This window comes from Equus quagga, chromosome 15 (assembly GCF_021613505.1).
Source record: "Equus quagga isolate Etosha38 chromosome 15, UCLA_HA_Equagga_1.0, whole genome shotgun sequence".
Taxonomy (NCBI): Eukaryota; Metazoa; Chordata; class Mammalia; order Perissodactyla; family Equidae; genus Equus; species Equus quagga.
In genome coordinates, this window is record NC_060281.1 from 9433733 (window position 1) to 9505821 (window position 72089).

General features: G+C 40.2%; 1 pseudogene; it reads left to right on the forward strand.

Moving 5' to 3' along the window:
* The first annotated feature begins 8307 nt into the window (after positions 1-8307).
* Positions 8308-21024, forward strand: LOC124226467 (40S ribosomal protein SA-like; annotated as a pseudogene).
* Positions 21025-72089: the final 51065 nt, after the last annotated feature.

Below are 72089 nucleotides of genomic sequence, written 5' to 3' on the forward strand. Positions count from 1 at the left end.
TGGGTAATAATTTACTGGCTGGATAAATGGATAGATGGATGGTTTCTAGTTATTTACCTGCATTAACACGACTCAGATTGTTCAAAGAAATTTTCCAGGAGAAGAGACCTTCTAAAAGGTGCTATATTTTCTTAATCTTAGCTCCTCTAGTGCCATTATCTCTTCTTTTTGAAAACATGCACACACACAAAAAAAAAAATCGCCTTAAAAGGAAGATCTTGTTATAGGAAATATGCCAAGAATTCACCAAAGCCATTAATCCTAACAAAGATTTAAAGAATGTTTAGCTAATAATAATTCCATTTCTTGAGTGTTTACTATGAGCCTTATGTGTCTTACCTTATACTAACAACACCCTGTGACCCGTTATTATTCCCATTTTACGGATGAGGGAGCTGCCTCCTAGAGTATGTAAGCACACACGGGGAAGAGGTCAGACTGGGATCTGAAACCATGAACTCCTGACTAAAGTCAATACTTTTTATCCACTGCTAGAATCCAATTCACATTGGGCAAATCAGTTATATAGGACGCGAATTTGTCTTTAATAATTATGTATTATGTATGTATGAGTATTTTCCTGGTCATGTTAAAGACAGGATTTAACCAACAGCTCCACCATGAGTACAGCTGGGAAGTAATAGCAGAACTGGTCAATATGAAAATTCATTTCCATACCACACAGTTTACACTGCCCCAATTACAGTTAGTTAAAAAAAAAAAAATCAGACAAGTTTGCCAACAATAATCCATAATTAATCTGCAATGAATATGAATAAGATAGCAATGTTTCTGTTTCAGGCCATGTTCTCTAAATTGTTTTCAAACAATCCAAAAACACTTCTAGCAGGTTATAGAAAAGAATTCTCAGTAAATATTGTCATAACTGTTTCTAGTTTTAAGAAATGATTTCTCTTCTGTTTTTTTCCCCCCCTAATGAGAATGAATGAAGAATACAAATAAATTGGAGCTTGGCTACTTGTGGAGAACCTATTGTATAGAATTTGGTAGGCTCAGCTTTGTCTCACATAACTGCTTAGAATATTGACGAATACTAGAAACTCAAAATAGGAAGAAACACATGCACCTTCCCTTTATGACACTGTCATAGGCAGCCTCCAAGGTGGCTTCCAGAGATCCCACCCTCCTGGTGTTCACACCTTTGTGTAGTTACCCCCACCCTCAGGGTCGATCTGTGTGACCAACTGAATATAGAAGTTGTAACATGTGACTTCCAAGGCTAGGTCATCAAAGACATTTCGGTTCCTCTATCTCTCTCTCCCTTTCTTCCTCTGTCTCTTTCTCTCTCTCTCTCAGCCCACTCCTTCTAGGGGGAGCTAGCTTCCCTCTCAAGCAGGACCTCTGGACAGGCCCACACTGTGAGGAACTGAGGCCTCCTACCAAGAGCCAGTGAGGAACTGAGTCTTCTGGCCAAGAGCCATGAGAGTGAGCCACCATGGAAGGCATCCTCCGGCCCCAGACAACTTCCAGATGATGGCAGCCCTTCTCAATATCTTGACTATAACCACATAAGAGACTCCGAACCGAAGTCATCCAGCTTAGCTGCTCCCAAATCCTGACTCTCAGAACGTGTGAGAAAATAAACGTTTGCTGCTTTAAGCTGCTGAATTTTGCGGGTAATTTGTCACAGCAGTGGATACATAATAAAGATACTACCCAGAAGTCACACACAGCACTTCTGTTTGAATCCCATTGCCCAAAAATGTAGCTTCCCAGCCACAATTTGAAGAGTGTTAGAGTAGGAAAAGTAGTGTTTATTCTAAGTGGCCATTCATCCTGTTAAAAATCAGGACTTTAATTGTGAAAGAAAAAGGGCAGAGGTCGAGAGCTATTAGGAGATAAGCAGTGGCCTGTGGGAGACTCTGACATTGGTAGCCCCCAAAGAACCACACCTCCCAGGATTCACACCCATGTAAAGTTCCCTCCCATGTGATTTGCCATAGCCAATGGAATATTAGCAAGCGTGATGCAAGCAGAGGCTTACATATTAGAACTTATTCTTTTGGCTCACTCCCTCATAAGGGCCTAGCTGCCATTCTGTAAGGAAGTCCCAGTGATCCTGCTGGAGAGAGAGGCCATATGAAAAATCATGGTGTCCCAGCCAAGCTCCCAGCTGAATGCAGCTGCATGGGTGGTCCCAGACAACATCGTGTGCAGCAAAAGAATCACCAGAGAAACACGGGAAAGAATCAACGTCGTTTAAAGCCACCAAATTTGGAAATATTTTGTTATACAGAGTAGATAACTGAAACACAACCTTACCACATACAAATAATTTACCTGAAAACTCAATGCAACCTATAAACTATTTTCTGAAGCAATGGCATTTTTGATTTTATCATACAATACGGTTTCTGCTATCCTTGATTTAAATCAGATAAGACAATTGACCTACACAGTTGAATCACACAATTAAGGGTTCTTACAACAGAAAGGGTACATCCTACAGATCATAGAAATTAGCTATTCCTATACTAAATCAAATGCTTGGTTGTCCTCTAAAATATCATTTCTTAAACTGTGCATGGAGTCCATTGGTTGACTTCAGGGGGCACATGAAACAGATGTCAAATTTTTTTGTCTTTAATTTCTTCTAGATACTTTGAACCACGACTTTGTGATAAATATTCCATTTATAACAAATTAAGTTATTAAAGCATTGTTGACTCCAGATAATATGGAATAGCAGTATACTATCTGTACTAGACATGGTCAGTTAGTTTATAACCATCATTGCTTCCTTGCTAAGATATACAGAATAATCTTTCTATGAAAAGAATTAAAGAGACCCCAAGCTGTCATTATATTTATAGACACATGATTTTTACAAATTTGTTTTATAGCACTTAGCTATAAAATGCCAGAGGAAATAAAGTATGACAAAGTTTCTGTATTTTTAGATTTTTCTTCTACAATTGAACATAGAAGCAAAAACCTCAGTGCTTTAGGTGTTAAAAACTTTTCTCCCAATAAAAATATAAAGCCAACAAAATTCAAAGGAGTACCTTCTGTCTGTCCATGATACATTAGACAATGTGAATCTTTGTGAAAAGAAGCCTGGACTTGACAAGGCCAGGATTTTACTAACTCTTGGATTTGGCCCAACACAAAAGTCTTGAAAAGGAGCCACACATGACTGAAAAGATCTCATTGAAATCATGTATTCTGTTTTGTGACATGGAGCAGAAGAATGATAATGAGGCAGTGTCCTTGTCAAATAATGTCCCTGACTCCATGAAGCAGGTCATGAATTATAGGCAGCTACGCCACTTGCCTACACCTGAGTGAAACCATCCTGAGCTCTTAGTGCAGCCAAAATCTCCATTTTTTACATTAATACACATTGATTTGGTGAGCTTCTTTAGGCTGTTGTTAAATCCTATCTTCAAAACAGCAAAAATATTTCTTCATCAAGAAAATATCTGACTTGAAAAAAATCATGATACTCTTTCAGAGATGCTGAGCCACAAATCTAGGCATCCTTCTTTGTTAAAGAAAGCAGCTCCACACATCAGCGGGATTCACGGCTTCCAATAGCATTACACCCTGGTAGCAGAGACTCTGCCAACACCCCTGAAAACTTCACATGTATCTCTCTGAAAATCAGTAATATGAACAGATGCAAGGCCTCTACTACACAGAACTTCATTGGCATTCAAGAGGATACAGGTAAAGAGGCCAACACAACTGGATTTCATTCCCAGATTGTTCACTTACTAGTAGGCTAATCTGGAACAACTTGAACTCCTCTGAGTCTAAAGTTTTCCCATCTGTAAAGTGATAATACCTACTTCAAAATGCACGCTAAGGATCAAATATGACAATATATAAATGGACCTAGCAATAAGCCTGGGACTCAGAGAATTTTTCTTTGCTTTATTTAAACTGAAGACCGATCTCAAAACTTCTCTTGTTCCTTCCTCTGAGGTTCCAACTCTACATCTTCCTAGGGCCTGAGAGCTTCCCTCCCTTAGGCCCCATCACCACTACCTGTAGTGCTTCCAGGACTGGCAAAACGAAGAGTGTCCCACAGATCCTCTAAACAAGAGGCCCCTTTTCTCAAGGTCAGCCTCAGGCTGTCCCAACAAGGCTATCAGGCGTAACAACCTGTCTCCCTTTTCAGATCTGGGCACTATGTCCACCTACACCCATCTATGGTCTTCTCTGCTCTCTCAAGATATGTAAGAAAGCCCATCTACTTAACAAGGCAGAGTTTTTCTCCGAGCTATATACAGCTGTCTCCTCGGATGAGCAGGGCTGCTCCAACTCCACATCCGTCACTTTAATTCTTATTCAGTTAGCATCTGACATCCACTGATCTAACCTCTTCTATGCGTGTGGATATTGGGTTAAGATAGCATATGATGAATACGATACTCAATCAAACCCTTAGTGAGTGTTTTAACGTATGGAATTCATCACTCCCTCTGTAGATTTTACAACTCACTGTGACGATTGTATGATTCTATTATTTTAAACTAACATTCACTGAGTGTTTTACACTTCACCAAACACTTTCAAATATCTATTTGATCTTCACAAAAATCCTGTGTGGTAGGTAAGTCAGATATTATTAGTCCTGTTTTTTTAAGATGAAGAACAGACAATTTAAGTCAATTGGCTAAAGCTACTTGGCTAATTCATTGTCAAATAAACTAGATCTTAGGTCTTGTGGTTTAAAATCCATGCCTTTCCCACTATACCATGCTGTCTCCTAGTGTCACTGAGTATTATCTTTTATCTAACTGGGAATAGGAGGAGTCAAAATAAAAGGAAGCCTCTGAAGTTAGCATCAGAGGATGTTGTGTGTCAAACTAAATGATTAAAGAAAGCAAAGCTGTACCAAGAAATGCTTTCTTTTGTATTTAAAATGTTATATCCTTTATAAAAGCAAAAATGTAAAACCAAATTGTTTTTCAAGTCATAAAAATTACACAAGGGGGCGGCCCTGTGGCTGAGTGGGTAGAGTTCCACGGGCTCCACTTCAGCGACCCAGGGTTCGCAGGTTTGGATCCCAGGCACAGACCTACTCCACTCATCAACCATGCTGTGGAGGCATCCCACATACAAAGTAGAGGAAGATTGGCACAAATGCTAGCTCAGGGCTAATCTTCCTCAAGCAAAAGAGGAGGAGGATCGGCAACGGATGTTAGCTCAAGGAGAATCTTCCCCACAAAAAACAAAAAGAATTACACACGATAATTACAGAAAATATAAGAAAACAAAAATCACTCGGATGCTATTTTGAGTGGACTGGATATTTGTTGTGCATTTTGAGGATAGGAAAGATGTGAGGTGATTTATGTTTTAACCTATCCCTGTGGCTGCTCTGTGGAGAGAGGTTGGAGGGCCCGAGAAGCAGAAGAGAGAACAGTTGGGGGGCTGCTGCAGGCCTGGCAGAGAGCTGAGGGGGTCCTGGACCAGGAGGAAGCCTGGCTTGGACCAGGTGCTGAGATGTGATGTCTGGAACCAGGGTATACTTTGACGGGACAACTGATGGAGTGAGTGTGCAATGTGAGCAAAAGAGAAAAGTCAAGAATGACTCAGGATATTGGCCTGAGGAATGGGTGGATGATGGGTATCATTTGGTGCAACAAGAAAGGTGCTGCGGAAGAAGTGGAGAATTCTGTTTGGGATGTGCTATGGTTGAAGCATCTGTTGGTCATTCACGTGGACTATCCAGTGGGTGGTCGGAATAGGAGCCTAGAAAGCAGGGGAGAGTTGGGGCACAAGAGAGCAACGTGCACTCATCCTTATTCCACCACACTGCCTCATGGGACCAATGCAGCTCGAAATCTGTCTCAAACGGTGCCTATGTGATTCGGACAGCTAAACAATCAGCTGGTTATGTCAGTCATCTAGAAGATCATTTGGATCAACTCGTTTAAATTAGTAGACTACGAGGCTGAAAGTCTCAAACTGACAACGCTACACTGACCAAGCTAGGTAGAGTTCACACGAAGCCATCTGCCTCCCTAAGAATAACTTGTTTATTGATTATTATAGGAAATTTTCCCAAATGTCACTCGCTTGCACTTGCTTTGTTAGGGTTTTTTCTTTCTTTTTTGTTTTGTTTTGGAATTGAGTACATCCTTATTTCTCTGTATTTATGAGGCAGAGAGAGTTGTTCACACACATAAAACCACTTTGTTTTATTTTTTAAGTATTCATCTTAAGCAGCAGCGATCCTATAATCTTTAGCTGTCCAGTTTGATATTAATGCAAAAATAATTTCTGAATAACAAAGTACTTTTACCCGCTCAAGCCGGCAGCAATGAAGGCTGAGTGAAACAGCTACATGGGGAGCGTGAGGGGGTCATATTATGTCTCTTACATTGATTCCTGGGTCACCAAGCAACTTTCTGATTATAATTTAGCTTCCTATCTCATGCCAGCAAGAATATGCTGGTCTGCATGAGAGTTATAATTCTCACTGAAAATCATTACACCGATATTCCAAAATACAATGTATGCGTATCTACATACATAACCAGACTTTTCATATAAGGAGCCAAGAAGCAAAAGAGACGTAGTAAGATTAGGAAGAAACCTAACAAAAGGAAAAGATTGAGAGAAGACAGACTCAAATGGGCAGGCTTAACATCACCAATGAGAAACAACAACAGGGATCCCTCCGCTGACCGCGGTAGTAGAGAAGACAGAAGAACAGCAGTGACGCCCAGCAGAAGAAAAAGAGAAACAACCTTAAAGCCTAAAGCGAGGCTGCCCCCACGGACACCTGCACTAAACTTAGGTGAATGTCTTTGAAGAAATTATACACTGCTGGGTTAACAGCTACCTCTGCAAACTTTGTTGGTCCTTGACAGCGTCAGGGTGTCATGAAAAGGGCAAACCAAATGGTGTAATAGAGCAGCTTAAGAGACACAGGGACAAACTGCCATACGAGCACAGTCTAGTGACAAGCCAGGCTCTTGATGATACAGCCGAGTCCACCACAAGTTTTTGTAATGTGTCCTTTATGACAGGCACCAGGCTAAGTGCTTGACACACATTTCCTCATTTACTCCTCAAACAACCTTGGAGGTGAGTTCCATCAGCCTTTGACCGCTATGGCAGCAGAGTCCCTGGGAGATTAACTGTCTAAATGGTGTGTACAAAAGCAGCCCCACAGAGCTGCTGGAGGCAGGCACCAGAGATAGAAAACCAACCTCAACAAGCTAAGAGGAAGAAGAAAAGAAGCTTGACTCACACAAGCAAAGTGTGTTCTCAAGGGTTGGTGCAGCTGGTTCAGGGGCACTGGGCCAGGGCTGGAAAGTTGCGAGACTCTGGCACTGGCACCTCTCTGCTTCCCTCACCGTGTTGGCCGAATTCTGTCTTCACGGGGAAGAACAGGGCTGCCAGCAGCTTCTCATTCATGTCTCCCAACTTCACCACCTGAGAGAGATGCCCTCTTTCTAAATTTGGACCACTTAACTGGCAGGGGTGGGGGATTAGTTCAGCCCTTCAGATGCCTCTAAGCTCTGCAGCAGCCATGGCCGGGAGGGCAGGAAAGCAGCACAGACAGGCCCCTCGGGGATCCCAGTGCTGGAGCCCACCAGAGATGGTGTGCACTATGCTGTCCTAAGAAACAAAATCACTTTGCAGACGAAGCCAAAGCGACGCAGCAGAACATTAATGGAAAAGAAGTGGGACCTCGCCACATAACTTCAAAAGTTTAGTTCCAGAACGTTCATAATAGATTAATTACTGGTTGGTTTGCATTCTGTGATACCAGAACCCAGAGAACGAAATACTTCAGAATATCCAGACTCATTTATCTTCACCTATGAAGCAACACCTCCATACAGAAAATAAACCTCTTCCTCAAATATTAAGAAATAGAAAGTAGAGGTTTTACCTTTGGAGTTCACGTCCGCTTTAAGAATTTGGTTAGGGACGCCCTGGTTAAGTTCGCGTGTTCCGCTTCAGCGGCCCAGAGTTCACAGGTTCGGATCCCGGGTGAGGACATAGCACGGCTTGGCAAGCCATGCTGTGGTAGGCGTCCCACCTATAAAGTAAAGGAAGATGGGCACGGATGTGAGCTCAGGGCCAGTCTTCCTCAGCAGAAAAGAGGAGGATTGGTGGCGGATGTTAGCTCAGGGCTAATCTTCCTCAAAAAAAAAAAAAAAATGAATTTGGTTAAATCTATGGTCCGCTGCTCCGGCAATGAAGCTATTACTGCCAAGCTTTAAATCCACCCGGTTTTGCAATGCTGCAGACCACTTTCCTGGCGAGCCAAAGCGGGTTAGAGTCCACCAATAGGGGGCTCCTTAGGGAGACTGCAAGATGGGAGGAGGAGGAAGGGTCTTGCTTACTCCAGCCGGTTTGCAGTTCTTTGAGCATCACCGCAGCAACGCTTTCACACTCCAACCGGGGCAGCTGGTTTGGGAAGCTGCAGTTGAGGCTAGAGTGAAGAGGTTCCAACTCAGAACCAGCCCACGGCGCCCGTTTAGAGCCCCAGCGCCAGCTGCCCGCTGTTTCTCCCAGGAGGTCTGGGTCGTGCACCGCACGAGCAGCGGCTCTCGCGAGATCTTAGTTTCAGGTCTTGTAGGGCGAAGTCCCCAAGTTTCCGAATTTTAATTATTTCTGCCCCTTTCTGTTGTTTCTCTGAGAGTAGGCGCAGCTTCCTGCAATTGCTACCTCTGTGATAACTTCGAATTCTCTAATTTGCCTTTTCAGTTACCTTAATAGTTTTACGCAAACGGTTCTTTATATTAAATTCTGTCTAGTAAAATAGCCGGTGTGATTTCTGTCTTCTAAATAGATAGTTATGGCCATAGTCTCAGAAATATGCACATACTACATCCACAAGCTCCATCATGCATAAAAATTTTGATGTGTTCATTGATACCCTAAAATTCATCCACAGCCACTTATGGAATCCATGAACCCAAGATTAAGAATCTAGGGGTCTGGGGGCTGGCCAGCCTGGTCGCTGAGTGGTTATGTTCACACACTCCGCTTTGGCAGCCGAGGGTTTCGGTGGTTAGGATCCTGGGCACTGACCCATCACCACTCCTCAGGCCATGCTGAGGCAGCATTCCACATAGCACAACCAGAGGCTCTCACAACTAGAATGTAGAACTATGTACTAGGGAGTTTTGGGGAGATGAAGACAAAAAAAAGGGACTAGCAACAGACATTAGCTCAGGGCCAATCTTTAAAAGCAAAAAAAACTTGACTTTTTAAAAAGAAAAAAGAATCTAGGGGTCTGATACAGGACATGTTCAATAATGATTCTTAGAAAACAATTTGAAAGTGACCTGGGTTCCAGGCTGTGGCTTCCTAAAAAGTCCAGTTTTCTAAGTAAATGCGTTTACGTGTGTTGTATGCTGTTTCCTGAAAGGGGGCCTTGGCATTTCAAGTGCGGTATCACATTAGAAGACCGCATATTCACTGGTGAAAAATAGTCAATAAATCATGCTGCTGAAGGAGAATTTCATGGTCTTAAGGAGCTTCTCTTTGATCATAGTCTGTATAGTTAGAGAACTGATGTTTTTTAATCTATTCTTGTAATGTTTTCCACCTTTATTTTGACAGTCCCAATGAATCACGTTCCCTTGGGTTTAAGTAGATTCAGGGCAAAAGATGGTATTAAGATCTTCCGGAAAATTGTAGGGCTGGTGTCATGTGAGAAGCGTCATCTTTTTCCTCTAATAGAGAGAACTCAAGGATGAAATGCAGCTTCCCCCAGAAGTGGGCAAGATGATCTCCTGAGGCACAGGAAGAAATTCTAGAGCTTTTATTTATATCCACTTTTCGTCTCATGCTTTTCTATCTTTTTGCCTGTTTTACAAAGTCTGTGATTAGTTTTATAAAAACATGCACATATTTTATAGATAAAAATAATCTGAGTACATTCCATGCCAATCTTCCTTCATTTTGTACATGGGAGGCCGCCACAGCATGGCTTGATAAGCAGTGTGTAAGTAAGGTGTGGGATCCAAACCTGCAAACCCCGGGCTGCTGAAGCAGAGCATGCGAACTTAACCACTATGCCACAGAGCCAGTCCCCATCAAAGCATTTTTAATAATAAGGGTCTACTTTCAAAAAATTTTGGAGACGACTGCTGTAATGGTAAAGTACTATATGTTTTGGAGCAAGGAGTAGCAAAATTCAGCTGCAGGCCCGCTCTGACCCATGTCTATTTTTGTATGGCCCTCCAAGCTGAGAATGAAAGAAAGAAGGAGGAGGGGGAGGTTTGTGACAGAGGCTGTATGTGGCCCACAAAGACTAAAAATTGTACTAACTGCCCTTCCCAGAAAACGCTTGCCAACCTCTACTCTGGAGTAAGCCCACTCAAAACACCTCCAAAATTCTTTGAAAGGTAAGGGAGATTCCCCTTCTCACTTCATTAATGAAATTAGTACAAGTGAGAAGGGGGATGGGTGCAAGTTCATAGGTTGGTGCTTGTGGTCCAACAATAGATGTTACAGACCTGAAAAATAACTTGAATGGCGATGAAAAGTCAAGAACAAAAGGAGCAAGAGTGAAGACACTGATAACTTCTTTGAGGATGATGCAGGCTCTTGAAGGGGGCCTATTACCCTGGCCCAAAGGGTCTCACAATTAAACAAGCTTCATTCTATGAGAAAGAAGCAAGTAAGCAAAGAATAAGTTGACAATGGGAGTTTTATATCAATGTGTATGGCTATAAAATTTCATGACTGATGCTCGAAAGGTGATTCTGAGTCATCAAAATTAGGATAAGTTGTTTTCAGTATCCTCTTGTTAAGGAATGAGAAATACATTTTAGTAACCAGTATACCAGAGAAAATGGCTGAAATAAATGTTCCTGAATTTAATAGGTTAATTCACATCCAAGAAACTTGGCTACACAGATTGACTTGATACCCAGCTGACCAACTCTTGATAGTATAAACATGGAAACAGAAGTTAAAGCCAAAATGCTGAGAACCAATTCATTGAAGACGCCCCTTAGTACCTGTTAATGAAGAAGAGGAAATTAAAATATAAGTCATTAGGCTACCTGTGTTAGGGGCATTAAGGCTTTCCAGTAAGCCTAATTAACCGTAATATGTTAATTCTGTTCCATTTTAGACATCACCAAATAACGCTATTCAGTGTCTAAAATCTAGAAGCTAGGAATATAGCTGTCCTTTGACCACTGGCTCAAGTAGAATTAACCTTTTCAAATTTAAATATAAGCACCTAATAGAAAGCAGCTAGACACCAGCTAGAGTCTGTGACTGCCAGGATGAGAGCTCGTTTTGCTCACTGAGGCTCCATATTGAAAGGCGAACAGCTTGAACATAGGGATTACGTCTGCGGCAGACACTGCCAGCTGTCTACCAAGATCCATTCCACCTTATTCCTTTCTAACAGGACTTCTGTTTGGTTTGGGACAGCTGTGTGTCTAACTAAAAATCTCTAAGCTCCCAGCTAAGAGTGGTCATGTAACCCCAAATCTGCCAATTACATATGGACGAGGTCCCTGAGGAGGGCATTGCCCCCAGAATAAAAATGCAAAGCCTGCAAGTAGAAGGTGTTTGGTCCTTCCACCTTCTTCCTTCCTGGAATGCAGATTTAGGGTTAGGGAACAGCAACCATTGCCACCGTAACAGGAGCAGCGTGCTAAGCAGAGCAGTGAGAAAGCAGAGCAAGCCTGTCACAGGCAGCATTGGGGGCGGCTGGACCAGTTCTGGGCTGTCTATCTCTGGCCTTGTTCTTATGTAAGAAAATAAAACCCCTGATTTTTAAGCTCCTGCTAACCAAGCGTTCTGTACTCTTGGCATAATGTAGGCCTGACTTTTACGATGTGTCCCTCTTACTGTGCTAAATACAATACAAAGTGCTTTAAATACACTATCTAATTTGATTTTTTCAATAGCTCTACAAGGAGGCAAATACCATTCCCCGTTTTACAGGGAAGTTAAATAACTTTCCTAACATGGACCAGCTAGTCAGTAGCAGAGCCCAAACTCAGATCCTGACCTGATGCTCTCTATTGCTTCTTCCACGGTGCAGAAGCCAGCGCATTGCACCTGGAAGATTGCTCAATAACGGTTTTGTTCAGAGCTGTTTGCGTCACAAACAGTCGTGGAAGCTAGAGAGAGGGTCGCTCTCCTGGTCAGGAAGCAGATTTATTTACTCACACCAGGATGATAAAGTCTCCCTGCTTTCCTCAGAGAAGATTTGCGTGCATTTCAAGGTATAAAAACACTGTCTTCCTTGGCGACAAAGATTGGGCAGGTGTGGCAGCAGTCCCTTATAAGCTTAGGGGTTTCCTGAGCTCAGGGTTCCTCCGCTGTGACACATACCCTTGTGTGCCCCATATCCACCTGGGCCCATGCACCAGCCAAGGGACCTGGGAGCAAGGGAAACCCATGTAAATATTAAGCTCATGCATAAACTGTCTAATACATCTGGGCTTGTTGTCTCTTTACCAAAGGCATCTGTGGAAATGTGGCAAGTCAGCCTAGCAGCCACTCAGGATCTGCTTGACCACTTGACAGTAGACAGGAGGTGTTAGGTAATCCAGTTGAGATGCCTCTTTTTGGCCAAACAGGACGATATGGAAAGAATCAAGAACCTACCATTCAAGTGCCTCACACTATATTTTTTAGGATATAATTGTCCCAAAGCAGTAGTTCTCAACCTGTAGCATTTGTCACACTCTTGAGTTCTAGAATTTGGACAGCATACTTGAAGGGATTAAATACCAACATCATCATCGTCAAAGTCATAGACAATAACACGGAAATCATTATTGCAGTATAACAACATCTCACAGGTTCCATTAAAGCTTCCCTCGTAGCTGGGAAAAGCTTCATTCATTCCCTTCTAGTCTTTCTAGAAGGCTTTCTACAGGGCTGTTTAAATAGAGCTGCCTCTTGCCCTGACCTTATCCTCTTATAGCCTCATGGTGCAAAAGATCTCATGGGTCCCAACATGCACATGCTCTTTCTTTAAAGCCAGTTTGTATTGACTAAATTGCATCACACAGCCCGTTCACTCTACATTACATCTCACCGAGTTCTGAGTGACAGCATTCAGTCATAGCAAAGACAAAAATGTTGTACTTTGATAGAAATGTTGTGTCATGGAATTTGGTGCAGGAATGTGGTCACCTCTGTACCCAGCACAGTAGATGAGGACCACTGTCCTGGTGGCTCTGGGGCGCACATCACTATTTACTAAACACTCACTGTGCAGAGAATGATATGCGAGGCAGAGTGGAGGATGAGTACAGAAATTTTTAAATGGTCTCTGCCATCAAAGACATACTTTGGAAAACAGGACATTAGGTGAAATATCGAAAGAACATCTCTATGAATAATATCATCACAAGGACCAATTAAGGCAGTGGGTAGAAATCTCAGTCCACAACCCAGGTGCACAGAAAACATTGAATTTCTTTATTATCTTTAAGTAAACTACATCCAACTCTGCATACACAGCCTACTGAGTTTTCTCTCCGTCCAGAATGCGCAGAGGTGGTGTGTGTTACAGAACCAAGGGTAGGGAGGAACCCTCTTGCCTCCTCCAGGGCTGGCTCCTCCGTCTTCACTAATTACTGCTGAGACCTGGCTGCGATGACTGGGACAGGGGAGTCTTTGGCAAGGCTGGGATGTCCTGTGCCCAAAGCGAAGCCTGCCTGTGTGCACCGTGCAGTCCTCTCCTTCAAGAAATCTCTCTACCCACTCGGAGAGTTTGTTTCCAAAGAACAGTGCCAGAGGACACAGCACTGGGACCCACCAACCTCTGTCCCTTTCCCCATCATGGGAAAGATCCCGTCTCTCTCACCTTCCCTCTTTCTCTCCGTCCTCTCTACTTGCCTTTTTTCTTGGATACCTCGCATCATCTCGGTTGCAACAATTATACAATTATTGTTACAATACAACAAAAACTAACAATTAGGCAGTATTTAGTCTGTGTCTGGCACTGTTCTATGCTTTATTATATTTACTCACCGAATCCTTCACAATTTTCTGAGATAGCACTATTATAATCCCCATTTCAGTTGAGGAAACTAAGGCATGGAGAGGTGACTTTGTCCAAGGTCGTAGAACTGGTCAAACTAGCTGACTGCTAGTTTTGACCTTTAGTCCAGATAAAAGGACCCACTGATCTAAAGCAGCTTCTGTTTTTTAACATATCCCTGTTCGCACGGTGCTGTGGAAGCCTCCTCACAGAAGGTGAACCACAGACAAAGGTAGGCCATGAGTATGTTCTAGTTTTCCCCTTGCTTTTTTTTTTTTTTTAAGCCATTAATTAGAGTCAGCCGTATTTTAAACATCATTCTAAAAACTTTACAAAGTTGGAGTTTTCTTATTATAGTTTATAAACCTAGAGTGGGTTTAGATTTGAATAGCACTATCAGGCATAAAAGATTTAACTCAAATGTTCAAAAATAAGGAACATTCAACTTTCTGAATTTATTACTCAATTTTATCTGCTGGACAGCCGGATGGCTCTCCTGTGGCGATGAGTTCTGGCAATATTAATTTGTGGTTTTATAGGAAGCAGGGTCAAGAATGTTTAGATCACAAATCCTCAACCCTGACCTCAAGAGTTTTCAGATCCACCACCTACAGAAAATTTCCAATAACACTCAAGTGAAAAGCAATCTCCTGGACTCCCAGAAAGGACTCCTTTGTGGGCTCTGCCCTTCTGGGAGAGAAGAAAGCTGAAAGTAATGAACTCGCTCCCTTTCTGTCTTTCTAAGCAGTTTCAAAAGCTAAGGCCAAATCAGTATACCCTTAATCCTAAATTTCCATAAACTGATATTTCTGGGAACTCTGTTCCCATCTAAATTAACGCTGTGAAAAATCAAGACTTCTTTTTCTCCTGACAATTCATCCAACATGATCAAATGTGAAAATGATATAAATGTCTTGTGTCCTATTTTTCTTGTTCCCGGTAGTAACTATTACAAAGCAGCCTTCATTTTAAAGGGAAAGTGCAAAGTCTGATGGGTATTTCAAGAAGAAAAAACAGCAACAATTGATTCACTCTATCAAAGCCTGTCATGTAACAGCTGAGCCCTGGCACCACCACCAACAAACAACAAATGTGCCAAGGACAGCAAGATGCATGAGGGAGATAATGTGCAGCTTCCTTCGTGCCAAAGCACCCACTTGAACAGATGAAGAGAGGCGTGAATGCTGCTTGAGGAGGCAGGATGCTGAGAAGGCAGTAGTGACAACGCGACACTGGGCAGTAATTGGGAGTGTCGGTCTCATTCCAGACCTCTAAGACAGGGCAGCTGCGACGTGTCTTTTGACATTGCCACTTGGAGCCAAGGCATCTTTCTCATTAGGCTCTTTAAATACCATCTGGCCACGCTGAGAAATCTTCTGCAACACAAAGAAGAATTTCAGTGTTCCCCAAAGAAGGAGGTAGTAAAAAGTTAAACAAAGACAACATTAACATGATGCAAAACTCTAACCTGCCACTGACACATTATCCTTCAGAGTTGTCACAAATTATGGTGGCTTAATCAGAAAACCTATGTGCAAATTACAGAATGGTTCGGCAGTTTCTCCCTTCTGTCATTGCTGGGAGAATTATTCATGTGCTGAAGCTAACTATGCCCACAAGTAAGCTCTGAATGCCATCTTTTAAACTCCAATAAGAATTTGGTGGCTGGCCTCTCAGTTCCCAGATGTAGGGCAGCCAGAATATGTTTCAATCCATCTCCAATCAATTATCATAGAGCATCCAGAAAGCTTCCCAGAAAAGATAATCAGAAAAGAGTTTTGTGAACTTCTCAAGCCACAAAAGGGTACTTATCACAAAGTCGCCTGACTCCCTCTCTACCTCCTTAGCTGCCTTATCTCACTATTCTAGATAAGGGAGCTGAGAAGAGAAAAAAAGAATTAAGACCTAAGATAAACAAGGTTGAAGTGATTGCTGGTATGTATCCTCTAACAGCAAAAAGCAAGGAAATGCTAATTTAGCAGTTAGCAATGCTGTCCCCTTAATTAGAAGGGTACCACATTAAGGAGAAACTTGACCAAATAATTTCCAACTTGATTGAGATGATTATCAACCCTAGAAGTAAAGACCCCTGGGGCACAACCTAGTATCAGGGAGATCTGTGAACACATTCAGGACCCTTGTTATTAAGGCTTCTGTGATTTATATCACTGAGGTCAACAGTTCTCAAAGTGTGGTCTACAGACCCACTAGGAGTCCTCAAGATGCTTTCAGGGGAACATCGGGTCAGAACTAGTTTCATAATAATAGGAAGAGCTCTTTGCCTTTTTCATTGGGTTGATGTTGCACTTGCAGTGCAAAAGCAATAGTGAGTGAGCGACTAAAACTACTGGCACCTCAGCCTAAATCAGTCGTATCCTTCTGTATCTAATAGTGGGGAGACGCTGTTTCATTTATGAGGGTTTTTGATGAATCAGTAAAAAGTGTCGACGAAAATAATCCATAACCAATCTGTAAATGAAAATTTGGGTGAGTTTATTCTGAGCTGAAATCTGAGGACCATGGCCCGGGGCCTTTCTTCCCAAAGGAAGAAAGGGCACCAAAGAAATGAGGTGTACAGAGTGGTTATATACCCCCAAAGAGAGTGCTTTACATATGATTGAAATGTCCCTCCCACAATAGTCACAAGATTGCCCTGAAGGCACAGGACTCGATGGACACAGCAGGTAGTGGGTCTGCTATCTTGGTGGGTGTAGCAGGAGGCAAGTCTATTGTCTCAAGCTGGGCGGTCACAGGTGAGCGCAGCAATCAGTTTCTAGCCTAAGGAAAGATGCGTAATCCTTAAGGAGATGCCAACGTTGGGAGGGGGAGGGAAGTTGCACCTTTACTTCAAGGGCCTTTTGCTCTTGCCATAGGGAAAATCTAAAGCAGACATGCAATGAATGCTCAACAGCCACCGTCAAGCCCTTTTGGAAAGACAAGGTCAGGCTGAATTAGGTTTATACCAAATGGCTTTCTCATATTCTCCAATATATCCTATTGCTTGCCATTTTTATTTGTCAAAAGTATTAATTTTTTTAACTCTTGATCCTTAAGTTACTTCTTTTTTAATATTTCATGTGACAAAATTTACATAAAGCCCTCTGTTCTATACCAAAGTACGACGACTGTCCCAAAGAAAAGCACTTATGTGATTGTTCGAGTTGTGAGGTGAACTAGCCAGCCAGACATTTCAGTCAAGAAAGAATGATAAGCCATTCACCCATTCAACTAATATTTCTTGAGCTTAATATTCTCTTCAATCTAGATAAGACATAATCACCCTCAGCTCTCTTTCGGAGTTGAATGATACATTGGTGAGTTTTCAATCACTATTTTTTTATATAATGGCTTTATTGACAAATACTTCACATACTATACAATTCACAAATTTAAAATATACAACTCAGTGGTATTTAGTACATTCACAGAATTGCGCAACTACCACCATACACAATTTTAGAACATTTTTATCAACTCAAAAAAGAAACCCCCACAATCATTAGCAGTCACTCCCCATTTCTTCCCAACTTCCCTAGGCAATCGCTAATTTACTTTTTCTCTCTGTAAATTTGTCTATTCTGTAAATCTGTAAATTTACCTGTTCTGGACATCTCATATATATCATACAATATGTGGTCTTTTGTGACTGGCTTCTTTCACTTTGCGTGTTTTTGAGGTTCATCCATGTTGTGGCATGTATCAGAACTTCATTCCTTTTTATAGGCAAATAATATTTCATTGTGCAGATATACCACATTTTATTTGTCCATTCATCAGTTGATGGAAATTTGAGTTGTTTCTACTTTTTGGTTATTATGATAATAATATGCTGCTCTGAAATTTTATGTACAAGTTTTTGTGGAGGTTATGTGTTCATTTCTCTTGGGTATATACGTAGAAGTGGAATTACTGGGTCATATGGTAACTCTTATGTTTAACCTTTTAAGGAACTGCCAAACTGTTTTTCAAAGCAGCTGTGCAATCATTCTTAAAAATTTAGCACTAATTCGTTCACTCATTTAGGCAATATTTATTGAAAATTTACTATGTCCAATTCCAGGTACTAGATATTAATGATAGAATGGTGAACAAAACAGACAGAATTTCTACCATAATAGAGATTAAAAACTAGCAGGGAAAACAGACAAAATAATAACTTTTGGGATAAGTATAATGAGAGGGAAAGTACACGGTATGTAGGAACAAGTAATAGAGGGACAACCTGTTTAGATGCCTGATACGATCTCCCTGGGGAAGAAATGTTTTCACTGAGACTCAAGTAAAAGGATAATGGGACTTGAATGGCAAAGAAGGGGGAAAGTGTTTGGTCAAAGGAACAAACTCATGTAAGACCCTAGAGGTAAGGAGGGAGCATGTTCTGCTTGAGGAACCAAGAGAAATTCAACGTGACAGTAAACTGGAGTGTGCAAGGTAAAAGAGGGTAAAAATTGAGTCTAGAGGAGCAGACAGGGACCACTGAAGGGTTTCTATAGAGCAGTAATGCACTTAGATTTGTGTTCCTGAAAGAACACACTTGCTTCTATCTGGAGAATACATTGGAGGGAAGCAAAACTAGCTGCTTGAAACCAGCCTAGAGATTATAGACAAAAGTAGTCAAAAAGTTATGGTGGCCCAGACTATAGTGCTGGTAGTGAGCCTGGGAAATGGCATGGAATCGAGAAACACTTAGAGAGTAGAATCAGTAGGACTTGGTGATTGATTGCATATGAAGGGCAAGAAAAAGGGAGGAATCAAAATGGATTTTCTATTCAGGTACTGGATGGATGGTAATGCCATTTACTAAGACAGAGCCACAGGCAATGTGCCAAATCACCATCCACAGGTCAATGAACAAAGAAGCATTTCCCATGTGCTCACTAAATGCAAGGCACTGGGCTAGAGCTGTGAATATAAAACTAAGTAAAATAAATATGCTGTAGGCAGAGTAATGATCCCCCATACATGTCCACATCCTAATCCCTGAAACCTGCAAATACAGTACTTTACATGGTGTGAAGAAAGGTGTTAACATAGAAGTCCTAAACTGCTGTCCTTGAAAAGCCCTACTTGCAAGATTAGCCTTTGACTAGCATCTAGGAATTTAGATTTTGCAGGGTTCCCACCAATAACTGATAAGAGTGGCTCACCGTGCCCAAAATGTTCGTGCAAACAATATGGCTTATACTGAACACCTGCTTTCCTTCTGGGAGCCTGGAATTTGAGGACATGGCAGGAAAGGATGCCTACGTGACCAGCCCCAATAAAATCACTGGGCGCTGAGTCTCTAATGAGCGTCTCTGGCTAGCAACATTTTACATGCATTGTCACAACTCATTGCTGGGGAAATTAAGCACATCCTACGTGACTCCACTGGGAGAGGACCCTTGAAAGTTTGCACCTGTTTTCCCCCAGACTTTGCCCCGTGCATGTGCCTTTTCCCTTGGTTGACCTTGCTTTGTATTTTTTCTCCATAATCAATCATAGTCATGTTTATGACTATATGCTGAGATCTGTGAGTCCTCTTAGCAACACATCAAACCTGAGGGTGATCTTGGGAACCCCAACACACACAACAAAAAAGATTTTGTAGCTTTGATTAAGAGCATTGATATAGGGAGATTGTTTGAGTGGGCCCAACGTGATCAAAGTAGAGGTCAGAGTGATGTGATTGCTGATTTTGAAGACGGAGGAATGGGCCATGAACCCAGGAGTGCAGGCAGCCTCTTGAAACTAGAAAAGATAAGGAAATGGATTCTTCCATAGAACTTCCAGAAGTAATCCTGCCAACACCTTGATTTTGCCCGATGAAACTCATTTCAGACTTCTGACCTCCAGCACTGTAAGATAGTAAATTTGTGCTGTTTTAAGCCAATAAATTTGTGGTAATTTGTTATAGTAGCACAAGGAAACTACCACACATGCCCTCAAGGACCGTGAGATTAGATGGGTGGGACCAATACATAAACAAATAATACTTCCCAAAGATTTCAATTACAAGCTTTAAATATTGAGTACCATCCAGTTTAACATACTATTCTCTTTTCTAGGGATAATGACAATATTTATAAATAATCAGAAAGTAAAACCTTTACATGCTACCCAGAAAGGGGTCCATCTCTGAGTTTTGAATTCTCATTGTAACTGAAAGGAAAGATTTCACAATATCCGGAGCCCTTAATATCCTGCAAATGAAGGAGGAGGATGTCTGCAAATTCCTTGCAGCAGGAACCAACTTACGTGGCACCAACCTTGACTTCCATATACAAAAGGAAAAATGATGGTATCTACATCATAAATCTGAAGATAATCTGGGAGAAGCTTCCACTGGCAGCTCACGCCATTACTGCCATTGAAAAACCAGCTGATGTCAGCGTCATATCTTCCAGAAATACTGGCCAGGGAGCTGTGCTGAAGTTTGCTGCTGCCACTAAAGCCATTCCTATTGCTGGTCACTTCACTCCTGGGAACTTTACTAACCAGACCCAGGCAGCCTTCCAGGAGCTACAACTTTCAGCGGTGACTGATCCCAGGGCTGGTCACCAGCCTCTCACATGGGTGTCTTATGTTAACCTGCCCTCCATCACTCTGTGTAACACAGACTCTCCTCTGTGCTGCGTGGACATTGCCATCCTGTGCAACAACAAGGGAGCTCACTCAGTGGGTCTGAGGTGGTGGATGCTGGCCCAGGAAGTTCTGTGCACCTGTGGTACCATCTCCCATGAGCCCCCACGGGAGGTCATACCTGATCTCCGCTTCTACAGAGATCCTGAAGAGATTGAAAAGGAACAGCAGGCCACTGCTGAAAAGGCCATGACTGAGGAGGGATTTCAGGGTGAAGGGACGCTCCAGCTCCCAACCTTACTGCTACTCACTCCAAGGTCACAGGCTGGTTGGTCTGAAGGTGCACAGGTGCCCTCTGTGCCTATCCAGCAGTTCCCTGCTGAAGACTGGAGTGCTCAGCCACCCCTGAAGACTGGCCTGAAGTTCCCACTGCTTGAGCCACTGAATGGGTAGGGACAATCAGAGTGGTCTTAAGCTGGTCATCCATAGACTCTTAAGCAGAAAATGGAAATAGTGAAAAATAAACAGTTTCTAAAAGAAAAAAAGTAAAATTTCAAGGACAGCTGGTTGTAAATTGAGAAACGTAGAATAAAACTGGCTCACTGGATATTTTCCAACTTTTATCACATGTAACAACACTATGCAATATACAAGGTTAAGTGACAAACTGGTTTACCAAATCATAAGCCAGAAAACATAATAAAGGCTTTAACATCTGCTTTAAACATATTTAAGGGGGTGGGAAAAAAAACCCTAGCCAGCGGTGTATCAGGTTAGAAACCTCTGGCAGGTTTTCCTGATATAAAGCAGAAGGTAGCATGATGTTAATTATTGTGAGACAGAGTTAATTGATGTTCTGGTCAATAGTACATATAAAATGAGATTTCCACTACCAAGAAAACAGGTGTCTGCTTGATGGAAGGCAAAGTTAGACAACAGAACCGCCTTTAATTTCACAGTCTGTGATTCTTCATAAAACTTTTAAAGATCAATTATGTCCTATCAATGTTAGATCCAAGCCAAACTAAGTGATTTATGTAAGAATACTCTCACACATGGAGTAATTGTTGATTGAGTAACTTATCTTTATTAAATATGAACTCAAGAGATTATATTGGGAAGCAATTTACACTTATGACTTTCTCTACACATTTTAATTCCCCTCCACTTTCTGTTTTTAAAATATACCCTTTAACTAACTAGAGGACAAGAGATATTGCTTTTATTTTAGAACTAAATTAAACACAGTAGTTTAATGCAGTGATTCAGATGTGTTCATAAAATTTAGGTGATATTATAGTTAATCCACTTTTTCAAAATAAGAGCTTCCAATGGTGCTGCACAGCAATGAAAATTCTAGTTCCTGAGACTTGGCTTCCTTTACTCATTATGGCAACATTCATGCAGTAGTTACCACTACAGCGAAGACAGAGTGTTAGGCACAGATGAGTAAAGAACAACCGCTGATCTCAAGGAGCTCATAGTCTAATGGTGAAACTGATACATGAACTGGTAGTTATAAACGTGGGATGGACAAATACAGTGATGTCTTTATGCAATAGACAGGCACCTAACCCAGCCTGAGGGTAACAGAGACACACGCTTGAGTTATGTGCCTTAAGGACTGAGTCAGGGACCTTGTTATGTGCCTTAAGGACTGAGCAGGATTTACGTAGATTCCAGCAGATGGGACTAAGTCAATAAAGACAAAGAGTGATTCCAACTCCTTAGTGTGTGCAGGCCGCCACAAACAGTCGAAGCTGCTGGAGGATGGATCATTTCTCTGATGGCTATAGATCTGTTTGATTTGTCTCACAAATCATGCAATTATTAATGAGTAATAGCTGAAATGTCATGACATAGTATACTTTTGGTTGGGGAAAAAGATATTTAAAACTCATTTTTGTTTTAATAGTACCATTTTTCATAGATGCCTCTGTACCACCAAATCCACTAAAAACAGTTAATGTTTGGAATCAGTTTAACACCTTCTCCAATTTTTATTGTCATTCTTTTTACTGTATCCTGAGTGGTTTAATATTTAAATGTTTAGCAAGGAGAATTCTAAGTCTTCTTTTGCTATGCTGCTTAATCTCAGATTAAACACTGCAAAAGAAAAATCCCTTGGAAATAATACTAAATCCAGGAAGAATCCAGGAAAATGCCCTCATGCAGCCTAACACACCAACAGCATTACTAAATCTTTATTGTCCGCCAGCTCTCACATCACTCTGAGCTGTAAATGAGTTGAAGTGTGTCTGCAAAATCCACCCTGTGGAGACAGTCAGATTACTAGGAATGTACTCCTGGAGCACACTGCAGCAATCATAGACTCACCCGTGCATCACCCTGCAATACCTGGAACTTAAAGGAAAACCCGAAGTGTCACACAATAACTATATCCTACCAATAATCCTATAATAACTTAATAATCCTACCATAAAAAATGGTGACAATGGGTTATGTAACCAGCTTATGAATGAATATATACATAAAATAAGTACTATACTCCTTCCTACTATTTATAATCCCAATAACGTACGAAGGCAGAAAAGGGAATCATATCACTATTCAGTTTTTTCTTCATTAGACTGTAAAGTAGAACATTAAGAACAATGTAGACACAGAATCTAAAGCAATTATGCTTTGCAAAATCTCAGAACGCTTTCAGTTCCTTCAACCCATCTGCTGAAAACATGTGAAGCAAACCGGACTGTCTTAATTTTTCAGGTGCAATTCTTCTATCAGGATATATTTTAAGAAAGAAAAGCCCAGAGAAATGAATTCTCTTTTTGTACTAAGATGTAATTGTCAGCTAAATGTAAACTCAGCAAGTCAAAGCTTAAGTTTCACAATTGCATTTACATGAATTAAATATATCAACTGTTCAACAATCTAGTCTTGCTAAGGCTGAAATAAGTTGTTAAGGGTTATGTAGAGACAGAGCCTTAGATACAAAAGTAGGGTACATTTCATTTTGTTTATTCAGCAGCCACCAAAAAAAAAAAAGATCATCTCCTCTGTGCCAGATGTTGAACAAGTTCCTGGAAATACAAAAACCACGTGAAAAGTGTTATAAAGAACTGGGAGATGTGGAGACAGCTCCCTGGGAAAAGTGGAGACAGCTTCACAGACAAAGGATCTTCACAGAAGAAGCATCTAAGCCTTGAAGGTTGAAGTTCACCAAGCAAAGATGGAGAGGAAGGAAATCCCAGCCCCAGGGGTCAACAGAGGCACCAAGACATGGCACGACATGCAGTGTGGTGAATTCTGTCTAGTCTGATGCTGCTGGGGCATGAGGGCCTGAGTGAACATGGTGGGAGACGAGAGAGCAGTCAGGACCACATATGGAAGGATTGGGGCTATACTGAACATAAGCAGGGGAACGAGATGCAGAAAAATGTGAGAAGAAAGGCAACCCTGGAACTACGTGATAACCTGGAAGCATGGACACATTTAAGACGCTGCTATACACGTGCCAGAGAGAGCCAAAGGGGGCCTTTACCAAGACAGTGGAAACAGAGAGAAGCAAATGGACCTGAGGATATATCAGAGGCAGAATAAACAGGAATTGGCAACTGAGGAGATATGGAGAGGAATACACACTTACCAGTATGGAAGCATGGGGTAAGGCCATTTGATAGAGAAAGGGAACACAAAAGGGTAGGTTTACAGGGAAAGATAACGAGCTCGGCATTTTTCAACACTGGGTATGCAGTGCCCACAGGACCTCCAAGCAGGGACGCTCAGTGTATGATTTGGGTTGGGACTGCAGAGGTGAGGAAAGAACACGAGTGGTGGTCAGATTTCTGAGAGGCTAAAGTCTGTGAGGCCAGGGTCTTTGTCTTTTACCTCTTATCCCCAGTGCCTTTCACACTGTCTGGCATATAGTAGGCACTCAATAAACAGGTATTATTTAATGATATTTCTGGAGGAATGAGCATAAAAGGAAAAGATAGGGCATGAAGAATAGAACCTTATAGATATAGTTGGGGCACAACTATGTTTAAAGGGCAAGTAAAAGTAGAGATTCCAACAAAGGAGAACAAGAAAATATCAGAGGAAAAAGGAGAGATCCAGGAAGGAGAGACATCTTAGAAGCCAGGAGAGAATACAACAATGTATAAGGAACAAAATAAGCGAGATCAGTGTAAGTGGTGGTAGCAAATTACAAAGAAGAAAGCTGACACCAAAATGCAAATTGATTCATTTCTAGAACATATTTAACCTCCTTGGAATATCGTACCTGATAAAAGCAATTTTGTATATACCTGAGACTATGGGCCATGCTGTATCCATTTTATCTCTGTGGCCTGGAGACTAAATAGCTAAGGTCAGTCTCTCAGGTGCTGAATGCCTAGCAGACCTCCAATAAAAACCCTGGACACCAAGGCTTGGGTGAGCCTATCTGGTTGGCAACACTTTGCACATATTGTCACGCATCATTGCCGGAAAAATTAAACACAGCCCCGGCCAACCCCACTGAAAGGAGACACATGGGCACTTGCACCTGGTTTCTCCTGGACTTTACCCTGTGCACCTCATCTGTTCTCTGGTGTTAATCTGTACTCTTTCCAGTAGACTGTAACCACAAGTATAACAGTTTTCCTGAATCCTGTGAGTCCTTCTAGTGAATCACGAGCCTGAGGGTGGTTTTGGGGACCCCCAACACAAGCCCACTCATGACATACTACATGATACTCATTGAGAAGCTCTGACGTGCATTATGGGGCTCTCCCAAAGCTCACTGAATCAGAATCTCAATCCAGAAATCTCTATACTTTACACACTCCCTGGGTTAATCTAACACAGCCAAGGAGCTACTAAGTTTTAGAACAAGCTTTTTAGGAGTGTCTCAGCTAGCCAACCAGCCATGTGCTGCTTAAAATAACTTCAAAAAATATCCCTGTCATTTGATTTATAAATTTCTAGAGATAGAAAATTCACAATCTCCCAAGACAGACTTCTTCAATATTTAAGGGGTTCACATGTTTGGAAAAATTTCCCTTATGTGTATGTAAAATATCTCCACCTGACTTCTGGTCTCTGCTCTTAGTTACACACAGTGAGGCCATCCAGGGAAAATCTCATCTGCTTTCCGCTTAACAGTCCAAACACTTCAGTTTTCTTGTTTCTTGTAAGGCTTCTCTTATTGTCCATAGTCTCTTTAATAGATCTCAATCACAGGGATGGAAGAGCTCTCCAGTAGTTGTCCATATCAAGACCCTCAGGACAATAACCACAATGAAGTATGAGGATATAATCTGTTTATTGGTCAGGGAGAGGTCACAATTTTTAAGTAATAAAATCTTTAAAGCTTTATTTTTCTAGTTATAATACTGTATCAAACAGAGAAAAACTAGTTTAACAAGAAGAAAAAAACTAAATATACATTCAATATGTACACATACCGAAATCACAAAAATGTACAAATTTAAAGAAAGATAAATGATGGTGGTGTTGTTTTACTTTGTTCATTTGGTTAGTTGGACAGAAATCAGTTTACAGAGTCCACTAAAAATAGAATAGGGGCCAACCCACTGCTGAGTGGCTGTGTTCACACACTCCACTTCGGCAGCCCAGGGTTTGCTGGTTTGGATCCTGGATATAGACCTACACACCACTCATGAAGCCAAACTGTGGTGGCATCCCACATAGAAGAACTAGAAGGACTACAATTAGGATATATAACTATGTACTGTGGCTCTGGAGAGAAGAAAAAACAAGAGGAAGATTGGCAACAGATTGGCTCAGGGCCAATCTTCCTTGCCAAAAAAAAAGCATACCAGGATTTTAAAAAGCAAATAAAGTAAACTCTGAAGCATGATACCAGGCAGGTGGATGGGGGAGATGTATCTTTCCAAGGGAGGAGAAATGACCTCTCTGACTGGATGAACTTTGGAGAAAATACTAAGCCAGCGTGGTACAGCACCTTCTGGGTTCTCTTTCCTAGCTGCCTGCCTGCCGACAGGGTGCATTTTGTCTGCTCTCTGCCACACAGTAAGGCTCTGTCTCTGTGGAGTATGGCCTGTGATGTCCAGCTCTTCCAGCGATGGGCAGCTAATTCTGCCTATATCTAAAGATCTCAGTGTTATAACTCTCCTTGTTGTCCCTTGGCTGCTTTCTTAGTATCATACACAGAGGAGGCAATCAATGATTGTGGATGGCCAAGCAGTCCCTCTAAGCAGCTAGGACATCCATGGCGGAAATGGTTTGTGAGTCACCTTAATCTCACAGTCTACAAATAACTAACTAACCTCCTCTCCTTTGCAATTTGATCCACGGCAGCATGTGAAGCTTATTGCTCCAAATTCCTGCCTCTCTACATGGCTGCTCTGCTACTGTAAGTAAGGTGCCAGTGTGCCCTTGAAGCATCGCTTCTGTCCATTTCACATACAATTACATTCCTTCAATTCACCACACACCAAGGGCCCTGGCATCCTGGTATCATCCATTCTCATTGCACTATTGGCCAAGCATCATGGAATTGTGATAAGCTTGGCATGAACGCCTACGGAAGGTCTCTGTGTCCAAATCTCTTTAATAAAGACTATTTGATGAGAAATAAAGCAAGCAGGTGCGGCGATGAACTCTTTCCTAAAGCCAAAAGAATATTGGCTGCGAAGAGGTCCAAATGTCACACCTACACCATAAATAGAGCAAATTTTGCTTTGTTGACCTTTACATTCTTTAAAGGCTCAGCTCTCTTCTTCGCTATAAAATCTCTGTTAGAAAATTGTCTCTTGGAGCCAACTATAAAAACCAAAGGTTTCTGCAGTGTGGAGCCTAGGAGGGAAGTGTTAAATAATCCCAACTCTTTTATTCCTCCTAATATGTTCCTAATATTCTTTTTTGTCTTGTTCAGGGAGGGCAATTGGGCATAGAACCTTCCAGCTGAATTGCAAAGGCATCAGGATGCAGTACATAATTTAAGACATCCAATAAAGCTGACAAGCAGAGGCACTAATGGAGGCTTGAGGTTAAATAAGCTGATGGAGTCAGAAACGTCAGCATCTGGGTGCCAAGCAAACATTCAAGATGAAGATGATAAGGACATAGGCTCACAGGAGCACAGTCCATGGACCACCAAGAAGTCAGGACTATCAGAGGCCAGTGTCAGAAAGGACAAAGTCTCTTCTCGGGGCTCAGAGCCTGGAGGGGAAAGGCAAATCAGCAGGGACGCCACTCTGACTTTGACCTCTTGAGCCAGTTAAAGCCAGCCAGAAATACCAGCGCCAACATTTACATAGCAAGGCTTTTCAGACGTTTAATGTCAATAAGAATTTTGTTGAAACTCAAATTCTGATGCTGTAGATCAGGGACAGGGCCTAAGAATCCTCATTTCTAATAACTGATGCTGATGCTGCTGTCTGCAGACCATACTTTGAATAGCACCGAGGTTCCAGAAAGTGCCTTAACGTTCTTCACATATGCTGACTCATTTCATCCTCATTAGAGGTACCATGCTTATCCTCCTTCTCATCTCAGAGAGCGCAGAGAGATTACAAATGTGCCCAAATTCTCATTGCTAGTAAACGGCAAAGCGAGATTTGAACCCAGGCAGCCTGATCCCAGAGTCTGTGCTGGTATAACCACCAAGTGGTACTGCCCTTCCAGGGCTGTGCAGTGTATACCGCTCTCCAGCGTGTCCGAGAACAACTAGTGCTAAGCAGCATCTGGATGCCATTCCAGCTAAATGGTTGTAGCCATCACTCTAGTGTCCAACTTAATCCAACAGGAAGAGAAAGTGACTGTAGTGATATTCACTGTCTTGAAAAGGAGTCATTCGATCTGAAGTGTGCCGGCTATAGGCTCGTTGCACAAAATGGTGTGTGTTTGCATATACTTCCTCCCATCATTTATTTATTATAGCATTCCTACCTGAAGCAGTCCCTGAGAACTGAAAATAGACAGCAGATTAGCACAATGAACAATACACATGGATTTGCTCTCATTTTTTTCCCCACAAGAGAATCTGGCTCAACTTCCTCCTTAAGACTTTTTATCTTACCAGCCTCTGTGTTAGTACAGTTTTGCTTGTCTTTGTGAGGCAGAGCAATGCTGGCATCTCCCGTGGATTAAAATAACTGTGAAAACCCGAATTTGAAAGGGCCTCTGGCCTGCCTGCCTGGCTGCTCCAGGCAGCTGAAGATTTGAATTCTATTGAATTACAATCTACTGCCGTCGGGAGGCTGCGGCAGTGAGGGAGGGGGCGCCAGGCTGGCCGCCAAATAGGGCCGCTGCTCCGAGCCTTTGCACAGGGTCCCAGGGGGCTCTTCAGGGTTTGGGGGCGGCTGCAGCTACCGGCTCAGCGAGGCAACCCTGAGCTGGGAGCCTTAGCTAGCTTCGTGCACGCCAAACGCCCAGAGAGGCTCATCTCAGTTACACATAGCGTGGAGGCAGAGGGATAGTGGGATGGAGAGAAACAGTGAAATGACTCTCTTTGCATGCTACCCTGGAGAGAGAGTAAGAAAGGAATAAAATAGTCCCTTATAAATAAGTGGAAACAAAAATTGTTCCCCGCCTCCGCTCCTCAACTCAAGATAGAATGCTTCTCCTCTTTAATATTTATTGAATTTTTTCTGATAAATTTCTATCTTGGGCACAAAGTAATAACATGGAGAATAGGCAGGAAGCTTAAGGGTGGAAAATGGCATGTGACTTTAGTCAATGTTAACGACAGGCAAATATGAAGTGATTTGCCTTTTTCGGTGATGCTATCAATTGCATTAAAAGGAAAGCAACTTTCCTATAACAATATATTTTTTAAAGGCATATTTGGATTTTTTAAGTAAATTAAACTATTATATATACATATAAAGTCAGCCTATAAAGTATGATATTATAAAGCTTAGAGAACATCCAATTTATATCTCTGCCAAATGTTGAGATAAAGTACTTTTTTCTTATTATAATTGATTCTTTCAGGATAAGTGGATGTAAATATATATGCATATTGAGATAATACAAATATTTTCCAATTAGTTGAGAGTTTGAAATGCAATAAAATTTTTACATGGTTTTCTTTTTAGATTTTATTTTAATTTTAATTCATTAGCCAGTGTAGCAAGATATCAAATATTTAACTCACAAATCAATTCAGAGGTGCAGAGAAAATGTAATTTCTTGATTTGTCCATAATTAATCGGTCTTCCTCTCAAGCTGGTTAGCAAGAAAAAAATAACTTTCATGTCCAAGCTATTTATTTGCGGTCTGATCCTACAGTTTAAATAGTACCTTTAAGTATTATTCAGTTTCTCTTGGATAAAAGTGCTTGTGAGAGACCTTCCCTCCTTCTGCTTCTCTCCCGGAGTCTGCCTCTAGTGTTTTGGAGGTGAAGGGGGACTTGAGACTTCGTGGCTTTGGGACTAGTTATAGTCCTTGGATCACACTCTTTGCATCACATCCTACTCTGGTCCCTCTGGTGTCAAGGACTGTATCCCTTGTCTGACTGGAGGTTGTTGGCCCTTCTGTCATTTAAAGCTGACTCTATGGCAGTGTAGGGGAGGAAGACATTTCCTCTACCTGATCTGGGTCCTTCTGGCTGGAGAACGAATTAAATTCACATGAGACAGAATAACAGGAGAAAATTAAACAAAGCTTTATAACATGTATACATGGGAGAGGCTCAGGCAACCAGAGCAACTCGCCAAAATGGCTGAAGCCACCACCTTAAATATCATCTTCAGCTAAAGGAGGATGTTGGAGGAGATTACCAGACAAGTACAGTAAACAAGAATAAGATTATTATGCAGATTTAAGTCCTTGCCTACTGCATTGATAAGAGTTTCTAGAGTAAGGTCATCCCCCCTTCTTCCTGGTACAGAGAGGGAGACGCCTTTACAGATGGAGATTTCCTTTACCAATGTAAATGTCTCTTACAAAGGCTAAGTAAATTCTACTTTTCAGAGTTTCTTTCCTGTCTGTAGTTTTTTCAAAGTAACCACCCCCAAATAACCCTCATGCCAAACAGACATATCTTGGGGTGGCCAATTTCAGTCCCCCACAGCAGGTCTAGTTGTAGCTTATTTTCTCTAGGTCAGTGTCTGGTAGTGTTCCCTGGGTGAGTCAGCCTCAGCTCAGTTGGCACTGGTGGTGTAGAATCCTTTGAGGTCTGAACTGAACTTCCCAGACATTATGCTAAGTGAAACAAGTCAGTCACGGAAAGACAAATACTGCATGATTCCACTTGTATGAGGTCTGTAAAATGGTCAAACTCCTAGAAGCAGAGAATACACTAGTGGTTGCTAGAGCGTAGGGGAAATGGGAAATGGGGAGTTGTTATTCAATAGATACAAAGTTTTGGGGCTGGCCCCGTGGCCGAGTGGTTAAGTTCGCGCGCTCCGCTGCAGGCGGCCCAGTGTTTCGTTGGTTTGAATCCTGGTCACGGACATGGCACTGCTCATCAGACCACGCTGAGGCAGCGTCCCACATGCCACAACTAGAAGGACCCACAACGAAGAATATACAACTATGTACTGGGGGGCTTTGGGGAGAAAAAGGAAAAATAAAATCTTAGAAAAAAAAATAGATACAAAGTTTCATTTATTCAAGATGAATAAGTTCCAGAGATCTGCTGTACAACATGGTGCCTATGGCTAACAATACTGTGTTGTGCACCTAAAATTTATTAAGAAGGTGGATCTCATGTTAAGTGTTCTTACCACAAAAAAAAAAAAAGGACCAAAAAAGGAGACACAAGGAAACTTTTGGAGGTGATGGCTATGTTTATTATCCTGATTGTGGTGATGGTTTCACAGGTGTGTGTATATGTCCAAATCATCAAATTGTATGTATTAAACATGTACAGGTCTTTGTATACCAATTATACCTCAATAAAGGTTTAAAAAATTAAAACAAACAAATAAGTAAACTGGACTTCTCATTCGGCCTTGGCTCAAAAGGTCCACTCTACAGCCCTGCTTGCCGTAGCACGTTTCTCAGCTGGACTCTCAGCTACTTCTGCATCTGTCTATGACATGCTAAAACCAAGAATAAATTGGGAAATTGAAACTTGAGAAATCAAAATCTCCAGTCCAAACAGAAGAACCCAGGGGAAGAAAAACTGGGGCATATGCCTGACCAAGTCCCATATTTCTCTTACCTTTCCCTTCCACAAAGTCCCCTAAATTTTGTTTTGAAGCAATTTCCCCTATCCTTACCCTCCTACTATCAAGCAACAAGACTTAGGGTTTGTTTGTTTGTTTTTTCATTGGGGAAAATGTTAAACTATGACAGAATCCTATGCACGTAGGTCTTTCATAGTTAGTTATTAGATATTTTATAACAAGTGATAAATGAATTCTAGAAAAAATAGTTTCTTCCTGGATCTCAAGACTTACTTGAAAATCTCATTTTGCATATTAAAAGTTGACCATTACCTTATTCTTTCTCTTTGCACTCTCTCTGTAACAAATACCACACTGCTCATATGGGTAACTTGGCCTCGAGCTATCCTGAGGTAAGGTCTAGTCTTCAGAAAAGCAAAAGAAAAGAGCACATTAATAAAATGTAAAAAAATTCCATTAATGGCTCAAGATAAACTTTTAGATTGCAATTGAAAATCATTGGGCCTATACTCTACATCTCTACTGTCTTACATGATTATTATTAGCTTATTAAATTTAAAACACATTTGTTACCCACCACCTAGAGGAGAATGATGTGGCTAAAAGGAAGATTAAAAGAAAGGAAAGCTCTTTTCAGAGAAATAAAATGTCTACTTTGGGGACTTACCTATTATATGGAATAAAAATAACATAAACAGGGGTCTTTCAACCCTATCCAAAAGGCCACAAGAGAGAGGGCTGCTGAGAACTAACCTCCTTCCCCTAGCCTCTGCTATAGACTGAATTTTTGTGTTGCCTCACAAAGTTGTATGTTGAAATCCTGACCCCCGATATGATGGTACTAGGAGATAGTGCCCTTAGGAGGTGATTAGGTCATGAAGGTGGAACCCTCAGGAATGGGATTAGTGCCCTTTTGAAAAAGACTCTAGAGAGCCTTCTCCCCCTTCCACCATGTGAGGACACAGTGAAAAGACAACTGTCTATGAACCAGGAAGTGGGTCCTCACCAGACAGTAAGTTTGCCAGCACCTTAATCTTGGACTTCCCAGCCTCCAGAACACTGAAAAATAAATTTTTGCTGCTTATAAGCCAGCCAGTCTATGGTATTCTGTTATACCAGCTTGAAAGGACTCAGATAGCCTCCTTGGGTTGAGTTTCTGATAAAAGCTGTGACTAGGAAAGCTCCTCTGCTCCACATCCTACTGCACTGGACTGAGGCAGCACTCATCTGCTTTCTTTTAAGTTCAGGCAAGTTTCCTCTAGTTCTGTGAAACATCAGGCCCAAGATCATGAGAACAATGAAATTCTTAATGTACCTTGTAGAATGACTCTTTTATGGAGCTTTGTCACCGCAATAGTTTTTTAAAACAAAAATCACAGTAGAAAATATACATCACTTTAAATAATCTAACATCCTAGCCATAATACTAAATCATTAGAAGCTTCTGGTTTGCCTGGAAGACCCAATTCACATTAAGCTGTTGAAGAATGTAGCCCCTTCTGGGTCCCATAACATCCTTTTGTCCTCTTCTGGGCACCCAGCTGAACTACGTTTTCAACTGTCTTACGTTTAGGCTAAGGCCATGCAACTCATTTCTGGCCAATAGAATGAGTGGGAGAAATATGTGTGACTTCTATGTCTGAATCATAAATATATCCCACACAAGACTGGTCCAGCATTCAGCCAACGGCAGCCTGGTGGCTAAACCCAGTCCACTGTATGTTTTGTACATAAAGTTTTATTGGAACAAAGCTACAGTTACAGCTGCTTTTCTCTCACAATGGCAGCTTTGAGCAATTGCAACAAAACAGTGTGCCTAGCAAAACCAAAAATATTAGCTATCTAGCCCTTTCTAGAAACAGTTTGCCAACTCAGCTCTAGCCCCTCTCTCTTCCCGTTATGCAATAACCTTGGAAGCCATATTTGAAGATATTGGCCCCACACTACGAAAGAAATCTAATTCTTGTATTACAGCAGGTAACAAAGCTCCTCCTACCATGTTGGACTTTATGTGAAGTAAAACATAAGCTTTTGTTGTGCAATGCCACAGAAATTTTGGGATTATCTATTATCCCAACCAGCATCACTTTCCCTGGAAGTCTCAAAGGACCTCATGAATATATCTGTGTGCTTTTGGCTAATAATTCTCTTAACTGGCCTGCAAACTGGAAGTATGTTACTTTATAATGAAATCACACTGAAAATATCTTCCTTATCAATACCTGTGACAGTATACAAATTTTCATAACCTTTAACTACACAGGATCCAAATTTGCAGGTGATTTGGGAAAAGATGCAGTCGTCTCTGTGTTCTCGTCCCTGCAAAAGTCAAACATTCTACTGGTTTAGGACAGGACTAAGAGGACAGGTGACTCTGACTCCCTAGTTGTCAGTGTGGGTGCATAATCCCCACACATTGAACAAGACTGCAGAAGTGCATGGCTCCCAACAGCAGCACTTCACAACACATCTGTCGGGAAGGCTGTTGACCTGGAAGGCCACGTGGGAGAGAGGGCGATGGCTGCTACCCACCATCTCCCACACAAGACTCAGTGTGATAGACGAGGACAGGACCTTTGCAACTGTATATATGGATTTCCCTAGTCAGAACAACACCTGTTCTCCTTCAACAAGGCAGGAATTTCTAAGATTTTTAGTCATATCATCTGAAGTGCACTTTAAAACTACAATTTGGATCCTTAGAGTAGAAGAGGGAGCATCTTAATCAAGAGCAAGAGACTTCTTGACTTGGAGAACTTGGAAAAGTAGACCATAAAAGGACTCTAAGACCTTCATTACTTGTGCAGCAGCTGCAGGCAGAAAAAGCACAAGATCGCTTTCAATGGAGCCAAGTAACTCTTCTGCCAGCAGGGCACCAATGAGAGGTGAGCCCTGAGAATGAGTTCTCAGTAGGACCAGTGCGTCCTGATGATGAGAATAAACTTCCTTCTATAATCTGGTGCCAGGGAAGTCAGAAGGACAAAACAAAGCAGGCAGGAGAAGAAGCACATTTCAGGTTTTAAGTTGTCCCTCATCGGATGGTTTTGGCAAAAAAAAGAAAAAAATGAAAAGACCAGGAAAGATGGCAAAACAAATCTGAAATTGTGCAATCCGAAAAAGAAGGAAGAGATTCCAGATGCTCCACAGGCTATGCTTTGGAAGACTATTAAATTATTTACAAACTCTCTCCACGCCTGGTTTTCAGCAGGCATAGCATATGCTATGTACACATTGTTATCTTTGAATTGCAGTATAAATGCTAATCTAAGCATATTGGTTTTTAACCAGAATTGTACTTGTAAAAGGACGTAAGAACATTTACTCTGTGTGCAAATGTCCTTATAGGAAATCTCTTTAAAATGTATTTCTTTGTACAGAACATATAGAGAGGAAAGCAGTATTTTACCTAGGTGAGGTTTTATGGTAGTGATTCTCAGAAGAAACCATTTATTATCTTTTAATCTTGCTAGGAGACTGGTCATAAAATCATGACCGCAAAAAACAGACAAATAAACAAGCACTTTATATCCAAAGAGACCCCCATTGTCACCCTCCCCCCTTGCAAGCATCACCTCCCTCTGTTATATGGGAAGAGAAGAAGTGAGGTTTCTGGGACTCCTTCCTGCACTGCCTGCTCGACCATCTCTATAACCATCGGGGGCTGCCCCCAAAACTTAGAGCACTGGAGCGGACCTGGCTGACGCCCCTCGGGCCCCTGACGTCGCAGTTGTTCCTTTCTTCTATCTCTGGAGAGCTCGTGTGGAGCAAGTCACGGTCGCCTTTACTCTCCCTTTATTCTTAAAACCATCACCACACACAGCTGTACAGGAGTATTCGACTTCGCTCAAGAGGTGGACAAATTAAAGAGAATTATGCATAGGAGAAAACTGAAACTGTGTAGTTTTTCTCAGAGTCCAAGGGAAAAACATCCGGAGAAAGAAATCTTCCCAGGACTCCTTGCATGGTCACAGCCCACTCACAACCTTTCTCCGCTGTTCTGACGTCTGCACTTTCTACCTCCTTCTTTCCGTTCCATTCCCAAGCCCACATGTTGCTGGGGACCCACCTCACGGCAAATCTCACTGTGTGCCCAGAGGCACTGCTTTCAAACTAGATTCATCTTTTTCCCAAGCAGTGCATTTCCCCAAATCAGATTAATCTGGCCTAGAGTAAAGTCTTGGAGGGGCCCCAGTCGTGTAGTCAGTGGTGCTATTGGGTGTTCTGCATCTGAAGAACAGGCTTGAGGAATGAGGCATAACCTTGATACGCCCAAGTCCTTCAGGACAGGCAGGACACGTCCAGACGAGTGCCCTTCGAAATCTCTCCACCAGGGGACTTTCAACCATCTGTTTTTGTCTTCCCAACCATTGAAACACTTGCTCACCCACACGCACAGGTACACACACAATCACAAACATACACAGACTTTTTTCTAAGACAAGCACTGATGCTCTGAGAAAGTACATGCTAAACAGTATTGAGTCATTTTTTCCTTTTTCTTTTTTAATTTTTCCCCTTGATGTCAAATTGCGTCTGTTCAGACTTGCTGAGAATACAAAGCAGCCACGGCTCAGCCATCCTTCTCTTGTGAGCTGCTTCCTTCACAGCAGGGTAAGGGCTCTGGGTCAGTCTCCAAGCTTGGTGGCAGCAAGCTAGCTGGGCCTGACGCCTCCCCTGCTTTCCAATTAAAAGACCCATGAAAACAGGAAAAGATGGAAAGTTCTAACAATTTAAGTAGAGAATATCAAGGAAGGAATTTTCCAGTTTGGGAAACAATTTATCTCTAAATACAAAGCAGATGAATGGATCTGAGAAATGGTTAGAACCTGAGTCGTGTCTAAAGTATTCCACAGGTAGAGCTAAGAGGTGGGGAAAGGTTTCCAGCCACCTCTTATTTATACATATGAAATTGCAACTACATCCCAGACAGCTGAGAGTCGCTCCCCACCACCCCTGTTCTACAAAGAAGCTCTTGACCCAAAGGAGATTTTGTATCAGTGTCTTTTGATATCCATTCAGGAGACCACAACCCCCAGTAATATAGCAAAGGGCAGGGGTTCAGGGTTTCCTCAGCTGTGACACCAAGAGTACAGCTCTGGGCGTCAAGAACTATAACTTACTGCGTCAACTGACAACTCTGAGGAAGGCAGGATAGCCGAGCAGTGAAGATTATGAAGACTAGAGGGGCAGAGACATGAATTCTAGTCCCGACTCCCCTACGTACTAGCTGAGTGGCCTTGGGAAAATAATGTAAACTTCCCGAGTCCCTATTTTTTAATTTGCAAAATGATAATACTTCATATGATTGTTTTGAAGATAAAAAGTTACTTTAAGAACTTGCCACAGTGTCCTGCACATGGTACGTGCTTAATAAATCCTATTCAAGAGCAGGTGGAATAATGAAATAGTTTAGAACACAAGGTCAGGAGCCTGAGCTTCCCTCAGGGCTGGGTGCAACGAGGTTCAGTTAGCTGTGACTAAGTTCTGGGCTACAGGATGTGAGCAGAAATAGTGTGAGCAGCATTTGGACCATGGTCTTAAAGAGACGCCCTCCTCTTTGCCTTTTCCTTGCTGCTGAATAAAATGCAGACGTGGTAGTGAGCCATTTGGGACCATACAGATTAGGGCAACACAATCTAGAGGTAGCAAATCAACAGGACCTCTGTCCTCCTGCTCCAGCTTAGACTGACTACTCTCTAGGCCTGAGCCACAGTTGTCATGCTGAGACTGTCTGCATTTCTCTGTTTAGGTGATTCCTTTAGCCCTGTCTTACAAGGCCTTTTTCAATCTAGATACTACCTAACTTTCCAAACTTATTTCCTGCCCATCCCCCAACCATCAACTCCATTAGCTATCCTTATAACCAGATTTTCAGTTTTCTGAATGCTGTAAATCTTTTCATAACTGCCTGCCTTGGAAGGCTCTTATGCTCAATTCCATTTGGCAGACTTGTGTTTATCATTCGAACTCCAAGTTCAACTTTTACTTTCTCCATGAAGCCCTATTAAATCTTCCCTCTGACCTTTCCTGATTGAACCTCTTCTTTTTCAACTGGAAAACATCACACATTACTATTATTTCTTTGCTTAGTGTCTTACTCCACCCCTTCTCTGACAACACCTTGGATGGAAGCATTTCAAGGTCAGAGACTGGGTCTTATTCATCTTTGTACTTTGAGGCCTAATGCAACACTTAGTACATAGAGCTGATCCAACAAACGTCTTCTGTTAAATACCATTAACTCTTATTTATGTGTAACAGGGCGTGGGGAAGGAAACTAATTCAAAGTTACCATTAAAACAAAACCACCATCTCCTCTGAAATATCCGGGGGTAAATCACCTCTGATTTGGTTGCACTCTCTTCCCCAGCAGAGTTCAAAAGTAAAACAGGGGCTCATTAGAGCTCTTAGGCAGGGAGGGAGAACTGGGGGAGAGGAACGAGTCTGGAGCCAAGCAAACACAGAGGAGCTGGAGATGGAGCAGGCCCAGGGAGGACCTGGGTCTACCGACACTCAACGACATCAGCTCCGAGAACTGAATCACTCCTCTCCTCCTGACCCCCACCCCCTCCAGCAACAATCAGCCACTGTCTAATTTCTCAACTTCCCTGGGGAGGTAAGACTTTCCCTCATCCTTACTAAACTTCACTTTAGTTAATCCAAAACTTTGTCAGAGTCGCCCGTATATGAAAATGGTGAGCTGTTCTTCATCTTCTGAGCCCCTATTACTTTCAATATAAAAAATCCGTCTAAATAACAAGAAGGTGACCCAAGATAAGATAAGTAATAGGCATTGATTGAGGGGAGAGTGGGATTTACAATTTACTCCTTTTGGAGTTGTAACTCATTATATGGTGAAAGACTGAGATGGGTCAACCTCAACATGCAGTCAGCTATAACATGAGAGAGCCTACAAAAGTGTTAATACAAAAATGATTGCACCAGATTCTCCTCTTGCTATGCCATTCCAAATCGAAATACACACACATATGCATACACACACATTCTCTCATAGCCTCTGTCTTGGTCTGCTCGGGCTCCCGTAACAAAATACGAAAGACCAGGTGGCTTAAAAAATAGAAATTTATCTTTCACTGTTCTGGAGGCTGGGAAGTCCAAGACCAAGGTGCTGGCAAGGCAAGTTTCATTCTGAGGCCTCTTCTCTTGGTTTATAGGCAACCACCATCTCACTGTGTGTTCACATGACCTCTTATTTGTGTCTACAGTGAGAAAGAGGGCTCTTTGGTGTCTCTTCCTATCAGGGCACTAATCCCATCTTGAGGGCCCCACACTTTTGACCTCATCTAACCCTCCCAAATGCACCCTCTGCAAATACTATCACCTTGAGGGTTTAGGGCTTCAATATATGAATTTTGAACACAAACATTCAGTCCGTAACAGTCCAAATCCATAAAAATAAGTAGCATCGAATACCTTGCATGCCTTGAGCTCTGTGGATCATGCATTCTTCACTGGAAAGTACTGCCACTAGTTGTATAACCTTCTCAGTTTATGGTTATATAATACAAGATCGAAGAGTTATCCATAGTTCTTTTTATATCATATATTGTCTTCCTTCCATTTACTACTGTTTGCTAGACCTGTCATACTGACATTAGCACATTTTCTTCAAATTAAACTATATCATTTCTGATTTCTAGTCACCAGCACAATCTATCTACTGCTGTTTGTTCTATCTGTTATCTGCTGTTTGTTTATCTATCTGTTACTGTTTGTTCACAGTAACCAGCATGTTGGTTGAACTAGTTCAAATGATGCCTCAGTGACTATTTCCACTCTGAAAAAGAGAAGTCAAATATTTGCAAAAACTCTTCATGCCGGTATCTAAGAAGTCCACCAGAGGTAGAATGCATCTTCTTCCTGAGTATTACACAAATGCATAGCGCTCTCAGCCATTAAAACACAAGGTGTCAAAACATTCTTATATGAAACAAAATTGATTGTTACAGAGATTCTACAGGGATCATATTTTCATTAATATTTTTATGGATGTTTTAAATTCCCTGAAGCAGAAAGGTAATTTCTGTTTGGTTTATTTTCAGAAAGAAAAAAAAAAATTCTTAACTCCTGTAACCAGCTTAGAAGAGACAAAATGGAAGGGAAATTGGTGCAAACAGGGATGAACAGAAGTGCAGCCCTTTGAACCAAGCAGAGGAACAAATCCTATAGTACTGCAACATAAAAAGAAAAATCCATCATTGACAAAAGAGAATGGCTGAGGACACTGGTGTCCTTTGAAAGTCTGAAGAAGCAGTTCAGAATAACAATGATGGCCATTGCAATGACTACAATTGGTGCATTATAAATGGTATGTTTTTAATAAGTTCTTACACTGATATATCTCTTTGTTAGGAAGATCCTATTTCTCCCCCGGTCATTTTTCATGTTCTTCTCCCTGCAGGTAGCCTCCTTTTTCTAGCAAAACAGCAATGCCCATGTTAATGGTATAAAGTGGATCTGAGTAAAAAACAAATTGTGTAACGTAGTTGTAATAGCTCTGTCCCTGTCAACTGAACGCCAGTTGACCTTGGAAGGAAGGTTAGATGTCACATCCCTAACGACACTCATTCAAGCTGAAAGAGGCCAACTGTGGAGATGACAACACACAGAGGGAGACAGAAGGAATGACAGCTGTTATGTTCTACCAATACGGATGCAGGGTAATTCATGGTTCAAACAGTGACGCCAGCCTCCAAGACAGTCATGAGTCATGGAATGGCTTCCCCTTGGCCACAAACCATCCCTATTGCAGAGTGAGAGTAAACCATCTTTACTTCCAAAAGCTTTGTAACTAGAAGTCACCGTGACTTGTTCTTTAACAAAGCTACAGCATATATACATCCAAATGTGTGTTGTTTTTCAGAGGAGCCCATTGGGTGCTTCTTCTCTTTGTTCCTTTAGAGACACCGTTATTCAAATCACTTCAAGATAAAATGGGGCAAGGCATTCAGAGTAAAGGAGAGAGGAAGTGAGACTCGTTTAGTGTTTAAAGAGCACCAAGGCCCACCTAAGCAGAGTGAGTGAGGAGACCGGTAGAAGAGGCCAGTGTTGTGGTGGCAGATATGGCAGCAGCACACCCTACTGGGCCTGATAGATCATGAAATAGACTTTAGAATTCATTTTCAGTTTGATGGGAAGCGATAAAAAGTTTTAACCATAGGAGTGATAAGCCACATTTAAAAATCACTCTGGCTTCTATATAAAGAACAGAAACAGAGGAGAAGAGTAGAAGCTGGGAAAGCATTTGCTAGAGTGCAGCTGAGGTCATGGGGGCTCCAAGTGGGGGCAGCGATGGAGGTGGTTAGACCCGGTTTGTGATTTGGATGTGGGTGAGGAAGGGCAGATGTGAAAAAAAGTAAAATGTATAAAACAATAAATCCTGTCTTACTCTTCCAAATGTGAGATTAGAGGACTCTGTCAAATGCGTTTCTTTACAAGTGTTGCCTCTTCCTTTCTTAAAGAAATATGAAGAAAAATATTAAATTAACAAAAATAGTGATTTTAAGTTTAAAGTTGGTATACTTTAGTTCTAACTCTTCTAAAATTCAGAGTATCCATTTGTTCATTTATTCCATAGTTATTTACCGCCCACTTACTGCGTGTGTAGTGCCATGCTAAATAATAGAAATTTGAAGGTGAATAATACACAGCACATTTCAGCAACAGTGTCAAAACCACAAAATTGTTATATCACGAGTATAAACACACACAAACTCTTGAGTGCCACCTCATGGAGGTATCTATCACCTCCAGGTCAAACTGTACCCCCCAAAAATGTATTTTTCCATGTGATAAATCTATACACATTGTAGTAAGGGTGATAATCATACGAACTATCGGTTGAGGTTCAGTGTGGTCTCATAGTTGTAGAAGAAAGGAACAATTAGGGGCCTCAGGGAAGGTATGGTCAGCTCCACTCCAATAGTTAAAGGGAGGTTTGTCTTTGAAAAATCCATTATTTTTCTCACAAGACTCCAGTGTCCTCATTTTTAAAATTGAGGTAATAATACCTACCCAAATACCTCAGGAGATTGTTATATGGCACATCTCATCTTTTCTATTCCTATATGATCATCCTACAATATTCCAATTATGGGAATTTACATAATTTATCTCCTTCTCTCATAAATCTCAATAATCATTCCTTTCATGATTAGGTTGTAGCTTGACTCTCCCATTTAAAGAAAGTTTCAAAAAGGGAAGATTAAAGTTTCAGCCTCGTGCATTTCCACGTTAGCGATCCTTGCCCATGTATATTTTAATTCTGTATTTGATTTCCAATATTATATATCTTTTGTGCCATTAGATTTTAAGTTCCTCAAGGCAGGAATTTGATTAATTAAAATATAGCTATGGTGCCTATATCTAGAAGGCTTAACATATATTAAATAATAATCATTTCAATATCAGAACAAATTAAAGGAAAGCCCAAACTATAAACACTGTCCCTCAAGATAAATTCTCTATATAGACAGAAATGTTGCACTCACCTGTCTCCTTATGCACATCTTAAAAACATTATTTATTCTTCTCCAAAAATAGAATGTTTACAAAATTAGTTTCTGAACATCTCCACTTCCAGTCAAGATGAGATAATGCCCTCCCCGAAATCACAAAGCAACAACAACAAAACCCAAACAAATAAGTGAAACAAGGTCTCAAGACACTGGACGTGAGGAATAAAGGATGGTGGTCCTTGAGAGATGAGAAAAAAATAGAGTAAGCCCTACAATTGCCAAAGCTTACTACTTGAAAGAGTTTCCAGGCCTCTGTACAGGAAGGGGGAATCTAGGCCGAGCCTGATGAACTCTCTGAGATGAGGAGACATGGTTGAGAGTCTGGGGAGACCAAAGAGGCCAGAGTTCATAGGTCAAAGTGTCAGACAGGAGAGAGCCACATAGAAAGAGAAACCCAGAAACCTGCAGAGCGTCCCCCTTGAGTATTCAGCTGAGTGTTGATCAGCACTTCTGCACTTCTGCGTGAGGGGATTACCCAAAGCTGGGGAAAGAACCATCTGAAATCATTGGAAGGGAGAGTGCCAGATGTTCACACAGGACTGGAATAGTGCCTATTCACAACAGCCAGACCCCAAGACCTCATAATTCAGGGGGCATTGGGTAGAATACTTAGAAGAGTCTTGCCTCTAGGAAATAACTAGTCCCAGACTGAGCATTGCTCCAGATCCACCCAATAAATCATGAAAATAAGACCTGAAAGAATCAAACTAATTCTAAGTAAATTAACTGCATCCCAGAACAAAGCTCAAGAAGATTTATAGAAATACAAAACTATCCAACACTTAAGATAATACTCACAATGGCTGGCATTCCATCCAAGATTATCAGTCATGCAAAGAAGCAGGAAAGTACAATTCATAATAAGGGGAATAAATGGACTCAGAATTGACACAGATGTTAGAACTATTGGAGAGGGACATTAGAATTGTTAATATAACTGTATTCCATATGTTCCAAAAATTAAATGGAGAAATTAAAGATATAAAATAAGACCAAGTCAGATTTCCAGAGATGAAAACCACAATGCTGGAGTTGAAAAATACACTGGATGGGATTACAGGGAGCAGATATACATTGCAGAAGAAAAGATCAGCGAACCTGACGACATGGCAATAGAAAACTTACAAAATGAAATACAGAGAGAAAAAAATGAAAAGCGAATTAGTGACCTTGGGACAACTTCAAGTATCCTAATATATGTGTGATTGAAGTACCCAAAGAATCGAAGAGTGAGGGAAAAACAGAAAATTATTTGAAGAAATAACAGCTGAAATTTTTCCAAATTTGATGGAAACTATGAAGCCACATATTCAGAACCTCAACAAACCCCAAGCATAAGAAACATGCAAAAATACCTACAGTGAGGTACATCATAATCAAATTGTTCAAAACCAATGATAAAGAGGAAATCTTAAAAACAGCTAAAAGAAGAATACGTATTACTTATAGGGAACAAAAATAAGGATAATAGTAGATTTCTCTTCTTAGAAAGACACAAGAGGTGGCTGGCCCATTGCCAAGTGGTTAAGTTCGAGTGCTTCTCTTCGGTAGCCCAGAGTTTTGCTGGTTTGGATCCTGGGCGATGACATGGCACCACTCAAGCCATGCTGAGGCGGTGTCCCACATAGCACAACCAGAAAGACCTACAGCTAGAATATACAACTATGTACTGGGGGGCTTTGGGGAAGAAGAAAAGAGAGAAAGAAGATTGGCAACAGATGTAAGCTCAGGTGCCAATCTTTAAAAAAGAAAAAAAGAAGGAAAGATACAAGAAAATAAAAGTACAAACCACAAACTAGGAGTAATTATTTGCAAAGCCTATATCTGATAAAGGACTTGTATTCACAATATATTGTTTTTTAAACTCTCAAAACTCAAAAACAAAAAGCAAACAACTCAGTTTTAAAATGGCAAAAGATTTTAACAGACACTTCACCAAAGAAGATACACAGATGGCAAATAAGTACAACCAAAGATGCCCAGTGTCGTTAGTCATAGGGAAATGCAAATTAAAACTACAAGTGGATACCACCACCCACCTATTAGAATGTCTAAAATTACAAAGACTAACCATACCGAATGTTGGCAAGCATGTAAAGGAACTGGAACTCTCTATTGCCACACTGGAAAGAGTCTCTTACTTTATTAAAAAGTTAAATATACACGCACCATATAGCTCTGCCATTTTACTCCTAGGGATTTTCCAAAGAGAAAAGAAAGCATATGTCCATACAAAGACTTATACACAAATGTTCATAGCAGCTTTATTTGTAATTGCAAAAACTGAAAACAACCAAATTTCCATCAACAGGTGAATGGGTAAACAAACTGGTACATCCATACAATGGAACACTACTCAGGAATAGAAAAGAAAAGAAATATTGCTAAGTGCAACAATGTGGACGATTTTCAAAATAACTATGCTGAGTGAAAGAAGACAAAAAGATTACATACTATATGATTCCATTTATAGAAACTTTAGAAAATGCCAATTTAGCTATAGTGACAAAACAGAACAGTGGTTGTCTGGAGACTGGGATCTCGTAGGAAAGGAGGGGGGATTTCGAAGGGGCATAAGGAAACTTTTGGAAGTAATGGAAATATTCACTATCTTGATTGTTTGCTTCCACTGGTGCATATGTATGTCAAAACTTACCAAATTATACACTATAAATATATGCAGTTTAATGTATGTCCATTGCACCCTCAAAAAGCTGTTACTTTTTTAAATATAAAAATAAATTTGAAAAACGAGATTTTTTAAATAGATTTTTGTTTTTAGAGCACTTTTAGGTTCATAGCAATATCAAGTGGAAGGTACAAAGATTTCCAACATAGCCCCTGCTCCCACACATGCACTGCTTCCCTCATTATCAACACCCCCCATCACAGTGCTACATTTTCACAATCAATGAACCTACATTGACACGTCATTATCAGCCAAACTCCATAGTTACCTCAGCCTTTACTATCAGTGCTGTGCACTCTATGGGTCTGGACAAATGTATAATGACATGTATCCATCGTTACAGTATCATACACAAGAGTTTCACTGCCCTCAAAATCCTATGTTCTCCATCTGGAAAACAAGTAATTTTATTTTTATATAAAAAACAAGTATTTTATTTATTTATTTAATTTCCTTTAATACTTTAATTTTTATGTGTATCTTACCTGATAATGATTATAAAATACCATTTTTCTCTTTTTGATTAACTCAATTGCCTTTTGGAAAATGAGTAAATTATCCAAGAATATATATCTTGGTACACTTTGAAAATTCATCTTTAAATGACATATGTTTAAGTACATTATATGTAAAACTTCATATGCAAGAGTTCAGGAGTTCACGTTTCTTTTTAAGACTTGTCATTGCTTGGTGGATCTCCCGCACGCTTTCGGCTTTTTGACTCAGTGTTGAAATCATTCTTGATGCAGAAAGATTTCATACTGAGACTCCCTGGTGGACACAATAATGAAGGTTCTTTAGTTGATATGTTTATTTTTTTCAAACTTTACCACTACACTAACCCCCAAGTATTAAATCTCAGCATGAAGATGACTCTAAGTCACATTTATACAACATAGTCATCCATAACACTTCAGGGCTTTTATGTTATAGTGTCAAGGTTATCTTCTCTTAGCCAATGTAGTTTATCATAACCATTGGGCCCTAACATTTTAGCTGCTGCTTATAAAAACAGTGTTTTTAAAGAGTTTTCTTATCAAGGTTATGTCCAACATGAATATTAGTGCAAATTTTCCCATGCCATTATAAAGTAAAAATCCTTTATTACTTCACTTTTCCCTGACTACTTGGATGTATACACATGATATATTTTATAGCTCATGGAATTTTCCAAATATAGCATTTACTGAATTGAGAATTTCAGAAAAAAATTTTAGAAAAAAATGTTCCTCTGATCTTTCAATTGTAGTTTGATCAATATATTACCTAACTGGTTTAAATATTGGATTTTATCATGCCATTTGTTTGTGTTAAATAATGATTCTTCATAAGCCTCCACCTCATGAGAAAGGAATGAAGGTATTATCTAACAAATATCATACAACAAATTCATAAGCACAAACCTTATTAAATTTCAGAGGATCCTAGGCTAACACTCAAAAAGAGAAAATCACAGTTATAGTGCATTTGATTTCTTGTTAGAAACAAGACAACACAAGTTTTCAGGAGACCTGAAAATTGTTTCGATGTCTTTTTCTCAGTGTTCTTGTAACGGCACTATTTTTCAAAGCTTTGGTAGAGGTCACAAAAGGTAAACAATCCATGCCTTCTATTCTTCTTGGGGGGTGGGGAGTGGGAAGGGGGAGGCCATACAAGGGTTGGTATGATCAGAGTTGCACTCGCAAGAGGATCTAGGGTTGAAGATCATCTTAGTGACATTAATTTATCCTTGCTATGAGGATTCTGTATTTGATGTATGTAGATTTCACCCAACAAGACATAGAATGAATTCCAACAGGAAACTCCTATTTCACTTTCCAGTAAAATCACGATGGCCCAAATACACGGGTTTAACATATGTAAACATGTTAAAAGGGAGAACCTAAAAAACTCCCTGGCTAAGATTAACTAGCAAACAGCACAGTGGATTAATATCACTTTTTTATTCAGACCCAATTATATATTAAACCTTTGTTATTTTTAACCATTCCAGTAAGATGTACTGCTTGATGCTGGTATTCCTGGTGGTACACACTGCGGTCCCAAGTATGGCCTGAAAGTAGGAGAACATTAAATGACTAAGGCAAAAGGAAAATCAGCTAAATTTTATCGCATAAGAAGTCTAGCAGTTGGGGCAGACCCTGTGGCTGAGTGGTTAAGTTCGTGTGCTCCACTTCAGCAGACTAGGAGTTTGCAATTCAGATCCTCGGTGTGGACCTAGCACCACTCATCAGGCCATACTGAGGCGGCGTCCCATATAGCAAGCAGAGCCAGAAGGACATACAACTAGAAGATACAACTATTTACTGGGGGGCTTTGGGGAGGAGAAGAAAGAAAAGAAGATTAGCAACAGATGTTAGCTCAGGGCCAATCTTTAAAAAAAAAAAAGAAAAGAAAAGGAATCTAGAAGTCAAAAATAACTAACAAAATTTACTGATAAAGTTGCTTATTGAGCTGGTTAAGCAACAGTCCTGTGTAGGACAATTTATAGGGAAAGGATACTAAGATTGTTGGGAGAAACGGCTTTCTCTGGATGCTGGAAACTTCTACACTCCCTGGTAGTTAAAGGCTGGAGTGGGAAATATCTGAGAAATGGGCATCTTCATAAGAAGAAGAAAAGTTTGGGACTGCAGTGAAGGAAATAAGTTTAATCCCTGATTTTATCAGCCAATGTTCAATACATATAAGTTATGGATTTCAGAGTAAGTGAACAAAGACATACCTGAGGCGGCCAGGAACCATTATATACCTAGAGTCCAGGAGGGCAGCTATTAAGTAAGTTCCCGTGTCAGAGAGTGAGTGTCAGGAAGATCTTTGGGTCTCTGAGAAAGCTCAGATGAAAACACCTCACACATGTTTGGTCATCATAAATAAAGACTTTTGGCAGCATGCACATCACTCATCATAGAGAAACATAAATTATAACTAAAGTGAGATACCATAGGTTATATCAAATTGGAAAACATTTTAAAGTTTGATGTTTTTGGTACATTGCTGATAGAAGCAAAAATTTCCACAATTTCTAAGGAAAGCAATTTGGCAATTTGTGTCAAAATTACAAGTGCCCACACCCTTTAACATAGCAATTCCACTTCTAGTCATTTTTCCTACAATGCACTCACAAATGTGCAAAACGACCTATCCGTTTAATAGTTACTTGGTGAGCACCAATTGCATACTAGCTACCATTCTAGGCACCAGGGATAGAGAGGCAGCACAGGAGAATCCCATGAAGCTTAGATTGGTTGGGGAGACAGGCTGTGAATAAATAAATACATATGTCCAATGTGGCATGAAGAAAAATACAGTAGGAAGTGATGAGGGAAAGATGCTGTTTTATATAAGGGAAATAAAGAGTTGACATTTAAACAGAGATCTAAATTAAAAGACGAAATGAGCTATGCAGATACCTATCAGAATAGCATTCCAAATACACATCATGGCAGCATTGTGTGTAAAACATTGAAAAGAACCTAAATATCATCAATATGAGCTTGATTAAGTAAATTAGGTAGAGATACAGTATATATGTTATCTACATACATATAAACATAGAGAAGAAAATGATAAGGTGGCTATGGAGGAGTAGTGGGTGACTGGGTATACTGACTTATTTTTCACTCAATCTCTCTTTGTACTTTTCAAATTTTGTACCACATGCATGTATTCTTGGCTTCATATGCAAAACACCATATAACATAGTTTATGTTAAATAAATGTCTAAATTTGACTGAGGTAAAAATATTCATCCTGCTTAAAATATTTCTAGGAGTTCTGGAAGTCCCAAATAGTAGTATTCTGCAACCTAAAATACCTGGATATATTTATATACAAATATATGTCACATGTGTTGCACTAAGAATATTTCTGGACTTTTGGATAAAGACAGACCCCCAGCAGGGAAAAAAAATGTACCTTTGGAAAGAGTAATTCAAAGAACAGATCACAATCTACGTCACTACATGGGGCTGAATCTCACAGATCCATAATATCTCGTTTAATTTTTAAGAATGCATATTACCACTCTCTCAAATGAAAAAAAATTCTATAGATTTTCCCCTTGGACATTTCAATGAAAAAAAATGTTCATAAAGCAAAGGCCTAAAACGAAAAATAAATTTAAGCCAAAAAACTAACACAACAAATCAGAAGAAACACGCCAACACTGAACTCAGGGGCCTCCTGAAAATCAATACTAAAGTAAACTCAATACATTCAATTTCCCTATCTTTTCCTTGATTTTTTGGAGGAATATGAATTTATTGGGAAGCCATAGATTTGCTGTAGACAGATAAGTTACAGGACAGAAGGTAGCTTTAATTATAGGACACATTTCCAATAGTACTTAACTGATACAGCTTGCTCGTGCTGACTTATCTTATTGACCGGGCGCACCACATCCTGAAGGCTGTAATCCCTGTGCCCAGTTGATATCATCAACCACTCAGGTGTGAGGACGGCAAAATGCAGAGGCCTGTGCTGGGGGAAGTGTCAGCAGGCACAGAAAATGGACCATGGTGGTGGCCACACACCAATGGCCTTGGACACTCCTCTCCAACATCCTTCTCCAGTATCTGGCTGCATCCCTCCCCCACTGCCAATAACTCCAGCTTGAAAAGAGTCTGCACTGAACAGCCAGAGTAAGCAGAATTTCTGGGATTCTATTCGTTTTACTTAATTTTTTCAAGTCCGTGGTAAAGAATTGTAAAATATACAGAGGAGGTTGAGGCTGGGGTGGTGGGGGAGGGTATGTTATCACAACTTGGGTAGCATTAGCCCCTAAGCCATTCCTTTGGGGAGCTCAAGAGTTATATTAAGTTTGACTCGGGAGACGAGCGTTTGGAGGCAATCTCAGAATTTTCTGCCTTTACCACTTTTGTGTTCTTGTTACGCGTATATTCATCTTTCCTGGTGTTTTAACCAACAAAACATTCCTACTGCGTCTTCAAATCAATATAATGAGACAGACACAGTGGCTACCTTTCATTTGGCATTTCCTGTGATTGACAAGTGTCATTTGTATAGGTCTGCTCATCTTTTTAGAACATTCTCATCTTCCTTCAGTTATCTCAAGCCCCACTAAAATTAACCACAAAAATAGTCTGCGATATTTTGAAATAATGTCCTTTCCATCTATGTTTCAGAGCTCAAAGTATAGTTACATGATAATATTTCCTATAGCTTTGTAACCGTCGAGTCTAGCCAAGTGAGTGATGGAGCTGATTCCAAAGTCTTTTCAGATGTCATAAAAATCGATGAATCATGAATGGCATGTATGGCTGTCAACTTGTACATGTAATAACCATTATTTCATAATAACATTAGCTGAGTTGCTATAATAGTTTTATCTTATTGTATTACTACATACATATATAGCAAGACAGGATTTGTATGTAAAGAGAGAAGGGGAGACAGAAAAACTGACAGTGATGGAGGGGGAGAGTTCCCTAGAAGAAAATAGCTGAAGATTAAAAAGGCTTTTCTAAGTGCCTCACTCTGCAATCCTGACAGTTTCAATGATGAAATCAACATTATGTTGAACGTTTTCACCCTCAAAATTTCTTCCCAGCCTGTACCACACAGTCAGCAGATATGAACATGAGGAACCAAAGACAAGGAGACTTCCTGGAAATGACAGCACAAAGAACAGATCTAGTTGGATTGCAAGAGCATCCTTGGTTCTACGGGGTCCCACAAACTCTTCCAAGATTGGGAAGCTTATGCTGAGCTTGGCCTTTCTGTTTCCTGCGCAGATGTAGGTACCCATGGTGAATAACAATAATCCCCATGCTGTAAAACTGAAGTTGTAGCTTTTTTCAGACTGCATTTCACATAAATTTCTTTCTAAGGCAATTGGAATTTTACACCTTAAAACTCAAGAACACGTAGTAGAATCTTATTGAAGGAGATTTCATCTTGGGTGGAAGCTTTGAGGTTCTAAAGAGTGATGTACGACATTTACCAGTAAAAGATCAGGATAAGCTTGTTGGATAAAATTGGAATATACTTGTGGTAAGATCTATGCATGCTCTCTGTGTATATCAAACAATTGTTAGTGGTGATGCAGGAAAGGAGAATTGAGGAAAAAAGACATGAAATTCTTGATGGCAAAGAACTGTGGCTACACCAGTAGCTTGTAATAATCTGCGGAGTAACTGAAGGGTCTACCATGAAAGTGGCTGCCATGGATTAAAAATTCCAGATACAACAGGCACAGTTGCTCTCACCAGTACTGAACTGCTAAGTGTCTGCAAGGAATGCAATGAAAAATAATTGTGCTGGTTCGAAACAGAGCACAGTAAATTATGACCATATACCTAACAGCCTGATTTTACCGAGCAAAAATACCTTGAGGCCACATGCAGAGAAGAAAAGAACGGGGGTCTAGGTCAGCACCCAGTTTACACAATGCCCATCACCAATTTAAATCCTATTTTTCTGTGATAAAAACTCTTCCAACTTGTTTAACACTCTGGATTCAATGTAAACAGTGGTATCTGGGGATGTGGGTTATAAAACCAGGAGATTCTTACCTTTTTAGTGTATCATTATAGGAAAAGTGTCAGCCTGTTCTTCTGGGTTATGATACCAGGTTTGTGCCAGATAAACACAAAAATATCTTGAGTAATCAAAACAGTAAATGTCAAGAAACCTACCTTTCACCTTATCAGAGGACAAGTTTGACTTTCAAAATAAGGTTTACCTGCTCTTGCTTTCTCACACAAACTCATTACCACTTCAAGGTTTTTCTGAACAGACGAGCAAAAGAAGGGCATTTCATGAGCCTTATTGTCCCCCAACACATTCTCTGGGCTTCTCACTTTCCCATCCATGAGAAGTTTTCATTGATTTGTCATTGAGTGCTCCCTGGAGCCCCATGAAAGCATAGAAAATGTGACCATATGTTTCAGCTGTGGCCTTGGTCAGGGAGCTGCTGACACCTTCATTGTCCAGGCTTCAAAATTCTTTAGTACGTTTTATGTCTTAGAGGCAGAAGTTATTTTAGAGTGATTGACTGAGGCAGAGCTTCTGGAATTAGAACAGGTGTGATTTGCGTACGCATCTGTTTGGTCATAAAATATTGGCAAGTAAGTGGGATATCCAGGTTCGCAGCTGCTTTGCAAAAGCTCCACACTGCAGTTAATACCCTTCTAAGACAGCAAGAGTAGGGAATGAAAGATTCTCTTGTTGTAGACAACAAAAATTAAATTATCCATGTTTTGCTTACAATTTATCCCATATTTCTGAATTTTTAATAAAATTAAGTCGTCCAAATTCACTGATTCTAATTTATTCCTTTCCTTTAAAATGCCCATTTTGTTTTCTTGTGGAACTCATAGGCAGAGATGTAAATATTTAACAAAATAAACAAATGGAACTACACATAACTGTTCCCATTTGCTTTCATCATTCCCTTAGAATAAGCCTCCAAAAAATAAATACAGCATTTCTTCTTAAGAGGGGAGGGTACCCCCAGACAACACGCACATCCACACACTTGGAACAAAATAGGCCATCCCACTGATACTTGTTCCTCCTTTTTTCTCTTTTGTAAAGATGTATTTTAATAAGTATTGACTGATCTTGAGTTATAGGTTTCCAGAAATACTTTATTAATGTATTCAGACAGTCAGACCTTTGCATTTTAGTAGCATTATATTAACGCATGCTCAGAGAAAATAAATTTAGCTTTGCTTCTGTAATTTGCCTTACACATTTACACATAAATATTTTCTCAGGCCAGGAAACCAACAGCCAAAGGAAAAATCATCCTGACTTTCATACCAAGATATAAGTTCTCCTTAGTTTCCCTCTCCACAAGGCCAGCATTTCCATTGCGATGGGTTGCTTATGGCAAGATTTCAGGTTCATTAGAAAATCATGCCTTGGAGGTTATTTTCATCTGTTTGGCACCTCCAAGGGAACTCGACACAGAAGCTATTTGATTTTAAGTAGCTTAAGGCAAAGAAAAATACTTAGCTATCAGTAGATTCCTCAAAATTTATTCTTTCCCTAGACCCACTATAAATGTTTGTTCCCCAGCTGTCAGCCAACTCCCCAGGGGCCATCAAGACCTAATTGAAATTGCCAGGTGTCTCACATTGTAACTCTCTGGGAGTTTTGAACCATTTTTAAAGTACTGAGCACAGTACCAAATGCAAGTTAAGTCTAGCAGCCAGTGTGGGCCAATGTCCAAACAGAACTATTGAAAAATAAGGCCCACCCAGCCCTCTCCCAAGAGCAACCTAATACTGCTGCCCAGGAAGAGAGGGCTCGCAGATAAGAAGGCAGGAATATGAAGGCTGGAGAGAAGCTGATCTATTCAAATGCCCAGCTCGGCCCTCAAGTGGTGTGAGAGTCAAGAACCCTCTGACGATCCTGGTCTAGTCAGTAACTAAGAATCTCTTCTTTGGCCATTCCCCGGAAGTCCCATCAGAATTCTGACCAGGACTGCATTAAGATTCCTATTCCTGCTGTCACAAGGACACACTATTAGAACGGCCTATAAGTCAAGTTGGATACCAAATCAGGGGACAACCATCTCCCTCTGCTCCCCAGCCAGCTAAGAAGAGGTAACCTTCCCTTCATGCTCTGCTTCCATATGCCCCCTTCAGTAATCATTTGCTTTCTCCTTCAACCCACTGAGACTTGCCTGTTCACAGCTGCGATATAGTGTGTGAGCCAACAATGACTAGCCTTCATCTCACACTTCACTGGAGTCAAGAATGTGAAACCTCAGGCTCAGATTGTGGGACGTTATGGCTGACACACGGCTGACCTTCAAGGAGTCAAGTTCCTTCCCTATCCTACACAACTTTGATATGACCAAAGTTTATCCACAAAAGCACATATGCTCCTCCACCATACTTTCCAGTATTTCCCCCATTGACTTCTTGATCAATCCATATTTCACAAGTATAAAGATTCTGTGATCTTTCCATCACCCTCTGGAATATTATTCATGATCACAAATGCCCACTGTATTTATCCAGAGGGTTTGAAAAATAGCATATAGTGATGACATTGAGAATGAACCCTTGTCAGTTACATAGGCAGTACATTTAATGCCTTATCAAATATTTCCCAATACAGAGTCATTAGGCAGAATAGGTGATGCTGTGGTCCTTCACAGAGCTATGTCCGGTATTGGACCTACTTAAAACAATTGTATGAAACAGCTTGAACACGTGAAACACAAATGCAGACATTAAGGAAGTTTTCTTGTAGCATGAAGCTCTCTTAAATTTCAGCACTTCTTTTCTGTTGCCTGTGTCGGCTTTTTTTTCGGCCTGAGTCAATCCTTGGGCTTCTGTTCTTGCCCTTTTAAACTCTTCAATACCACCTTAATGACAACGCCTCAAAGTTCTGTCTCTAGCTCTGAATTTCCATGTGTGTGTTCTACTATTATGCTAAATACAACATGTCAAACATCACCTTCCTCAGAAAAACTAAATGCAGACTGTACTTTTATCCAGTGTCTCTGCTTCCAGTTTCTTTTTCCTCATCCTTTTAGTTATACCAGTAGATTTAAAATTTCCATAAAATATTATTTCATCAAGTTATCCCACTGCTGAACATCTTATAAAGATTCCTGTTTTCTTCAGGGCAAAATACATGACATTTCTAGCTAAGATGTTCTATAATCTGTCTCCACTCTACCTATTTCTGACTCCTCCCCAAGACCTACCCTACATTCTAGACTACTTACTATTTCATTCTTTTGACAGCATGTTAAACTTGGCCTCCTTTCTAAGCCTTTGGTCACATAGTTCCTTGCATGTGGAATGCCTTTCCCTTCCTTTCTAGCCAATTCCTGCCCATCTTTTAAAAAGCAGCTCCTTCTACACGAGCAGGGGAGTCTTTCTGCCCATTCCTGGCTTCATTAACCTTCACCTACCCACAGCACTCAGTTTGGCCATTTATACATTATCCATTCTTAGGTACATGTTTGTGTGTATGATTTATATTTCTAATTATGTTGGCTTTTCCTGGAGAAGAGGCACTAATTCTTACACTTTTCTCCTAACATTGAGTGTAGTGGGCACTTGAGAAATACTTCCACAAGAATGCACAAATAAGCCAACGTGCAGTTTGATTTTACGTGGAGTAAAGAACTGGGAGGAGGTCATAACAGGAGTCTAAGCTGAATCCGGTCTATTGCATTCCTGTTGAACCCTAAATGCCATTGCTAAATGTCCATGTTAACTCCAGACCCTTAAATACATTGTAAAAGGCAATCACATGTAAAATTACTCCACAGAAAAAAAACTAAAACTAAAAGAATCGCTGAAGCACCAGTTTCAGTCTAACATGTTGGGGAAAGAAACTAACGCTGGCCTATAAATATCAGGGTGATATTTCCTAATACTGTAAACAGGAGGGAAACGTATATTAAACAGTTGCAAGTGACCACAGTCAAAATCCTGAAAGGACAGCAGACACGTGGATCCTTTTGTTAAGTGTATTTTCATGTCAAAAATAAAAAAGGCTAGTGTTTATGGGCAACAGTCTCTGGTCAAGTCATGATGATATGTAAATGTGAAAATAGACAGGTCAGTGATATCTGCAAGATATAAATTATTTCCAAATAGGTGTGACTTCAGTCATTTAAGAAATATCTAATTGACAAGATAGCACATAATAAAAAATAACTATGTATTTATCATGTACGAGGCACTGTGCTATGACCATTCTCATTTAATCTTCTCAACAAATCTGGGAATAAGATATTGTTATTATTCCCATTTTACGCCTGAGGAAACTGAAGCCAGGGAGGCAGAGTAACTTGCCCAAAGTCACACAGCGGGTAGGGGGCAGAGCAGGATGTGGACCCAGCAGTCGATCTGCACTGCAGGAAAAATCAGTGTCAGCTTCCTTTGTCCAGGCAGGTGGTACTAATAATGATGTGTGACATCATGATCCCTGATGACTCATGGTTAGAAGATGAATCCTTAACACAGACGAACGGAAGATTCTGTACATTTTTAAAATATTAAATCTTGGCTAAAATCTGTTGTAACACTCTTGCTTTATTGTTCATCTCAGCATTGTTGTCACTTTATTCAACAGATCTAATAGACCCCTAACCACTTCACCAGTTTACGAAGAACTGGGTTAAGAAATAGAAAGCACCCCTACTGATATTTTAATCCTGAAATGTGAGAGAAAAATAGCAGATATAAAAAGCAGGAAAACGAAATCCTTGAAAAGTCTGTTCTCTCTGATAACGTGTAATACAATGAGCTTCCTCAATCCAACAGCCCGGAAAGAAATTTCAAGTATTCAAAGGACCATATTTGATGCTCAGTTGCCATATAAAGCTCACAGAAGTGGAATCTTATACACTTTAGAGTGTGACCTGAGGGGAGTTAATTTATTTGTGGATTTATGTCTTCATCTGTCAAGGAAAGAGACAGATGGTTTCTACTTACATCATTTATTCCTTAATGTACTTGTATATTTATTTCTTACGTTTGCCTTAATTTATAAAGAATTTGAAACAGTAATTGCATGATCTATAAATATTCCTATATATCTAAACGATGATTTAATGACTTGAAGATGAATTTTTTTGTCTTTTATTCCTCTACTTTTTATTTTGAAAAATTGCAAAGCTATAAGAAATTAAAAGAACAGTTCAATGAACACCTAGATCCTTCAGCTAGATTCACCAGTTGTTAACATCATCCCACATTTGCTTTACCTATCTCCCTCTCCACCTCTCTCTCACAGGAGACACATACACTTTGTGACAAAACCATTTGAAAGTAAGTTATAGACATCATGACATCTCACCACCAATTACGTCTCACACATCTCCTTAAGAACAAGAACATTCTATTCCATAAACACATCATTATCATATATTATTCTGCCTTTCTGCTTGTTTTTCGTGAAATTGACATTTTTTTGAAGAGTCCAGGTCAATAGTCTTAGGAAATGTCCACAATCTGTTTATCTGATTTTTTCCTTGTCATTATTTTCTGATATTCAATGTGCTATAATCCATTACTATCAGTGTTTTTTTTTACTGTTCAGATTGTCTCAAATTTAGCCAGTCAAGTGGTTGTGCCTGTGTTCTTTTGACACGTTCCCATCACTCTTTCAACACTTCCTTGCTTTCTGGCACAAGATGTTCCAGGTTTATCTTATGCTCTCTCAGTGCAAGACCTGGAATCACCTCATGCTCCAAAAGTCCTGGTTCCATTTAATAGGGGTGGTATTTAGAATCTCTCTCAGGGCTTGCAAGGTGTCACTGCATCTTGGTCCTTTCAGGGGACAGAGCTAGGAAAGAGAGTCTAGTAAAAACTAAGTCCATTAAAATGGATGATCCATTTGGAGTTCGTGATCATGTATGTTTTGAATATGGACTCTATTTTCTCCTTTTTCAAGATTATCCGATTGTTCCACTACCATTTATTTAAAAGTCCACCTTTTCCAAATGATTTCAATTCTTTTGGATAAATACCCAGAAGTAAAATTGCTGGATCATATGGAAGTTCTATTTGTAGTTTTTTGAGGAAGGTCCATACTGTTTTCCACAGTGGCTGCACCATTTTGCACTTCTCCTAACAACGTGCAAGGGTTCAATTTCTCCACACCCTCACCAACCCTGTTGTCCTTTGTTTTTTTGATGATAGCCATCCTGACAGATGTGAGGTGCCAGTATCATATTCTTTTAATGACTGAACTTTAGATTATGTTTTAATATACAGTTCAATAATTCTCTCCTCGCTGTCTTATTTTTTAGGAACTTTGGTCCATATTTACTTTTTCCACATGAACACTTTTACATTTTATCTATGAATAATTTCAACTTTATGTAAAAGTTGCTGAAATAATACAGTCTCCCACATCAGTTTCATCCATAACAAAAATTTTGTGTGCCTCAAGTTAGCTATTTCAAACCTTTAGCACACTTTAGGGGCTCTGAGCTGGAAGGGTTCTGAAGGAAAGCTTATTCACATTCTGATCGAGTTATCAGATTGATATTCACCATCCTCAGGGTTTTTTATCGGATTCTTCGGTGAATCTAAACAATTATTAAAAATTGAGACTATGATATATCAATATTAAAAAAATTAATTTTTAATTATTCATAGACCACTTTAACAGAAAAATCGTTTCCATTTTTGCACATTACCTTCCAATCCTTGTCCAGATGCTCCTTGATTTACTTACTTATTTGTTTTGTGAGGAAAATTGGCCCTGAGCTAACATCTGTTGCCAATCTTCCCCTTTTTCCTTGAGGAAGATTGTCACTGAGCTAACACCTGTGGCAATCTTCCTCTGTTTTGTATGTGAGATGCTACCACAGCATGGCTTGATGAGCAGTGCGTAGGTCTGTGCCTGGGATCCAAACCCGCAAACCTCAGGCCACCGAAATGGAGCATGCAAACCTAGCCACTACATCACCAGGCCAGCCCTGCTCCTTTATTTTTTAATGTAGTATAACATACCTCTAATTTGTATTCATTTTTCATTAATAACATCAAATTTTTTCTCCAGGTTTAACCTATATAATTATTATCTTGAAGGATTGAAAATATTCTGAATTTTGTCAACATTTATTACATTATTACCTACCACTGGACACTAAATTTGGTTCCATGTTGTGTACCCCACAACGTCACCTCCTCACAAACCCAGCAAAGGTAACTATTATTCTAAATTTGCGTCTATCATCCCAATACATTTCTTTACTTTTTTGCTGAACGTGTAGAAATGTATGTATTACTAAGTAGTATTCAGTACTGTTTTGCAGTACTGTTTATAGGAATGGTATCATATTGTATGTATTCCTCTACAACTTATACTTTTCATTCAAAATTATGATTAGGGGTCCTGGGTGGATATGTATTGCTCTAGTTCCTTAATTTTCACTCTAAAATACCATTCTACTATTTGATTAGACCATAATTTATTTCTAAATTCTTCTCTTTTTGAAGATTTAGGTTATTTCTAATTTTTGTATTACAAGTGCTATTATCATTCTTATAAATGCATCCTTATGAGCCTGTGTGGAAGCTTCTCTAAGGTATGAAAGTAGAAATGGATTGCTGATCCATTTGATATTATATCTTAAAGTTTTCTAGTTATTTCCATGTTATTGTCTAAAGTAATTATTCCATTTTATTCCCCCATCATAGATTCTGATATTCTAATAAGTGCTATGGTCTGAATGTCGTGTCCTCTCCCCAAATTCATATGTTGAAATCCTAACCCCCAAGGGTGATGGTGTTAGCAGGTGGGGCCTTTGGGAGGTGCTTAGATGCTGGGGATGGAGCCCTCATGAATGGAATTAGTGCCTTATAAAAGAGGATCCAGAGATCCCCAGCCCCTTCCACCACTTGAGGAAACAAGGAGAAGTCTGCACCCTGGAAGAGAGCCCTTGCCTGACCATGCTGGCATCCTGATCTTGGATGTCCCAGACTCCAGCACTGTGAGCAATAAATTTCTGCTGTTTCTAAGCCACCCAGTCTGTGGTGTTTTATAGCAGCCTGAACAGACTAAGACAATAGGGATCTTCTGACTTACCATTTTTCCAATCTGACAGATACTTCATTTTGGTTTTACGTTGAAATTTCCCAATCACTAGTGAAGTCAAGCAGTTTTTCCCAATGTGGTGCCTATTTAGGATTCTTCTTCCACAGATTGCATATATTTTTCCCATTTTTCTCTTGGATTGTTTTGGCCTTTTCTGTTTAACATGAAAGAATTCTTTTACATTTTTTTCCCCAGAGACCAGTTTGAGACACACAAGTGTCTTTTTCTTCTCCCTTTGCTGTCAGATGGAAGTTTCTAGCACACTCTTTTCTCACTGAAGATCTACCACAAGGAATTGCTTTGTTCAGAACCCTCAGCTCCGGCTCCCCATCTTTCACAGGCCCAAGACCTCGTCTCTTGTCTCCTATTTCCAATTTCTGCTCTGAACAAAGGCCCTCCCAGCATTCTTGCTTAAACTTCCAGTTTCCTAATTCTTCTTTTTGGCTCCTGTGAATATTTCTTACTCTCTTGCAAGTTAAGCTAGGCCTTCAAATGGAGGTCTGCTGTATTTTATTCAGCAAAGGGTTTTTCATGATATCTGATTTATCACTTGGCCGGAAGTTGAAGCCCCAGCTTGTGTAGGGTATCCCGCGCTGTGGATGTACCATAATATGATTAACCATTTTCTTGTTGATGCGCATTTTGATTGTTTTAACATTTCAGTATTAACAGAAAAGCCTCAATAAGCATTCTTGTGAACTTATTATTGTGCCTACATCAAAGTATTTCCATTGCATAAATTTCTAGAAATAGATGCTGTTTCAAAGGGTATGTGCATTTTTAGTTTGCTCACCAAAAAGTAGCATAAATTTCCATTTCCATGAACATAAGGTGACAGTGACAGGATAGCCTTAGCAATACTGAATCTTATCAATCTTTGTCAGGCATTTATAGTTCTTCTTCCTTTTCTGAATGGGCTATTGATACATTTTGCCTGTTTTTCTATTGCATTATATGTGCTTTGTTTTCTTATTACTTTGAAAATATGGTTTTCTCGTCCAGATATTAATCCTTTTCTATAATATGATTCAAATATTTTCTTCCAGGCTGTTTTGTCCTTCATAATAAACACTTTTATCATGGTAAGTAATTTTTTTAAACAAAAGACTTAAATTTATGTCAATTCAAATACAACATTTTTACCTTTATTTCTTTTTATCCCCCAAGATTAAGAAATGTCACACTGTATCATGCACATTGAAAGAAATTTCAATAATTTTTAGGTTTTAGAAAGCCAATCAGAAATTACTTTTGTGTGATATGAGGTGTAGGGAAGGAAGACATTTCCTCTTCCCAAATGGGGGTTCGTCTGGCCGGAGAACGAATTAAATTCACATGAGACAGAATAGCAAGAGAAAATTAAACAAAGCTTTGTGAGGAACCATGGCCCGGGGCCTTTCTTCCCGAAGGAAGAAAGGGCACCGAAGAAGTGGGGTGCACATAGTGGTTATATACCCCCAAACAGGGTGTTCCACATGTGACTGAAATGTCCCTCCCACAATAGTCACAAGATTGCCCTGTCAGCACAGTGCTTGATGGACACAGCAGGTAATGGTCTGCTATCTCGGTGGGCTTAGCAGGAGGCAAGTCTATTGTCTTGAGCTGGGTGGCCACAGGTGAGCGCAGCAATCAGTTCCTAGCCTAAGGAAAGATGCTTAATCCTTAAAGAAATGCCAAAGTTGGGAGAGGGAGGGAAGTCAGTTTCAGGAGGTTACCAGAAACAGGAACAATAAAATGCAGATTTAAGTCCTTGCCTGTGGCATTGATTAAGAGTTTCTAGAGAGATGGTCATCTCCTTTCTTCTTCCTGGTGCAGAGAGGGAGGCACCTTTTACAGACAGAGATTTACCTTACAAATGTAAACGTGTCCTAACAAAGGGAAAGTTCCATTCCTCAGAGCCTCCTTTCCTGTCCCAGTTTATCAAAAGCAATCAGCCTCAAATAATCCTGATGCCAAAGAGACATATCTTGGGGTGGCCAATTTCAGGTCCCCACAGAGGCAAATATCAAAGTTTTTTGATCAATAGCTGATTGCTCCAACATCACTTAATTGTCCCTATTTCCCTCATTGACCTAAAATCACATATATGAGTGTGAGTGTCTGTGGCATAGAATTTTTCACTCTACTCCTTTGATCTATCTGCACTTTGCTAAGCCCATACCGTGCTACTTTATCTAGCATAACTTTATAACATGTTTTGATAACCAGTGGGATAAAACACCAATCAGAAGAGGAGCCACCTTTCAAAACTCTCTTGGCTATCTTTGTTCACATCCAGATGAATTTTGGAATCGTTATCCTGTCAAGATCTCCCCAAAGAGACTTTATTTTCTTATTTTCTAAACAGACGCATTTTCCTTAACCAAATCGGGTGCTTAAAGGATCCTTTATGATTCAATTAGAAGCCCCTAAAATTGAGTTCTGGGGAAGAAATAAAAGTAATAACAACAAAAACCCTCATCACAATCACTTTTCTTTCAAATGCTTAATAAACATTGTCGACGAAAATAATCCGTAACCAATCTATAAATGAAAATTTGGGTGAGTTTATTCTGAGCTGAAATCTGAGGACCATGGCCTGGGGCCTTTCTTCCCAAAGGAAGAAAGGGCACCAAAGAAGTGAGGTATACAGAGTGGTTATATACCCCCATACAGGACGTTTCACATGTGATTGAAATGTCCCTCCCACAGTAGTCACAAGATTGCCCTGTCAGCACAGCACTTGATGGACACAGCAGGTAGTGGGTCTGCTATGTCAGTGGGCGTAGCAGGAGGCAAGTCTATTGTCTTGAGCTGGGTGGTCACAGGTGAGCCCAGCAATCAGTTTCTAGCCTAAAGAAAGATGCTTAATCCTTAAAGAAATGCCAATGTTGGGAGGGGGAGGGAAGTTGCACCTTTATCTCAAGGGCCTTTGTTCTTGCCATAGGGAATGTCTAAAGCAGATATACAATGCATGCTCAACAGCCACGGTCAGGCCCTTTTGAAAAGACAAGGTCAAGCCGAATTAGGTTTATACCAAATGGCTTCCTCATATTCTCCAATATATCCTATTGCTTGCCATTTTTATTTGTCAACATGATCCCCTTTCTTCTTTTTAACTACTCTGTTAGGGATGTTCTGCTAAACTCATCTTACCATGAAGAAACTGAAGTTTAGGGAGCTTTATTGGCTGAGAAGTTACCCAGCTGGAAGGCGGGTGAAGCAGGGATTATAACAGACTCTCAAACTAGAGCACTTAACCCCTTGAGTTTATCTCCAGAGCAGTGGTTCCCAAAGGGCTGGACCAGCAGCATGAGAATCACCTGGAAACTTGTTAGAAATGCAAATTCCCGGCCCTGCCGCAGACCTAAGAAATCAGAAACTTTAGGGATAGAGTCCAGCATCGGAGTTCTAGAAGCCTCCAGGGGTTCTAATGCAGGTGAAGGGTGAGAACCACTGGTCTAGAATCTAAAGACGAAGGAGTCGTAAGAGGGTACAAGAAATATCGCATGGGGGAAAACAACAGAAAAGAATAGCACTCACTGAAATGAGCAAAAAGGAATGCTACAGCCATTCCAGTTTTTTGTTAAGTGACTATGGGGTTGTAATGACAAGAATCACTCCATGGTTCAGAGGATAAAGAGTAAAACAAAAAGTGCTTAGCTAAAGGGGTCCCTGTACTTTTCTGATCAGAAAAAATGATTCACCATTGAACTAGAGTGTATAACATCTGTTAAAGAACAAAAACTCAACCAGGTCAGGCAGCTTCCCATCCAGCAAAATGGAAGGTTTTTATAGTCAGAAAGAGGGCGGGACAAAGAAGCTAAAAGTGGGTTATTTCAGGCAAGGTCACCTTCCTTTGGGGAGGGCAGGAGATCTTATTAGCGAGATTACCTCACTAGTATTACCAGGAAATTCTAGACTGATTGGCTTAAAATTCCACCCCCTGGGAGAGGCTGCAACTGCACTTAGCTTGGGTATTAAGTCTCAGTGGGGCTTAGCATAAGTGACTCCATTTTGGGCCTCTTGCTTCTTTTTAACACATCCAAGATATATCATCCCAATTCTCTGAGATCAACAATCAAGAAATGCATTAGTCACCCTTTGCTAAGAACCAAATGTCTATGCATATGAATTTTTATGTCCTTCAGAGGCCAGGCCATAAATAGGTCTGGGACCTGAGTGAGAAGTCTGGAAAAACCCTGAGAAGAGAAAACACTGAGAGAGAACAGAAAATCAGGGCAGACAGTAGAGAAAGACCAGCATGAAGCCACAGTGCAGCTGGAAGGCTGAGGAGAAGGAGTGACGGCCAAGAGAAGGCATGGAGGCTGCCAGAGTGGACGTCAGGGAAGCTGGGCCAGCAGCGCCATCTGGGCTGGTGAGGTGAGCCATAGGTCCTGCGCATTTGGGACTTTCCACGGCCACCTCTGTGATTTAAAAGGGAATGAAAAATAACTTTTTCATTATTATTTTTGAATTGGATACATTTACCATTATTTGCAACAACACACAGTTTGGCCAAATTCTCATTTAGTGAAATTAGCACATCGAACCAGCTGGATTTGCCCATGCAAAGAAGCCTCGGTGGGTTCAGGTGTTTAGCCTCTTTGTAAGAATTGCCTATTAATTAAGTGATTAAAGATAATTAGCCTTTCAGTTGGGTATCCTGTCAGGATTAGGGATAAATTCTTGGAGAAGGCTGACTGTGAAAGGCACAGGCTTGGATTGAACACATTTAAAATATTCCCTGGGTCTTTTATTCAATAGCGAGGTACCTACTTGGCTTAGAAAAATTCAGCACACAAGATTTTCAAAATCATCCTCTGAACAGGATGACTGTTACTGTAAGATATGTTACAGCATATCTTCGTCACCCTCTTGGAATTTAAAGCAGCATTTTCAAGGTTTATTATTTGTATTGGTTTTAATAGGATTCTTTTATGAACCAGTTTAATGAGGAGTATTCAGTTATTGCTCCCTGAAAACACTGCTATAATATCAGACTCCGTGCTGTGAGGCCGCTTTCAGTAAAAGTGTGTGTGATCTGAATGGAAAATAAAAGAACTATTAAATAGCCATTCCTTTCCTTTACTGAATCAAGCTTTCTCTCTGCCAGTGTCAGGGAATGGTGGATAGAAGCAAACATTCCATCTTTCTAGTTTGGTAAAGCTACTGCCTTGAAAAAGAAAATGTATTTAAATCTTAAAATCCACATGCTGTGACACATCAGATAAGGATTTTTTCAGACTAAGACCTTCGCTATTTCCTTTGACAAATCAGAAAGGACTGGGCAGAAGTTTTCTAAACCCAGGGATGATTAATTAGAGAAAGTGCCCCAGGCAAAGCTCAAGAATCCAAAAACAAACATGCACATTTCATATGTAAAGCTCAATCTGGAGTTTTAAACTGGATCTAGCAACTCAGAGCAAGTGCCGCAAGGCATGGCTCAGAGGCTCTGCTAAAGAAATGTGACTGACACCCTGAATCACCAATCAGGAGAAACTTTGCAAATGCTTGCTAAAGCAAACCAGCAGGCGACTTGAGTTGAAAGTCTTACTTGCCTTTTATGCATATTTAATTACAGCTATGAAAGCTCTCAAGAGTTCATATACATAGTAGATAATATTTCACTTTTAGGCATGATAACTGGGAATGTTCAAAACCAGTTAAGGGCATTCTAGAAAAGGCCATCATTGACAAAATGATTGGGGCAGGGAGGACATATTTATTCTGACCAAATCAAGACATCTTCATCCTGCCCTCATTACCAATGAGTAATACTCAAACTTCAAACTTCTATATAGATGGAACAGACTTAACCTCTTGTCACTCAAATGTTTGTTATTTGATACCAGACAATTTCATATACGATGTGAAGTGCATCTCACGAAAGAATTTTATTATCTTTCATGGAGGTTTTCCTTTGGCGTTTCAGTCTTACACAGGTTAGCATCATCCAGTGAAAGATGACATGAAACAGAAATTACACAACAAATAGGACTTCCCCTGAACAAAGACTACACAAGAGTAATATCTGCAATAGGTGTGTTGACGTGAATAAATTATTTTGAGTTCTGAAAAGGCAAAGCACCATGTATCAACCAGCATCAAGGAGTAGCTGGTGAGGAGTGAAGTGAGAGAGCGAGGCAGCTTGACAGCCACTCCGCATCCAGGAGCCTTCCTCCCCCCACCTGCCCCATCCTCATTCTTTGATTTTAACAATTGTCATTTTCCCAATCTTAGGGGAAGTGCTGTACCAATGCAACCTCAAGACAAGTCTCCTAGCCTCCCCACCTCCTTCCAACTAGATTGCCACCCTCCTTCTGCAGAGAATTTCTGGCTCTGCTATCACATAAAGGGTAAGTACTATTTGGCTTTTTGCTATTATTATTGTTATTATGATTATTGTTGTAATTGTCCCCAGGTGAGGTTGAGGAATCGCAGATCTTCCTGTTGCGGTTCCCTCCCTCCTCCTGAGCTGGAGATGCCTACTTCATCATGCCAAGTTTTTGTTTTTGAGGAAGATTAGCCCTGAGCTAACATCTGCTGCCAATGCTCCTCTTTTTGCGGAGGAAGACTGGCCCTGAGCCAACACCATGCCCATCTTCCTCCACTTTACACGTGGGACGCCTACCCCAGCATGGCTTTTGCCAAGCAGTGCCATGTCCACACCTGTGACCCGAACTGGCAAACCCGGGGCCGCCGAGAAGCAGAATGTGCAAACTTAACCATTGTACCACCCGGCTGGCCCCTATGCCAAGTTTTTATTCACTACCAAAGGGATGCATTGGTGTGGGAATATTTTTATTAAAATATTTTTCGTAACAGCTTGATGATCTGTTTAATATGATTATCCTATTTAATTGAAGTGGGGGGTGGGGGAAACTGAGTCAAAAACATGCCATATACTTCCCTAAAGTTAACATTGGTAGAATTTATATGCCTTGACTTTCTCACTAGTAGCCAAGCCAGTTATAAAATAAAAAACACTGCTACGCAAGGAAGTGTTTATTCTGGGTTAAGGCAAAAAGATATAAATACTTACTTTATTAGTTCACCAGAATACTACACCTTAGCACCCATTCATCAGCTGTTAGACAAGTCTACTGCTATTGAAAAGCTTTAAGAGGGAGAGAGATGCCCAATCATCAAGAATGTGGCCCAATTTAACCAGTCTTTATCGAGTACACACCAGCAAAAAGATCCCAAGCCCAGGAGCTGTGAGATTCTCAAAGATAAGCAAAGCTCATCCCTATCCAATGTGGTTCCAGGTTTTTGTTTTTTCCATTATTTCCACTAATTACTCACCAGAACTGTTGACACCTGGCAAAAACACCCCTTCAGGTACTAGGTATGGAATTTTTATAATCCATTCCTCAGCCTCTGGGGCACTAATCTTTACCAAATTTGAACCCCTGAGCTCATCCTTTTCTTTCCCTACTTTGTCCAGCGACAAGAGAAGCAACCAACCAATCTCATTACACTCACTAGTTTGCCAAAAATGTTCAAAAGTGTTATATACACAGTCACCTAGAGCCTTGCTTCTTATAAGCAGTTGACTAGGAGTATCCAATGATGATATTTTTTGTATCTTTATCGCCAAATCAAGACATAAGCTATCAGTGATCTCTTTACTGCTGGAAATAGAGTCATCAGCATCTTTAAAACTAATGATATTAGAGACCCAATTCCAGAAACCCCAGAAGCAATTCAGAAAACTCATCCTTAACACTCTGTTCCTCTGGAACCATTCTTGGTACCAAAATCTGTATTAGTGAAGATTCTCCAGAGAAACAGAACCATTAGGAGGTAGATAGATAGATAGATAGATAGAGATAGAGTTATTATAAGGAATTGGCTCATGTGATTACAGAAACTGACAAGTCCCAAGATCTGCAGCTAGCAAGTTGGAGACCCAAGAGAGCCAATGCTTTAATTCCAGTCTGAGTCCGAAGGCCTAAGAACCAGGAGAGCCAATGGTTGCAGTCCAAGTTCAAATATGAAGGCAGGGGAAGACCAATGCCCAGCTGCAAGACAGTCAGGCAAGCAGAGAGAGCAGATTCTCTCTTACGCTGCCTTTTGTTCTGTTCAGGCCTTCAACAAACTGGCTGAGGCCAGCCCACATTGGAGAAAGCGATCTGCTTTACTCAGTCTCCCAATACAAATGTTAATCTCATCCAGAAACACCCCCACAGACACACCCAGAATAATGTTCAGCCAAATATGTGGGCACTCTGTGGCCTAGTCCAGTTGACACATAAAATTAACCATCACAAGACCTTCCAGGTTCATCCAAGTTAGTTGAGAGCCTACCCATTCTGCCATCTTTGTGTCCTAGCCTCTGAAGACCAGAACAGTAGAAAGTCCCCACATGCGTATATTGCAAAAGAAGTTTTAGATTAAATTAAAATCAAGTCAAGCAACAATTCTGAGTGCCAAATATGGAATATGCAGCGTTAGGAACCAACATTTCTTCTGTGCTGATAAAATTATATAACGATAATAAATATAGTGACATTTTATCTTCAACCTGAGATTTTATATCATCTCTATTTAACTACCTATCTACTCAATTAGCAGTCTGAAATAGCATCAAGATGTGCCTCTTCCAAGAAGTCTGTTCTGTCCAGTTTTATTCCACATGAGTCCTTTACTTTGCATTCTCTGACGACAGATTCTCTTCCTCACCATTCTAGAAGCTCCTTGAGTGCCTAACTCAATGTTAATCACCTTTAAATTTCCATATCCTAAACAGAGATTGCTACACACTAAATGCAAAATTAAATAAACAATTGGCTCCACAACTCTTATGTATACAAAATTTGTGTGTGTGTGTATATATATATATATATATACACATATACATATACATATACTTTTTCATATATAGCATTAAAATAGTTTTTACTTGTGGCATGTAACATCTGTCCTCAGTTTTATAGATATGCCTTATATTTAGTACAGATTATATACTGCCTTGCAAATGGCTCTGCAGTTATTTTTATGGATTTCTTGTGTCTCCAACAACATAGTAAGTTCTTCAAATGTCAAGGATCATGACTTTCTCTTCTTTTGAATTGTGTTTATGAGCTAAAACTGTAACTACTCAATAAAAGCTGGATGAACCATACACCTTTGTATTGTTGCTTGAATAAATGACAGAATAAATGGCTGCCTAGCCTTCTGACATGGCTATTATCTCTGATCTTCTAAGGGCAGGGCGGGGAAGGGCATCTCATGACTAGCAAAAGAGCTGCTTTATATAAAAAAGCTGAAAAAATAATCTATTCTTTTTTTTAATTTACTTTTTAGAACAATGTAAATAACAGTGTTCTTGGAAATGGTATTCGTTAAAATACCGCATTGCTCAAATCAACTCTCAGTTATTCAAGAGCTAATTATTCAGGGTTGTAACCAAGATTGAATGCTTATCCAAGTGGTCTTTCACTGAAGGTGATCAAATACAAGAACTCTAGAAAGATATTAGCTTCGTATCCTTCTTGAAAAAATTACTTGAAGACAAACAAAAAGAAGAAATATAATTAACGCAAGAACAGGAAAGTCGACATAAAAGAGTAGGCAGTGATCATGGAGACCAATTAAAATGAGACGTCTAAATGATTGTAAATCTGGTTATAAAATGAGAGGCAAATGTCAAAAAGATTTCTCAGTGAAAAAACAGTCTTAGTAATATTATAGATCTAAACCCCAAGATTTTATTAACAAAGACTGAGAGGTAATGAGGGAAACATAGAAATTCTCTTAAATAAAGCAGTTTCAAAATAAATCATTTCATTGTTGATTTTGACAACTATGGAAAATGTTAATGATGCTTTAGAAAAACTTAAAAATGACGCATAGGGGCCAGCCCAGTGGCGCAGTGGTTAAGTTCACATGTTCCACTTCAGGGGCCCAGGGTTCGTTGGTTCGGATCTCAGGTGGAGACATGGCACCTGCTTGGCAAGCCATGCTGTGGTAGGCGTCCCACGTATAAAGTGGAGGAAGACGGGCATGGATGTTAGCTCAGGGCCAGACTTCCTCCGCAAAAAGAGGAGCATTGGCAGCAGATGTTAGCTCAGGGCTAATCTTCCTCAAAAAATAAATAAATAAGTAAAAATGACATATAAAATGAAAAGCAAGATACGTAACTTCCAAAACACTGAAGAAGATTAAAGTAAAGGAACTAGTTTATTTACTCGCCTATCAGACATCTTTTGAGCCACTGCTGTTCACTGGCACTGCTCTGGTTTAAGGGTTTACAGTAGTGCTTTGCAATCAAGAGACCAAGTGATAGGTAATATCTCTCAAACTAGCCCTAAAAATTATTTAGAAAAAATATGCTATTTATAAGAAATCATCATAAAACAAAACAAAACAAAAAGACTGAAAAGTTAAAGGTTAAACGTTAATACAAAGACCTACCAGATCCTAAGGGAGGAAGGTGCAGCCCTGTGACCATCCCACCAGGCTGTAGATTTCCTGGATGCCAGACCTGACCATCTCTCCACCTCACCTTGAGCATCTCTCTCAATTAGTTACAATACTCTACTTCAGTGGTTCTCAGGGGTGTGACACATTCCCTGGGAAGTACATTTTTGTTTGTCACAGTGACTGGAAGCCACTGTTGACGTTTACTGGGTGGAACTAGCATGGTAAAGAAACTGTCTACATTCCACACAACTTTAGAATATCCCAACCAGACATTCAAGTAAGTAAAATAATTTTTTTTAAGTTTATTATTACCTGAGCCTAATTATAGCTTATCCATGAAAACAAATTATTTTTTGTAGGATTTTAATATAACAACTTGTCAATCAAGGGAAGTGGTATTTCATTTTGTTCAGAATTTTACCAAAAATTGTTCACCATGTGGGAATATCATGTCATCAATAGTAATTCAATTCATGACATGGGAGTTACCGACCAATAATCCTGAATCGATGCCACTGGTAACTATTGCATTCGTGGGGGCTCAATATTTGGTACAAATCTCTGACATCTTTATTTTATTTTCTAGGATACTTAGAGAGTTCACAGCTTAAATTTTTACTAATTTACAATATATTTACTTCCTTTTGTTTCTCTTTTGTATCCTACTTGGGGTATTATATTGGGTTTTTTACTTATATATATAAGTATATGTGAATTTCATTTCAGGACCAAAAAAAAGGGAGTATTGCAAAATATTTGTTATGAAAGGGCTCCACATTGGCCTCTTTAGGGTTATTGCAACATACCAAGCTTTTCCCCAACTCAGAGTCTCCACACAGGTTAAGTTCATTGCCCTTCACACTTCCCTCAAATTCTGAAACTCCTACTTCCCTGTCTGGAGTCTGACTCCTGGTCCTTCTTTCCTCAGGCTTCCCATCATGGCTGAAATGTCACCTCTGCTGAGAAGCCTTCCCTGACTACCCTAGCAACTAGGTTTCCTATGTTACCCTCCACGTCTTCACCTTGTCCATTCCTTTCGGAGCTCCCATTACTATGGGTAATGATTGTTGAGCTAGATTATGTGTGTGATGCCCATCCCCTCAATTTAAGCAAGACCAAGTCTTTTTCATTGTCGTTCACGACTGTATAGCCAGGGCTAGTACAGGCCAGAAACATAGTGAGAGGTCAGTGGATATTGGTTGAATGAATGAAAACAGAAATTCAGGGAACAACCGAAACAAAAAGCCTTCCAAATTTATAGGGTGAATTTAAATACAACTCCCAATCTTGGAGAAAACCAGTGAGAAATAAATGCAAAATCCAATAATATGATGAATAAGATCTCTTTCAGAGACGTACTAAACTTTGTGATCTACACAATACACATCTTATCCAGTGATCTTAGGACATTTTGAAAATAGAGGGTGTAATAAACCACTTAGAAAATTTCAATTATTTCCACAAAACAGAAACTGGAGTACCCATCTTCTATGATCACAGTGCAGTAAAGCTAGAAATCATTTTTCCATTCAACAAATATTCACTATGGGCCTATCACGTGCCAGGTCCTAGACTATGCATTGGAGATAGAGCAGGGGATAAGACAAGCCAGATCTTTGTTTTCATCGGGCTTTTCTGCTGGGAGAGAGGGACAGACCATAAACAAACAAACGAGTAAAAGCAAAAAAAGTCATTTTTTTAATATCAAGTGATTTTTAAGAACTCAAACACTTAAAAATTTAAAAACACTCTAAGTAACTCCTACATTAAAGAAGTAAACAAAAATGCCAAGATGCCTTATGAAGTCAAATAATCAGAATATTACAAATCAAAATTGGGGGCATCCTGCCTAAATTGTGTTTAGAGGACAACTCCTGGTCTTAAATGCTTTTGCTATTCTAGGAACGAGAAGAATAGAAAAAAATACTAAATATTTGACTCAAGCCAATGGAAGAATATGGATAAATTGAACTAAAATAAAGTGATAAGATTAAAAATAAATGCAGAAATTAAAGAATTAGAAAACATAAAAATAGTATTCGAGGATGTCCATGGGATCATAATTTTACTCAAAGCTAAATGAAGTGAATTTGGAATATTGTCACACAAAAATTTTAATAAACGGATCTGTTCATGCACATAACTTGAAATAATATTAATCTCTTTCAAATTGAAAACTTGTTAAGCCATACATAATTCCAGAGAAATTTTAATCACCTTTATATTACGGCCACATGGGCATGCCATGTTGCATTACCCACAATCCTTTGTCAGTCTCAGTCTCGAATTATGCAAGTTTTGAATTATGA